Genomic DNA, 72,089 nt, shown 5'->3' with positions numbered 1-72,089 from the left:
GTTATGCCATTTGGATTGACAAATGCCCCCGCGGTATTTATAGATTTGATGAACAGGGTATTTCATTAGTATTTGGATCAGTTCGTGGTGGTATTTATTGACGATATACTATGTATTCAAAGAGCCCAGAGGAACACAAGGAACATCTAAGGATAGTACTTCAGATACTGAGGGAAAGGAAAATATTTGCAAAATTTAAGAAGTGCGAATTCTGGCTAGTGCAGGTTACCTTCCTTGGACATGTGATCTCCAGAGGTGGTATCTCAGTAGACCTGAGTAAGTTCGAGGCGGTAGTAGATTGGGTACGACCAAAGAATGTGCAGAAAATCAGAAGTGGGTTTGGCTAGATACTATCGCAGGTTTGTTGAGGGTTTCTTTAAATAGTTTGGTCCGTTGACAAGCTTGACCAGGAAAGGGGTAAAGTTTGAATGGTTTGATGAATGTGAGCAGAGCTTCCAAGAGCATAAGCAGCGACTCATCATTGCACCGGTGTTGACAATTCCTTCAGGTGAGAAGGGTTTTGTGATCTACAATGATGCATTGCATAAAGGGCTTGGCTTTGTTATGATGTAGCAGGGGAGAGTTATAGAATATGCCTCACGTCAGTTGAAAGATTATGAGAAGAATGACCCTATCCATGATTTGGAGCTGGCAGTGGTTGTGTACGCACTAAAGATTTGGCGGCATTATCTTTATGGGGGTAGGTGTGAAATTTTTACTGACCATAAGAGTTTGAAATACTTTTTCACGCAGAAAGAGTTGAACATGAGGTAGAGGAGATGATTAGAGATGATAAAGAATTACAATTACACCATTAGTTACCACCTAGGAAAGGCAAATTTGGTGGCTGATGCCTTGAGTCGAAAATCAGTGGGTGCCTTAGTATCTCTAGTGGTGATTTAGCATCTGGTTCAGATGAATTTGTAAAGAATGGGGATAGAACTCATAGAGGGTGACCATAATACATTTATTGCAAATTTGGTGTTGCAACTGACTCTATAGGAAAGAATTAAAGCGGCATAGAGGAGTGATGCAAAACTAGTAAAGCTGATAGAGAAAGTATAGGATGGTCTAGAGGAAGATTTCAGTATCTCAGATGATGGGGCCTTGAGGTTCCGTACCAGGTTATGTGTACCCACCAATCCTGAGATTAAGAAAGTGATTTTGGAGGAAGCACACCGATCCTTGTATATGGTACATCCTGGTAGCACTAAAATGTGCAGGGATCTTTGGGATTCGTTTTAGTGGAGCAAAATGAAAAGAGAAATTGCCGAGTTTGTAGCACAGTGTTTGACATGTCAACAGGTGAAAGCTGAGCATTAGAGACCGGCGGGGTCATTGTAGCTGCTGTATATTCTTGAGTGGAAGTGGGAGCATATAGCGATGAATTTTGTCACTGGGTTACCGCTGGCACTTCACAAACAGGACACCATTTGGGTAGTGGTGGATCAACTTACGAAGACTGCCCATTTCTTGTCTATTAGAGTTAACTAGTCCTTAAACCGATTGACATTCATGAGGTAGTGAGAATGCAAGGCATGCCAGTGTCCATAGTTTCAGATCGAGACCCATGATTCACATCCCATTTTTGGAGGAGTTTGCAAGAGGCCATGGGTTCTCCATTGTCATTCAGCACTGCATTTCATCCTCAGAAAGATGGACAGACAGATAGGATGATACATATATTGGAGGATATGTTACGTGCATGCCTTCTGGACTTTTGAGGCAATTGGTTGCGGTTAATACCGTTAGTCGAGTTTGCGTATAATAATAGTTATCAAACTAGCATAGGGATGACACCATTTAAGGCATTATATGGCAGGAGGTTTCGATCCCCATTATATTGGGATGATATCGGAGAGAGACAGATATTGGGGTCAGAGCTGATATAGCAGACTCAGGATAAAGTTAGATGACTCACTTCTAAAAATGAGTAGCACTATGGATATCCCAAGTATAGGAGTTACGTCGTGTAATAATTAGCTCAAACAGGCCAGAACGTCTCCTTAGGGAATGTAGATTAGTTTTAAACTAGCACAAAACAGGAAGAAGAAAATAAGAAAACAATTTTACTGAACATGGTTTAGACTCAGTTTCTTGGGGTTTGCAAAAATTTGTGAGAAAATTAAAACAAGCGAATGAACTAAATTTAAACAAAATCCTAAAAGAAGATAAATTAACCTACACAAAGTCTCAAACTTAGAAAAATGCTTAAACAAATTAAATTCACATTAAAAATGAGCTCACATGAAAATCAACCCAACAAGAAAGTATTCAAGGCAATTTTTTAAAATGATCTTTAAACAAACATAACATGCATAAAATAAATGACAAGAAATGATCCAAGCTTCAAATATTCAAATAACGAACCAAAATGAAAATTCCATTAGTCTAATGTGAGCATTCAACAAATAAAATAAACTCAAACAATAATACCTTAAACAAACAGAAATTTAACCCAACATTAACTTTAAATTAAGCAAAGTAAACTTAACAATAAGGTACTTAAAACACATATTAAATTGACACAAGATAAAAAAGAGAGAGAGAGAATAAAAAAATAAAAGTAAATATAACATTCCAATGAAACAAACTTAGCATTAACTTAATTACAATTAAAATTAATCCACCAATGTTTTTAAACATAAATAAGTCCAATATTAACTCTAAGAAAAAATATTCACTGCAATAATAAATTGAAATTAAATATTTAAACATGTATTGAAATGACAAAATAAAACAAATAACAATAAACAACTAATTAATAAAAGAGACTAGGAAGAGAGAGAGAGAGAGAGAGAGAGAGAGAGAGAGAGAGAGAGAGAGAGAGAGAGTCAGGTCTCCTCCTTGCTGTTGTGTGTAGCGCTGGACCCTCAGCAAAGAAAACCCCAGCAACCCCCCCAACTACTCCCTAGAAAACCCTACGCTCCCCTTTCCTTCCATACCCCCCCCCCCTCTTTTACTTTTCTTTTACTTTTTACCTTCCAATCCCTCAGCCTACACAACCAACACACCAAGACACACACACACACACACACATGGGCTTGCATGGCTGGGTCACATCAAGACCCGACCTTGCTTGCTGTTGTGTGCAGCGCTGGACCCTCAGCAAAGAAAACCCCAGCAACCCCCCCAACTACTCCCCCGAAAACCCTACGCTCCCTTTTCCTTCTATACCCCCCTCTTTTACTTTTCTTTTACTTTTTACCTTCCAATCACCCAGCCTACACGACCAACACACCAAGACACACACACACACATGGGCTTGCATGGTTGGGTCACATCAAGACCCAACCTTGTTTTTTTTCTCTTTCCCAATTTTACTCCAGTACGCACAAATTCATGGCCCATCCTTCACACTGCAGCAGCCCATCAAGCCAGCCCACTTATTTTGCATTTTAGAAAAGCCCTCCAGCACACATTCACGGGTTGTTAACCTTTGCATAGCTGGGTCACATCAAAGACCCGACCCACTTTTTTATTTTATTTTCTTGTTTCTTCTTTTTTCTTTTTTTGTTTTCCAGCACACAAGCCTGATTTCAACCTTCCTACAGCCCATAGCTCTCAAAATTCCAAACATGAAAGTTGTAGAGAATTTCCTCGACTTTCCACAGAATTTTGAATTATCTCGATCAAAGCTCGGACGAGAAAGTAACATCCATATTACGAAGTAGTGTCGAAAACAACCTCTCTTTGCGTGCATGGCTCAGTTTCCGAAAATTATCCTTTCAATGTCTATGAAAATCCCGAATGCTCACGGTCTTGATTTGGACTCCGCCTCACATATATGACACCTCTTCATGTTCACGACCCGCGTACATCTTTAATGTCCAAAAATTGTCCTGCAATAATAGGACACGAATGACCGTAAATTTATGACAAAAATAGGCTATTTATCTCAAGATTATCAAATGAGCTTGACGTTAAAATATTAGACATAATTAGGCATTTAATTAAAATTATAATCATCAATGCATGAATTTAAACACTTAATTACGCATTTTTGACGCGTAATCATTAGACTAATCAGAGATAGAATCAGTGCAGCGCAGAACCGATAAAAGAGTTATGCTGATACTCGCCAGCGAGAGTTGAAGTTTGACACCGAGGATCATGTGTTCTTAAGAGTGGCACCGTTAAAAGATGTTATGAGATTCGGAAGGAAGGGTAAACTGAGCCTTAGGTATATTGGGTCATTTGAGATTTTGGAGAGAGTGGGTCCAATTGCTTATAGGTTGGCTCTGCCAGCTGCTTTGTCTAGAATCCATGATGTATTTCACATTTCGATGTTAAGGAAAAACATCGCGGACCCCTCCTATGTGATCAGATATGAGGCATTGGAGCTCAATGATGTTTTGTCTTATGAAGAAGCGCTAGTGCAGGCTTTGGATTGGAAAGAACAGGAGTTACGTACGAAAAGTATACAGTTGGTAAAAGTTTTGTGGTGCAACCATGTAGTAGAGGAGGCTTCTTGGGAGTTAAAGGAGCAGATGCGCTAGAGATATCCACATCTGTTCGGCGGGAATTAGGGTTAAGGTATGTAATTTAATTTGTATAATGTAGATTAGGTAGTGTTTAGATTTTAATGGTTTTGGGGAGAATTTTATTTCAATGGTTGTAATCTCCTAGAACCCCTTGGTAACCACGGTATTCCTTTGCCACAAGTGAGGGTAAGTAATAAAATAAGTAGTTGATTTTTCCTCAAAAGATGACGTTCAATACAGATAGTAAATTTCGAGGAAGAAATTTTATAAGGAGAGGAGAATGTAGAGACGCTAAGAATTATAAAAATTAAGTAAATAAAATAAATGAGAGAAAATGATTTTTCTAAAGGTCCTTAGCAGGGTCTCGTTGACGAACGCAGAATGCTCGTCGACAAGTAACCTTCATGGGCACATTGATGAGGACACGTGTCTTATCGACGAAGAGTTACTGAGAGGGGTGATTTCAGGACATTCAGGCTCATCGACGAATCGATAGTCTTCGTCGACGAACTCCCTTCTTGGGCTCGCTGATGAGGTGTCGTGTCTCATCGACGATGCCACGTGGACAACACTCTATTTATAGGCCGAAATCGGGAATTAGCAAGGAAGTTAGATTTTTTTCTCACATTTTCTCTCTCCAGTTCGGGTTCTCTACCTTCTCTCTAAATTTTCGGCCCCGATCTTCCCCGGTTTGACGATCAGAAGCCGCCACGTTGATCTTGAGGAGATTCTCTACAAGTCTGGCGGAGTAGATTTTCGATTAGGCCAACTTGGGCACCATCCCAAAATTAGGGTAAGTTAGAGATTTAAGGGTATTATGAGTTGTTTGGAGTATTTGAAATGTAGGTAGTATTATACTAAAATTGTTGTGGGAAATGAGTTGATTAATTTGGTAAAAATATGATTTTTAGGCTTTTGAGTTGGGAACGCCAAGGAGCGTCAAATTGGGTGTTGTTGTGAGCATCTCAGTAAGCCAGATAAGGGGAATAAATTATAGCATGTATTTTTGTGAAAAACTGGTGTTAGCTTTACTGTGATCCCAACAGGGGGGGTGAATTGGTATTTTTAAAATTTAACCCTTAGGTATTCCTCTTAACAGTAGTATGTTCATAACCCTATGGTCAATCTAGTGCAAGTAATATAAATATATCAGAAATTAAATAAAGCAATTTAATCAATCACATAAGCACCAGAAAGTAGTAAAGAGAGGGTGACACGTAGATATGTTATCGAGGTTCGGCCAACTGCCTATGTCCTCACCTTGGCTAACTAGCACAAGGATTACCACAATAACTTGTTCACTTAAACAGGTGGAGCGGCACCTATACAAACCAGGTCAATTAGTACAAGGCTGATCTCAACCTTTACACCGATCCTTATCGGGTTGGATTACCGCCCCCTCAGGCCACGCCTGGAAGTACTCAGATTTACAATCAAATGGTACAATATAAAAGTGCTTTCACGTAAAGCAAATTTGTACCCAAATGCGTTCAATCACATACACCACAGATGATTTAAAATGTAAGCTCAGTGTGGTCTAAATATTCAAACTCTCAAATATATTTTCTATCAGTGTAATGCGTACGTGAGAGTATGAACAACAATTTGTGTATCTCACAATATTAAATCAACCGAGTTCACACAGAATATCAAACAAGCCTCAAGAATATCAATTAGCAGAATATCTCAATCACATGAATATGTATATGCTTGGATTGCAAAATAGATAATCTTTGTGTTCAACAAATAATATGTGAGTGAATAAATATTGCAAGAAAGATGTTTCACCTCAAAAACAAATATCTCTTCAAATGTTTTTCAAGATAAAGCACAATAGATATTTGTAAATGATTTTGAAAATATTTTGCAACCAAAAGCAAATAAGAGCTTGTGAAGATGTTGCAACGAATATACAATCTCAGAAGATCTAATGAAGTCTTCTTAGGATGAACTTATCCTTTTGGTTTGGCTCTCAATAAAAAATGAATCAATCTCACAACAATGAGGAGCAAACCTTCCTATTTAAACACTCAAGAACACTAATAGATGATTTAGTAACTTTTGAAGGTAAGCTAGAGTGATGTAAGTGAAAATATGAGCAGTAGGAGTAGAATAGAGTGTTTTTGCTTGAGAGAAAATTTTTGCTTTTTATTTGCTAATCAGATTACTAATTTTCCCAAATGAAGGGGTATATATAGACACCCCATGATTTTTGATCGTTGGGGACCTATAAGGAATTGTTAGAAAAATTTAATGACATTTTAAGTATTTTAACCCTGTTTAAAAAATATTTAACCGTGGTAAAAATCAAGGCAACCGAGAGGTCCGGTCGACCAAAACAGTTTTGTCAATCAGGAGATTTTTGAACTGAAGGCTCGGTCGATTGAAAGTGAGCAATTTTCCATTTCTCTGAGGTTCGGTTGACCAGGCCATTTTGAACTAGCTGGTTCGGTTGACCAGACCGTTGGGATTTTTCCCGAGGACCCTCGGTTGACCAGGTAGTTAGAGTACATTTTTTGCTCGGTCGACCAGATGGTCAAATTATTGACCAGAAAGGGTTTCAATCAACCGGGGAGTTTTGAACTAGATTAGTTCGGTCGACCAAGGCCTTGGTCAACTGTTGACCAAGACCTGTTTCGGTCGACCAGGGTAGAATGAACTGCCTTGGCTGATCGACCGAAAGTGCACAATGTGTGCATTTTTGTGCAGTCTTGAAACATACAAACCCTATTCAAGTGCTTAATACATGCAAGTGCAAATGTGAGTGTCCTAAGGTCACTTGAGGTCCAATTTTGAATACATCGAAAAAGTCCGATGTCGGTCGACCGAAGGGAAATCCCTAAGGTCATTCTACGGTCACTTTTAGTTCGTATTCGGTTTGAGCTTACATAATAAACCATGCATGTGTTGTGTGTGCTTATTGCAAACCAAATATCCTAATTACTATTACAGACCAATTTCCTTATTGAATATATATATTACAACTGAGAGACATGAATTTGTCTTCAAACTTTAAGCTTTCACGTGCCATCAATGTATCTGCTAATATAGACCTGCACATGAACTAAATATTCATTAAACACATGAGTATTTGTCATTATCAAAATCGGGCGTGACCGATTAGGTCAACATTCTCCCTTTTTTTGATGATGACAAATACAATTGGCAAAAATATGGAATTAAGCCGAAGAAGGCTCCCCCTCGCAATATGCATCCAATGTATTTTTAAACAAACCCATTATTTTTGCCCCCTTTCCCTCTCCCCCTTTTGGCAACAGCAAAAAGGGCCATTTGAATTAAAATCCTATGCAATGGGTGATTATTACATTTATACAATAATAATTTTGGAAAGAATTTTTGAAAATTTTGGCAGAGTGCCGTTTGTAAATCAGACTTTCCAAAAGAAAACATGTATAAGTGTAACCTGTTTGAGTTGAAATTTCCTAGTAATTTATCCACAACAACTCAAACAGTTCAGTATGGTTCAATCAAGCAAATAAAATATCAATATGAACATGAATTGGACAAATTTGGCTACACAGATGATAATCAATATAAGCATGCAATAGATATATATTTGACATATGCACACAATCAACAGTCAACTTTCACAAAGTCTAAGGCAAGAAGATAAGTCAACAATAGAATTAGTTGTTAAGACTTGGAAAGTTCCCATGAGAGAGTTCCCCCTAAATTTATGCAAGTTATGAAACATTTAAGTTTAGGAAGTTTCTCTACTATGCATTAAGCCTAACTCACGTCTAATTTGTACGAATCTATCCTTAGGTAGTGGTTTAGTGAATATGTCGGCCCACTGTTCATTAGTGCATACAAACTCAAGTGCAATATCTCCTTTTTGTACATGATCACGTAGAAAATGATGTATAATCTCAATGTGTTTAGTTCGTGAATGTGAGATAGGATTTTTAGAGATGTTGATTGCACTAGTATTGTCACATTTAATCAGTATTGTTTCATAGTGAAATCCAAAATCCACAAGTTGTTTCATATAAAGAGTTCGTGCACAAAAACTTCCAGCCGCAATGTATTCTGCTTCGGCTGTGGATAAGACAGCTGAGTTATGCTTCTTGGAGAACCAAGAAACAAGAGATTGTCCTAAGTAATGACAAGTGTCGCTAGTGCTTTTTCTATCAACCTTACTACTGACAAAGTCAGCATCAGTGTAACTAACAATCTCAAAGGTAGTATGCTTAGGATACCACAAGCCTAACTCTATAGTCCCAACTAGATACCTAAGGATTCGTTTTACAGCTTTTAAGTGAGATTCCTTAGGGGCAGCTTGAAACCTAGCACACATACACACATTAAACATAATGTCAGGCTTACTAGCAGTGAGATATAGGAGACTCCCAATCATGCCACAATACAATTTTACGTCAACAGGAATTCCTTATTCATCTTTATCAAGTTTAATGGAAGAATTCATAGGTGTACCAAGAATATTACAATCTTCCATATTAAATTTCTTTAGGAAGTCCCTAATGTATTTCGATTGGCATATGAAAGTTCCATGATTAGCTTGCTTAATCTGTAGCCTTAAGAAGAAATTGAGTTCACCCATCATGCTCATTTCAAATTCACTTTGCATGCATTTAGCAAACTCATTACACAACTCATCATTAGTTGCTCCAAAAATGATATCGTTTACATAAATTTGAACAAGGAGCATATCATCATTTTTGGATTTGATGAAGAGCGTAGTCTCAATCTTGCCATGGGTAAACCTATTTTCTAGTAGAAAACCACTAAGCCTCTCATACCAAGCTCTAGGACCTTGTTTTAATCCATACAAGGCTTTAGATAACCGGTAAACATGATCAGGATATTTATGATTTTCAAAACTGGGTGGTTGTTCTACGTATACCTCTTCATTAATGTAGCCATTTAGAAAAATGCTTTTAACATCCATTTGAAACAATTTAAAATTTTTAAAAGCAGCAAAGGCAAGTAGCATACGAATGGCTTCTAATCTAGCAACAGGAGCATATGTTTCATCAAAGTCTATCCCTTCCTATTAGTTATATCCTTGGGCAACTAGTCTAACTTTATTCCTAGTTACTACCCCATTCTTATCTTTCTTATTTCTATATACCCATTTAGTTCCAATGATGGTGTGCTCATTTGGCTTAGGAACTAAGGTCCACACTTTGTTTCTTTCAAATTGATAAGTTTTTCTTGCATGGCATCACCCAAGACTCATCTTCTATGGCTTCTTTAATATTTTTAGGTTCTTCTTGGGATAAGAAAGCAGAATGATTCACTATATTTCCCAAGGAAGATCTTGTGGCTACTCCACGGGATGGTTCGCCTATGATTTGATCTATAGGATGATTTCTAATGAATCTCCAATCTCTAGGCAACTCCTGATTTCCATTTTCATTATCTTCAAGTGATTTTTCATTTGCTTCTTGATTTTCACTTGCATTGTTTTCAATAGACATTTTCTCTAAGCATTTTCTAATATCAATATCATCTTCATCATCTTTATTAGAAAATGAATTAGACTCATCAAACACAACATGAATAGATTCAATGACAGTTAAAGTTCTTTTATTAAAAACCCTATATGTTTTGCTATTTAATGCATATCTTAGGAAGATACCTTCATCAGATTTGGAGTCAAACTTTCCTAGATGTTCATTATCTCTAAGCACAAAGCATTTACAATCAAACACATGAAAATAGGAAATATTAGGCTTATGGTTGTTCCATAATTCTTAAGGGGTTTTATTAATTGATGGTCTAATCAACACCTTATTCATAACATAGCATGCAGTATTAATGGCCTTGGCCCAAAAATATTTAGGTATGTTATGCTCATTCAACATAGTTCTACCCATTTCTTGCAGTGACCTATTCTTTCTTTCTACTACACCATTTTGTTGAGGTGTCCTAGGTGCAGAGAAGTTATGTGATATGCCCTCTAAGTCACAATATTTTTCTATGCTTTCATTTTTGAATTTCGTGCCTCTATTACTTCTTATGTGAGTGATTTTATATCCTTTTTCATTCTGAATTCTCCTACACAATTTGGTGAATTCTTCACATGATTCATTTTTATGTGCAAGAAATAACACCCATGTGAATCTAGAAAAGTCATCTACAATTACAAAAACATAAGATTTACTACCAAGACTTTGTACAGAATTAGGTCCAAATAGATCTAGGTGAAGCATCGCCAAAGGTCTAGTAGTAGATATAAATTTCTTTTTCTTAAAACTAGATTTTGTTTGCTTACCCATTTGACATGCATCACAGATTTTATCCTTTACAAAAGACATTTTAGGCAAACCTTTAACCAATTCCTTTCTAACAAGTTTAGACAATAAATCCATGCTAGCATGTTCTAAACACCTATGCCACAACCAACTAACTTCATTTATAGCAGAAAAACATGTTACTTGTTGTGAAGCTAAATTATCAAGTGAGGTAGTATAGACATTTTCATGTCTATCAGCAGTAAAAAGCACTTTGTGGTTCGTTTTATTTTCTACTATGCATTTTTTATTTTCAAACAATACTTTATATCCTATGTCACACAATTGACTTTTGCTAAGTAGATTATGTTTCAGTCCATCAACCAACAAAACATTATCAATAGTAGGAGAAGAATTTTTACCAACCTTACCTACCCTAATGATGCGTCCTTTGGCATTGTCGCCAAATGTCACATAACCTCCATCCTTGGGAACAATTGAAGTAAATTTTCCCTTGTTGCTGGTCATGTGCTGTGAGCATCCACTATCTAAATACCACCGGTCCTTGGAGGAGGACGATCTTAGGCATACTTGCAAAATAAGCTACGTGACTGATGTTGGTCCCCAAATTTTGTTGGGTCCACGGGGGTTAGTAGCAGGATCTCCCTTAACTACCCATACCTTCCTAATTCTAGCATGCTTATTCTTAAGTGGACAATCAAATTGAATGTGACCAATCTGTTTACATTTAAAACATCTTAATCTACACTTAGGTTCTTTAAGAGGAATATGAGATTTTGACTCACGTGTTAAGTGTCCTAAGTAAAGATTAGGTCGTCTAACATTTTCAATACCATTAAAACCAAGACCCTCTTTACTTAAGGAGTTTCTTTGAGCACCAAGTAATTTTTCAAAATTTTCTTTGCCCTTAGAAAATTTAAAAATAATTTTGGAGCTATCCTCCAATAAGAAGACAATACCTCATCCTTATGTGCCATCAAGCACAGATTAGCGACCTCCGTGTCACTATGATCTGAATCCGAGTTGCTGTTGCTGAATTGGTCCCATGAAGTCCCAACCTTCATGGCTTTCTTCTTTTTCTTAGCCTCCTTTTTCAGCAGTGGGCAGTCGGGTTTGATGTGCCCCACCTTGTTGCATTTATAGCACGTAGGAGCATTTGATTTTTCTTTTCTTTGGCTGGACTCTCCTTTCTTATTAGTAGAGTCTCTATATTTTTTAAATGGCTTCCTGTTCTTCCTGAAAAATATGCTAAACTTTCTAGTTAGCATGGCCATTTCATCATCAGTGTCAGACTCACTGCACTTACTAGGTATGTTATTAGATGCTTTCAGTGCAGTCACTTTCTTAGCCTTATTATGCTCATTAAGTATTTCATTTATGGACAATTCGTAAGTAATCAAGGAACCTATCAATTCATCTAAGGTCATGGTTTTAAGGTCTCTACCCTCAGCAATGGCCGTAGCCTTGGCTTCCCAAACAGGAGGTAAGCCTCTAAGGATCTTCCTAATCATCTCATATGTGGGATAGGTATTTCCTAATGCATGCAGTGAATTTATGATGTGTGTGAATCTAGTGTACATGCTCTGAATGGACTCACCTACATTCATCCTAAAGGCCTCATACTCACTGGTCAACATATCTATCCTACTGTTTTTCACATCTCTAGTACCCTCATATGTGACCTCTAACTTATCACATATTTCTTTTGTAGTAGAACATGCCATAATCCGGTTAAATTCATTTACATCAAGACTATAGTATAAAATATTCATGACAGTGACATTAAGACTAATAGCTTTCATATCATCATCATCATATTCATCCTTAGTTTTAGGAACCTTAGCTGCACCCTCAGTTTTCATAGGGACATAGTTTCCCTTAGAGACAATCCTCCACACCTTCCAATCAGTATTCTGAAGGTAGATGCGCATCCTCTGTTTCTAGAAGGTGTAATTAACACCACTGAAAACAGGAGGTTGTGTGGAAGATGGTCCCTCAGGGAAAGGGGTCACGGAGCTATGAGCCATATGTGATCTTTTTGCAAAATACCAACTAGTCTATGCTACGTGGCTCTGATACCAATAGTTAGCTTTACCGTGATCCCAAGAGGGGGGGTGAATTGGTATTTTTAAAATTTAACCCCTAGGTATTCCTCCTAACAGCAGTATGTTCACAACCCCATGGTCAATTTAGTGCAAGTAATATAAATATATCCAAAATTAAATAAAGCAATTTAATCAATCAGACAAGCACCAAAAAGCAGTAAAGAGCGGGTGACACATAGATATGTTATCGAGGTTCAGCCAACTGCCTACATCCCTGCCTTGGCTAACTAGCACAAGGATTACCACAATAACTTGCTCACTTAAACGGGTGGAGCGGCACCTATACAAACCAGGTCAATTAGGACAGGGTTGACCTTAACCTTTACACCAATCCTTATCGACTTGGATTACCACCCCCTCAGGCCACATCTGGAATCACTCAGATTTACAATCAAATGGTACAATATAAAAGTGCTTTCATGTAAAGCAGATTTGTACCCAAATGCGTTCAATCACATACACCAAATATGATTTAAAATGTAAGCTCAGTGTGGTCTAAATATTCAAACTCTCAAATATATTTTCTATCAGTGTAATGCGTACGTGAGAGTGTGAACAACAATCTGTGTCTCATAATATTAAATCAACCGAGTTCACACAAAATATCAAACAAGCCTCAAGAATATTAATCAGCAGAATATCTCAATCACGTGAATATGTATATGCTTGGATTGTAAAATAGATAATCTTTGTGTTCAACAAATAATATGTGAGTGAATAAATATTGTAAGAAAGATGTTTCACCTCAAAAACAAATATCTCTTCAAATGGTTTTCAAGATAAAGCACAATAGATATTTGTAAATGATTTTGAAAATATTTTGCAACCAAAAGCAAATAAGAGCTTGTGAAGATGTTGCAACGAATATGCAATCTCAGAAGATCTAATGAAGTCTTCTTAGGATGAACTTATTAGCAAAGTCCCCTAAGAATCCTTTTGGTTTGGCTCTCAATAAAAAATGAATCAATCTCACAACAATGAGAGAGCAAACCTTCTTATTTAAACACTCAAGAACACTAACAGATGATTTAGTAACTTTTGAAGGTAAGCTAGAGTGATGCGAATGAAAATATGAGCAGTAGGAGTAGAATAGAGTGTTTTTGCTTGAGAGAAAATTTTTGCTTTTTGTTTGCTAATCAGATTACTAATTTTTCCAAATGAAGGGGTATATATAGACACCCCATGATTTTTTACCGTTGGGGACCTATTAGGAATTGTCAGAAAAGTTTAATAACATTTTAAGTATTTTAACCCTGCTTAAAAAATATTTAACCACGATAAAAATCAGGGCAACCTGAGAGGTCCGGTCGACCAGAACAATTTCGGTCGACCAGATCTCATATTGTTCGGTCAACTGGGAGATTTTTGAACTGCAGGCTCGGTCGACCGAAAATGGGCGATTTCCCATTTCTCCGAGGTTTGATCGATCGGGCCATTTTGAACTGGCTGGTTTGGTCGACCAGACCATTTGGATTTTGCTTAAGGACCCTCGGTCGACCAAGTAGTTGGAGTACATTTTTTGCTCAGTTGATCAGATGGTTAAATTGTTGACCAGAAAGGGTTTCGGTCGACCAAGGAGTTTTGAACTAGATTAGTTCGGACAACCAGGGCCTTGGTCAACTGTTGACCAAGACCTGTTTCGGTCGACCGGGGCAGAATGAACTGCCTTGGCCGATTGACCGAAAGTGCACAATGTGTGCATTTCGGTCCAGTCTTGAAACATACAAACCCTATTGAAGTGCCTAATACATGCAAGTGCAAATGTGAGTTTCCTAAGGTCACTTGGGGTCCAATTTTGAATATACCGAAAAAGACCGGTGTCGGTCGACCGAAGGGAAATCCCTAAGGTCATTCTACGGTCACTTTTAGTTCGTATTCGGTTTGATCTTACATAATAAACCATGCATGTGTTGTGTGTGCTTATTAAAACCAAATATCGTAATTACTATTATAGACCAACTTACCTACTGAATAGATATATATATTCAGTAGGTAAGTTGGTCTGTAATATATATATTAGAACCGAGAGACATGAATTTGTCTTCAAACTTTAAGTTTTCACGTGCCATCAATGTATCTGCTAATATAAACCTGTATATGAACTAGATATTCATTAAATACATGAGTATTTGTCATTATCAAAACCGGACGTGACCGATTAGGTCAACAACTGGGTGAATTAGATGTGAAATGAATTATGATATTTTCCCTAAAATTATTATGATATGATTAATAAATGAAATTTGTGTGGCATATGATCATATGGAAAATGATGAAATGTTAATTGCGATTTCTAGATAATAATGAAATGGGATAAAAGGATGTATGGAAATGATTTTCATGAAAACAGTGAAAGTATGAAATACTGATATTTGTGTATATAGAGAAATGTGAAATTATTTGAAATATGGAAAGGGTTTTATGAAATGAGGTAAATATGAAATATTGATATGTGCATACTGGAAATGATGAAACATGTGATATGTAATATATTTTCATATATATATATATGCATATTGTTATGAAAGGAAACTGGTATTGAAATACTGAGAATTTATTGATAGATAAATGTGGATTTACTGGGAATATTGAAATGTGAACATTGCAACTAACAACTGCAATGAATATTGAATTTGAAAATGCTAATATGAGAAAAGTGAAATAGTGGAAAAGAAAATCCTGATGGAATGGACATGTAAACCCCAGCGATGGGTTATGATATCGAGCACGGTACCGATGCTGGCATATGAAAAGTGCAACCACATGGACTTGTGAAGCGTGTGGCGAGGCAGTACGAATGGGCCAAAGAAGGGTTGTATATTGCCCCATGGATTCCGAACCAGAGTATATGACAGGTCATTCGTTACTATAGACAGGTTTATGGGATTATTTGATCTAATTGGGTCGGCCAACTGTGGTTAGATCCAGCCTTCGGGCTGCACAGCCCTGACCATGGGGGGAAGCATGGCGTGGATAAAAATCCTCAGGGTAGCCATGAGTTACAGACATGGGTGTATGGATTACCAAGTATACTCATGTGCTAGATATGGAAATGGAAATAGAAAATGGAAAAGAAGTGAGAATATGGAAATGAAATGAAAATGAGAAATGATATTGCGTGAGTCAATAAATAATTAAAGCGAAGTAAGACACACCGCATGAGGGCTTACTGAGTTAGGTGAGTGCTCTGATAAGTATCAGTTGTAACTGATCCCGAGTTAATCGGGCTAGGCTGCAAACGATTTCAAGGCAGAGGGAAGCTGCTTGTATGGGCGGGTAAGTTTCCCTATTCTTAGGACTTTGCGAGTAAATTTAGATTACAAATGAATGATTTTGGAATTGGAAGTAAAAGCTTATGAAAGATTGTGTTCTATATTTATATGATTATGATTATGGAAATGATATAATTTCTTAGAAGATACTATCACTAATATGTTATATGCTATGAAATAATGAATCTCATATTGCCACACATTATAAATAATTTATTTCTTCTTACTGAGATGTGTCTCACCCAATCATTTAAATATTTTAGGAAACCAAGATTGAACTGGTGATAGAGCTCCTAGGTAGAGTGGAGCTAGTACCTGACATACAGGGTGAGTGTGTAAACTAGGGATAGATGGTTCCCCTACAGTTTTGTTATTTTGGGATGTATGTTGATGAATAAAGTTCTGGTTAGTTGACACTTTGGTATGTGTATTCACTGCGATGTATATATATATTTTGTGACTTTCACTGATAGGAATATTGGTATGACTGTTTTATCTGGTACCCATCGTGGATCGGGTCGTGTTTAAATGTTATCAGGGTGGTGACGTGGCCGATATGTTATGTATGCTAATATGTGGAAAAAAAATGGTATGAAAAATCAGGGCGTCATAGCCTTCTTCCTTGAATCTCCACTGGGCGATCCCTGATCACCTTGTTACACACTACCACTGACCCTGTTAGTGTGACCACTGCTAACTCGACATCTAACGATTGTGTTTATACCCCGCATAGTTTAATAAATCCCCGAGACACAAAAGAGTGTGTCGCACCTAAATCAAAGAGCACAACAGTTTTATTTGAAAGCACATAAATGTTACCTGTAACCACATCTCTTGTGTGCTCGGCGTCACCCGAAGTCATAGAATACACTCGCGTTTGGGTCGTGCCTCTCTGGTAGTTCTCGCGCGGTGCCTGGTTACCTCCCTGAGGCCGATGAGGTGCAGCTGCATTGGATGCTTTTCCCCGACAATCACGAGCGGTGTGGTTGAGTTTGCCACACCTAAAGCATACATTCCTCTTCCTCCAGCACTCCCTTAGATGTCTTTTGTCACAAGTAGGGCAAACAGGGTGTAATGGGGTACCCTGAAATGCCCCACGACCCATCTCCCGTCTCTGGCCTCCACTGTTTCCATACCTCCTCCAAGGACTCTATTGTGTATCTGTATGTGAATTAGAAGGCATGGGCCTCTTCTTCGGGTTTGCTACCCTCTCACCCTCTTGAATACTGGCCTCAACTGCCATGACCTTATCCACCAACTCAGAAAAACTCAAAACCATCAACACCACCACCTGTGCGTGTATTCCATACATCAAACCCTTTTCAAACCTTCGAGCCTTCTTCGGCTCGTCCGGGATCATGTATAGAGTGAAGCAGGATAGCTCCACAAACTTATCCGTGTACTGTTGTACGGTCAAGTGTCCCTGCATCAGGAACTCCTCCGCCTTAGCCTCTCAGGTGGCAGTAGGGAAGTATTTGTCAAAGAAAACCTCCTTAAAATAGCTCTAGGTAATAACAGCAGGTCATGGCCACTGTTCTTCCACCAGCTTTGCCAATCTCCACCGCCTCTTTGCTTCCCTAATCAATTTATAAGTAGCGTACCGCACCTTCTATTCCTCCATACATTGCAGCGCATCCAACAATTCCTTTATCTCCTGAACCCAATCTTCAGCTGCAATCGGGTTCGCTCCTCTAGCAAATGCCGGCGGACTCGCCTGGATAAACTGCTGAAAAGTGCAGCCTCGATCAATCGGCAGTTGATCCTGTTCTCTCCGGTTCTCCTTCCTAGCTTACCGTGCTATACTTCGCAACACTGTCGAAGCATCCATATCATCCTCACTGAAAGTATCCATGTGATCAGCACCTCCACCTACAATGTCCTTCCTCTTGGAATCCATCCTGAAGATAGGATAAAAACTGACTTAGAAATTTCACATTTATTATGGTTGATGCAAGTATGGAATGAAGAAATAATACAACATATGAGTTTGTAGTTAAAAGAATCGTTCACACAATTCTGCCACAAAATCGCCAAGGTATCTGCCTCTAACCATAACACTGGCACTACGCACATACTCAAATGACCTAACATTCTCATTTAAATTTCCAAGCTCCAGTCTCTCCACCCAAAAAGGAAACCATCGATGGATTTACCATGGTTTTCCTAAAATCGTCATTCCAGGAAAAACACAAAAGACCGTCAAAGGATTTCCGTCTCTAAGCTTCTAGACCAAGACACGCCTAATCTACCCATTTCTATCCTTAACTTATCTCAACCTATACTTTGGTAATTATCAACTGTCGATGTCTGCAGAACCTAGCAAACCTAGGCTCTGATACAACCTGTAACGCCTCGACCCGCCACGTGGCCTGGGGTGCTACTTTAGTGACGTCTGAGTACCTGATACCATATTCATAATATAAATGCAGCATAAATAAATGATGCATCCTCCAAATACATTACCAAAATTTTAAACTACCTTATACACAAAAGTCTCCAAATATTCATATTACAATCCATAATATCATACAAAACCAACAAAGTCCATACAACAATCATTCATAACCAAGGACTTCAAATATAACTTAAAATACATCAGAGTTCTTATATACATTCACACAAAAAGAACTAGCTGTCACCCCGCCCCAAAGCTGGTTAAGCTCGATCTCGATATGGTCCTAAAAAATGATAAATTGTATATTGGGGTGAGGCACCTCTTAGTAAGACGGATTAAATTAATATTAGGGTATAGCCAGCATGAATTTAAGTAAACATATATATATATATATTACCCAAATTACTAAATCTGATAAACATAGCATTTGTATATCATATTCACACCTACACAGTTAAAAATACACTTCCATGATACCACCTGTAAATCAATTTAATAAATATCACTATTCACATAAATTAACATATATATATATATACGTAAAAATACTCCCTTGGTGCAACGACATGTTTAACCCCCATGACGGGCTGTGTGGCCCAGAGGTTGGAATTAGCTTGGGTGATCAGCCCAAAACTAACTCAAAGTAACCATCTGCAAGTGCGTCTGCAGGCATCTATAACCCCGTTGTAGGTCTGATTGCCTTATATAACTCCACCCATCGGCTATTGAGACCACCCTACACTTCCACTACAGTGTGGGCGCACATGGCCAAATATTCCCCTAGCTACGGTACCGTGCTCACAAGACAACAAGTCCTCAGGGTTCTTAAAACCATATCATGCAATTTTAAGTAATAAAACAGTAGAAAAAATATATCTTTCAAAATCCAGTATAAATCCGTCGTATCAATCCCAGCTCTTAGCCTCCAATTCAAAACCCGGCTCTTAGCCGTCATAATAAAACCCAGTATTTTACACAAGCAGTTCCAATATGTTTCACAAATAGTTCCAGTATTTCACAACCATTTCCATATCTGGTTACTACAATGAACCATACTAATTATTCACCTGCCACACAATTTCCATATGTGAATATAGCCCGATAAACAATTAAGAAACACAGTATTTTAAATCCATATGATAAAACAAGCTTTCCACCGATCATATTATTCAAAATACCGTTCCATATATCCTATATATGCAAAATCCATTTTGAACGGTCGGTTTTCAAAATAATCTTGGAAATCAAGTAAAGCAGTTTAATTGGTTCAACTTTAATAAAAACCCGATCCCTTACCTGTTTACTGAGATATTTCCTGTGAAGACCCTAAAACCAAACCAATGGCACTACGAAGCTTAAAAACCCTAAAACCACATTTTCTCAGTTCCATCAGCTCAACCCCAAAATTATAATTTCCTTAATATTTATAGGCTCACAAAATTCCCAATAACTATTTTAACATTTCCTAAGCCAATAAACTCCAAATAAATAATTAAATTCTCAAAAATAGCAAATTTGTTTTAATTTCCTAAATCTTACTCTAACCTTGGAGTGGTGCTTGGAAAGCCCAGTTCAAAAATCTACTCCACTAGACTTGTAGAGAAATGCTCCTAAATCATCGTGGTGGTTTTAGATCATTAGTTTGGCTAAAGATTGGGGAGAAATTGAAGAGAGAGAGTGGATTTACCTTATCCCAGGAGTGATGTTTATAACGCTCTTACGACAAATCCACTCCAGTTAAAATGTCGGTGGCGGATAATGGAACTTAGAGATATTTTTCGTTCTTTGATCGGCACATGTTTGGCTGAGGAAATCGAGGAGAGAGAGAGAGAGAGAGAGAGAGAACCGGCGTTGGCTTGCAATCTCAGGAGTCTCAAATCCAAATTGAATCCTGAAGCTTTTAGATACATTCCTTATAACAGTATTATATTAATATATATATATATATATATATAATATTAAATATATACATATATATCCCTTATTAGTATATATATATATATATATATATATATATATATATATATATATATATACCCTTATATACATCAACATATTATTATTTAATTAATTAATTAATTTTATTTTATTTTATTATTTTATTATTTTATTTTTTACACTTCCATGCATATTAATTTTCTGGGGCGTTATACATGGTAGTCGAATCTTTGTGCCACGAGTTGGAGATCTGAGGAAGACACTACTGAGAGAGAGTGTCATGATACCATTTTGGTCAAACATCTAGAATGGCAACGCACTTTGGCATTACTGAAGCAGAGGTATTATTAGTCACACATTTGTGATGATGTGGTTGATTATACTTGGACTTGTCTCATCTACCAATAAGACAAAGTGGAACGGAAGAAGATTGTAGGGCTACTGGAGCCCCAACTAGTACCATCCAAACCGTGGGAAAGTGTCTCACTAGACTTCATCACCAACCTGCCCAGAGTGGGAGATGCAGGGTCTATACTTGTGGTTATAGACAGGTTTTCAAAGTATAGTATGTTTAAACCCACACCAAAGTACTATTCGGCAAAGGATACAACACAACTATTCTTAACAATATTGTGAAGTATTGGGGTGTTCCCCAAGATATTATTAGTGACCGAGACTCAAAATTCATCGGCAACTTTTGAACATAACTTTTCAGAATCCTCAGTTCACATCTTAACATCTCTTCTAGCTACCATCCACAGATAGACAAACAAACGGAGAAATTCAATGGGCTACTAGAAGAGCACTTACACAATTTCATCAATTCCAACCAGAAGAATTGGGCGCAACTACTTGATGTGGCTTAGTTATGTTTCAAAGTCCAAAGAAGCTCAACAACCAACAAGAGCCCTTTTGAGCTTGTTATAGGCCTACAATCGTTGTTACCTCACACAGTGTACGAGTCGTATAGATTAAAGAGTCCTAGAGCGTACATCTTCACCAAAGAATGGAGACAAAATGCAGAGATTGCCTGAGCCTACTTGGAGAAAGCTTCTAAGCGAATGAAGAAGTGATCAGATCATGGGAGAAGATCACAACACTTCAACATAGGTGACTTGGTTTAAGTTCAATCCTAAACAAATTAGGTCACTACGGGGACGATATAGGAGACTACTTCATAAATATAAAGGACCAGTTCCCATCTTGGCCCAAGTCGAGAATGCCTCTTATAGTTTTGACCCTCCAGCTTGGATGAAAGTGCATTTTGTATTTCACGTCAACTGCCTCAAGCCATTCAACATCGACATCAAAGATCCAAGCAGAAGTCAGTCAACAAGAGTAGAATTGAAGACAGTGCAATTCGATAGACGAGAAGTTAATGACATCCTTGCAAATAGAGAACTCATATCCTCAAGGAAGAAGCAGTAAAAGTTCTTAGTGAAGTGGAAAAGCCTTGGTAACGAAGGAATTAGTTGGGTTTTTGCAGAAGATATGTAATCATTCGTGGACAAAGTTGAAGTGTACCTAGGGTCAAAGTCTATAAGGTCGTCGACCGCACAAGTGAGGGAGCGTCACGAGCTAAGCTTGTTCAGGGCATTATGCTTGCTTGTGACCGCTTGTCTCATGCGTTTGGGATGAGTTTTCATCATATAAATACTAGTGCAGGGTTATTTTCTAAAAGTAGTTTTTTCCTAGGCTAAAAAAGGCAGTATGACTTCTCGGTCACTTTGATATTTCCTAGTGTCAGAGTAAGAATAGCATAAAAAGTTCTTTAGGGGAGGGTGAGTGTTCATCAACTTTTGTAAAACTTGCTAGCTATTATCAATGTATTTAGTCTACTTGCCTCCCTCACTAGACACACAATGTTAACGGAGATGTTGATAATTAATTACGTTACTTCAATGTTTACTGCTTAAGTGTCACTATTATTATAAGTTGCTTACTATTTCTACTTATATTTGCTTGAATGACAATGAAAGTGTTTTGTGAGTGAACTATGGTAAACTATAGAATGACTAGTTAAACAAGAAGGTTTCAACTAGCGCCGCATAAACCATTCACAGATGTATGAAATATTCGGTCCCGTGACACCCATGCTGTTGTGTCCACCACATTCCTATCACTTGTATTACTGGACCCGCACTATCACGGGCGGGTGAAGTTGAGCACTTTCCTTTTCCCTAATGCAAAAAATGGAAAACCATCATGGACCTTCATCCTCACAAAACGATATCCCGACTTAGCTTAGCAGCCTCTGCTCTAGCGGTACGGATGACCCTCACGGTACCAGCTCCTCAAACTCTTTCAGTGACAACTGTGTCTCTACCAAAGAAGTCAACACCGAACTCTAACCTCTCTCTTCTGCTCCTCTGTAAAAATCTCCGAGAGGCCAACCAAGTCCATGCTCTCATGATCAAATCCTCCCAGATCTTAGACACCTACGCCGCCAGCCGTCTTGCCGAGTTCTATGCCATTTCCGACAATGGAAGCCTTGAATTCGCTGAAAGTGTACTCGATTCCATAAAAGAACCATATACTTTCGCCTGGAACACTCTCATTAGAGGAAACCTCAAGAAGCAGAATTCCCAGGAAGCCATTTCGCTCTATGATCGGATGCTTCACCGGTCGGTTCAGCCCGACGGCTATACCTTCACCTCTCTGCTCAAAGCGTGCACCCTTTTGCCTGCACTGGCACTTGGGAAGCAGATCCATTCGCAGATCGTCAAATTCGGATTGGAGTATAGCCCATTCATCCGAAACAAGCTGATCCATTTGTACGCAGCGTCTGGTTTGGTAGCCCATGCACGCAAGCTGTTTGATACAAGTTCTGAATGGGATTTTGTAACTTGGAATAGTATGCTTCAAGGATATGCCAATAACAGAGACGAGGAATCACTTAACCTGTTGTTTTACTCGATGCCTTGCATAGATGTTGTCTCTTGGAACACCATGATTTCTTATTATGTTCAGGTGGGTGAATTTAAGGAGGCCTTAGAGATGTTTCGACAAATGCAGCAGGGTGAATGGCCGGATAAAGTGACTTTGATTAGTGTTTTAACTGCAGTTGCCCATTTGGGTGCACTTGCCCAGGGAAAGTGGGTTCATGCATATATCAGTAAGCAGAGAATTGAGGTTGATGAGAACCTTGGTTCGGCTCTTATAACCATGTACTCCAAATGCGGTTGCTTAGATGGAGCAATTGAGGCATTTCATGAGACGAATAGGAAGAGTGTGGACACTTGGAATGCCATGATAGGTGGGCTAGCTGCAAACAGCGAAAGCTTAAAGGCTGTTGAAATGTTCACAATGATGGAATGTTGTAAAGTTTGGCCCAATGCCATAACCTTCTCTTGCATTTTGAAGGCTTGCAGTCATGGAGGGTTGGTTGAAGATGGTTTTGGGTATTTTGATAAAATGAAAAGTGTTTATGGGATAGAGCCAGACATTGTACATTATGGTTGTATGGTTGATCTCTTGGGCCGTGCTGGTTTGTTTGAAAAGGCAGAGGAGGTCATCAAATCCATGCCAATGAAACCCGATGCAGTTGTGTGGAAGGCTTTGTTGGGTGCCTGTAGAATCCATAGAAATTTAAAAAGAGGTGAAAAAGCTGGGCTTAAGCTCATTGAATTGACGCCAGATGATCATGCAGGCTATATCCTGTTGTCCAATATTTATGCAATGGCTGATAAATGGGATCAAGTTCATGAGGTGAGGAAAGCCATGCGAGTGAGGCAAATTCAAAAGCCTCCTGGATGCAGCTTGGTTGAATTGAATGGGGTTGTTCATGAGTTCGTTGTTGGAGATGCAACCCATTATAGGAAGAAAGAAATTTATGATATGCTTGATGAGATGGGAGAAAGACTAAAGCAGGCTGGGTATGAGCCAGACACACAGCAAGTTTTGCTGGATATAGACGAGGAAGAAGTGAAGCAAACTTCACTGGGTCATCACAGTGAAAAACTGGCAGTTGCCTTTAGTTTCATCAGCACGAATCCTGGAACAGCTGTCCGAGTAATAAAGAATCTTCGTGTCTGTAATGATTGTCATTCTGCAATGAAGTTTCTCTGTATGATTTATAAACGGACAATAATAATTAGAGATTCCACTCGATTCCACCATTTTCAAGATGGAACATGTTCTTGTATGGATTATTGGTAATCTCTGGCACTGTAACATAAAGCATTAATACTTGAATGTTCTTTCAGACCGCCCCATCGTCCATTGCCTTTCCCATAATTGGCCATACAGCTACCTGTATCTGCTGCTATGATTTTTCAAGTGCATCGGCAATTCACAATAACCTTGATTGAAAATAAGGAAATTGGGGGAGCCAAGACCAACCCACAAGTGGCAAGTAAAACCTTGTAGAAGATGTCACAAGAGAATATGAAGATAACTACACAATTGGCTCAGTAAATTGCGCTCATGACCTGACTGCTCCAGCACTGATACTAATGAATCTCTCCATATATGAACTCACAATTGGAGTCGAGAGGAGGTATGCCCATCACAACTCAACTTCCTCACTTTCTCGTCTAACTAGTGTTGAAGAGGTCTCTCAGAGATGACTTGGGGCCAAGGTGTTATTCTTTGGTAGTGGTGTGCAGGGCTCAAATGTGCTTTGGACAATTTTCTGCTATAACAGAATTGACTCCACTCAGTACGACGGATTGGTTTTGTCATTCTTGCTTCCAATCATGCTACTGTCACCAGCAAGAGTAGATCCACTGCTGCAGAGGAGCTCCTAAACTAAAGGCTCTATCTCAATAGCTCAACCTTCAAATTCTTTGGATGTTAATATAATTGGACAGTCAGCTACTTCTCATCAAAAAACTGAAGGAATCATTAGGGAGATGTTGAAGAGCAATGGGAGTTTGCTTTCTGATTACTAGGGCCAGCCCTCCACTAATGCCCAAAGGAGAGGCTGCATCCAGCAATCAACAGCCAGTACTCACGCCTAGAATCCGTACTGCCTCTGATAGAACAAAGGATGATTTCATGGAGACCATTGGCACTATTGATCGCTCTCCATTTTTCATGAGAAAAGAAAACCAATGAAAAATATTAACAGATGAGAGATATGTTAGGAAGCAGATGTGCAATTGCCACAGGGAGCTCTAACCCACCTTTCACTTAAAAGAGGTGATGATGGCTCTCCTGCAGAATCAATTTAAGGTTAAAAAAAACATGAATTTTTACTCATCATCCTTTATACATAGATCTTTTACCAATCAACACTTAAACCTCTTTTTTATTTTTTACTTACCATCCTTTATACATAGATCTTTTACCAATCAACACTTTAACCTCTTACTCTATTCATGCACATTATTTTTCAAGGCAGTCTGACATTCATGGTAATTCTATTGGCAAGCTAGTCCCTTGTACATTCAATGGTTGTAATTCTTAAGACGAGGATAAACAAGTTGGACATTTAATCAAACACTTAAAAAAAAATCACAATTCACAACACAATGCAGTTGCTCAATCAAACTTGGGGAAATTCCACCTGATATTGCAATCAACAAGCCATTGGTCATATTTGGCACATACATGTACATTATCTACTACCTTTTTTACATTGCAAATGCAGTACTTGAATCAAATTTCACTTAGACCAAGCTGGCCAACTACTGCAAGTCCGCAACTAGAGCTTTTTGATACAACCGGACTCTACAATGCATAGATCTTCTCAATGTCAGAATCATAATCATCAAGATCTGATATATTAGCTGAGTACAGAGACCATGAGAAAGATTTGCTTTTGCTTGCCCTTTTAACACGTCTTTGAGAATCGTTTCCAAAGATCCCAAAATGTTGTCGAAAAACAAAGTAGCACATGCTAGCAAGCGTCCCAACAAGAATAGGCGCACCCATTAGGGTTATGGTAAGGGCCATCCATGACTTTCCCTTCCCCACAACCACAAATGCTATTGAAAGGAAAGCCCCGCAAGTGCTAATGCAGGCTGCCCACATTAGCTTGTTAATTACTGAAACAACCAGCTTCTGAGCACTGGTGTCCCAAGCAACCAAAGTAATCTGAACCACAACAACAGCTAGAGAAATGAAGAGTGATGTAGCATTCAAGAGGCAGAACACACGGAAACCAACAGTATCTGCTATAGTAGCTTTCCCCGCATTTGGTCCAGTCATCACATATTGGCCAGGCAAGTTGAATATGGCCAGGAAAGCAATGGAGGCAAAAAGAACGGCAACAACAGTAACAGAATTAGTAGTGTTTTGAACAGCTTCTCGGTGAAGTTTCCTCAGTTCTTTAGCAATACCAGACACTCGCTTGTTGGTTGTTTCATTTTGTATGAATTGTGAATACACCTCATGTTTTATGTCACTCACAGTCCTTTTGAGTTCTATAGTTTCATCCACTTGGCCAACATGTCTCGCATGCTTGGCACCAACCTCTGCTAGAGCTTCCTTAATTTCTAGTGCAGGTTCTCCATATTGTAGTTTATCAGCCAAATCCATTGCGGTTTCTTGCTGATTATTGATAGCATTGACCTCCACAGATGTATGGGTTAACAAAAGGCTCACTATCTGAAAGAGAGTAGAAGACTATCAGTAGCAGAAAAATGACCAGAAAACAATGGATTCAAATTCCTTCAAAATTCAGACAAGTTTCAGAATGCATAAGAAAACTTAAATTGCAAGGACCTATAAAAAAATATAGTGCCATGAAACAAGCTAAATCTATCATGTGTAACAAAGGATAGACTTTTGAAAATTGATATATAAGATACAAGTTGGATCTTACTTGCAGGAAAAATAATGGCATCCATGTAGATCCAAGATGGGCAATTTGTCGGTCATGCAATTAGTGACATACTACAGATGTCAATTAAAGGATGTTTCTTGACCTTCAAACTCCATGTATAGGTAGGCCCCCCTTTGTAAATCATCCCGCATATGCCAATTGGTTCTAGATATTCTATGCCAAAGTATATCTTTTATTTTTACTTTCTGTAAGACTGAGTGCCTGCTGTTGCACCAAAAGCTATAGTTGATAGTGAGAGTGCTCCCCAAATTCTTTATTATAGCAGCGATCCAAGCACCAACGATTGACTGTGACATGACCCACAGTTCAGGTCTCAAACTTGCAGGCTGGTTGCTGCCACACCAAGGTCAACTATCTTCCCCCAGCAATCCAACCATCAGGATTTCATGGAAGTAGGCTTATTATTGTTCTCTCCCTCTCTCTCTCTTCACTGCAATAACCATACCCACTCAAGCTCCACGTGCACACAAACACAAATTTATTATTCTCTCGAATATATCTCTTATGAATATACCTAAACAAGTCTATTTTTGAATAATTTATCCTAGGAAGTTTTACATCAATAAAGGAATCTTCCAAGTGTGGGGCAAAACAATTCAAATAAACTCCACTGAAATTTAAAGCCTTACAATGCTAATCAAAATCATTTGAATGGTAGTTCTAGCTGTGGGCAATATGTTTTGATTTAGTTCTTCAATATTTTTGTGATTTAGTTTCTGTCTCTTAAATCTCCTAATCAAGAGTGATAAATATTATATGGAGTTATTTAAGAAATTTTTTCTTGGCCTTAAAATATTGTCTCCAATGGCTCGAGGAAGTATTTCTGAAAAATGGATGTGCCTAAAATATTATCCTCACATTATTTCAAATAAAGAATTTGAGGAAGTTAAATATTTGATTGACATGTAGTTTAGCATGTGCAGACACAGGGAAAGAGGGAGAATGGAAATTTACGTATTTTGTCTCTCACACACTTTTTTATTAATTAAATTTCCAAGAAATTACAAAATATCACTTTTGCAGAATGTATATTCCCAGGAATAGATTAGTTTTAGTAAATTAGTTACAATTAGTTATTGAAATTATTTTATTATTATAAAGCAAATAACAATATGAAACATTTTATGAGTTCATAATAAGGAATAGACAATGAATAAATATTCCTAAATTTCATCATGCTTATTCCTTTCATATTACATGTTGAATGAAATAATTAGGAATATACATGTTGATTCCCAAAATTTGAACTCTATTTCATCTTATTCAAAGTAATAACTATTCCGCCGAACCAAACGAGCCGTAATTACTTATTTGTAACACTCCCCCTCAAGTTGGACTAAATATCATGTAGTCCAAGTTTGTCACACAAAAACTAAATATAACAAGCAGCTAATACCATAGTAAACAAATCTGCATGCTACAATCCAGCTGAGATGAGTGGATTGCAAATATGCCCATTCACAAGTTTCTTGTGCACAAAATGACATTCAACTTCACTGTACGTGGTTCGCTCATGAAATGTTAGATTTGAAGCTAGACACACAGCAGCTTGGTTGCCAAAGTTTGGTTTCACAAAGACAGTGAGAAAAACTAAATTCTGGCTACAAACTTTAAGTAAATCAGTTCACAAGTGGTGCAAGCGATGGCTCTATATTCTGCTTCTGCATTAGATCTAGCACAAATAATTTGCTTCTTCCCCATGAAATTATTAGATTAGCCCTTAGAGAAGTGCAATATCCAATAGTAGATCTCCTATCAGATGCCGAGCCTGCCAAGCCAAAATTTGAAAAACCAAGCTGCATATTAAAAAGCTACATATTACTACAATACTTGTACAGCAAGCCAAGACCTGAAGCCTTCTTCAAAGCCAGTGTACCATAATATGCAAATAACTGCATCCCAGTGTGGTATCCTAGGATGATCCATAAATTGGCTTACAGTACTAACAGCAGAAGACATATTTGATCAAATATCAAATAATTAATTTAACAACTAGCCTCCTAGTGTTTTTGCATCATTGATCAAATCTCCATCAACCAATAACTTAAGGATCCATAGGTGAACCAACTGGTTTACATCGCAATAGCCTAATTTTTTCAAGAAGATCAAGCACATATTTTCTCTGGGATAAACTATTTCCTTTAGCAGACTGAGCCACTTCAATTTCCCAAAAAATCTCAACTTGACAAATCTTTGGTGTTATACTCCAACGAAAAAAAAACTCTTTAAATCTAGAATACCTGTTGTCATACCCCTGCCATAGGCCCATACGAATGTTCACTTCCATAACTATGCAAAAAGACCCCTCCTTGGTTAATAGTAGCTGTAACCTTTGCAAAGTGAACTGCTCTAACATTGGTTTCTCATAAGCCTAGCAAGAATAACTTGATTGTACAGAGACTCTCCACTGGGCCAAGATTTCTTTTCTTTGGGTTTTGATCTCCCTCGCTGCTAATTACTATTGGTCTTTATTTCAATTTGATGTTAAAAATACTTTCTTTCATGGTGGTTTACAGAGGAAGTATTGTGAGGAAACCTCCAAGGCTTGTTGCTCAAGGAGAGTCCAATACTCCAATGGTATTGTGAGCAGGATATATAAAGCTATCAATGGTTTGAAAGAGTCCCTCAAACAGGATTTGGTAAGTTTAGTGAATCTATGCAGAAGTTCAGGATGACACGATGTCATCAATTTGATCACCATTCAAGTACTTCTACTGGAGGAACTATTTTAATTGTCTATGTTGACAAAAAAGTAAATTCCATAAATATCGTTGCCATGCACCATCAGTCTTAGATTATTAGTGTCAAATTCACCATGGTTGATCTCCCTTGTTTTTGGATGGATTTTGCCTGCGCTTCGAATTCTGGAAAGGGTAAAAATTTGCTACTGTATAACCTTGTTAATTTTTCAGTTGATTTAAGAAGTTGTCCTTGGATTGTTCTTGGGGATTTTAACACCACCCGAAGCTTATCTGAGAGCTTAAACTCTCCTTCTGTTCCTTGTATTTCTGCTCTGGAAGAATTCAGAGACTGTATAATTTCCTCTGGCCTTCTCCCATATACTTGTCCGCTGAACACATGGTCCAATAAGTCAGAGGCTGGGTTTTTGGCTAGGAAGCTTAAGAGTCATGGCTTCTCAAAGTTGCATTAATAGAATTCCAGACCTGCTGGTAGAATTCCTTTCCCCTGGGGTTTCATATCATTCTCCAGGTATAACTAAATTGTGTAAGTTCTCTTCAAACAAAGGAAATAACTTCCCTCTTAAAAAATTTGAAATGTTGGACTTATCGTCTGGACTTCTTGGAGACTGTAAAATTGGCTTGGAATTCTTGCAGCTCCATAGGGGTCCCTACGTACAGAGTTCAGCTTCTTTCAGAAGTTGAAAGTCCCAAAGAAGCATCTCAAAATCTTTCAAAAGCAGCACTATGCAAATCCAAAATAAAAAATTCAGCAAACAGATGAGCAAATAGAGTCCTTGCAATCTCTTATTCTCAGTATTTCTCATCCAATAATTCTAAAGGAAGCTAAAGATAGGCAACATAGCTAGATTGAGTTATGTCAAGATGAAGAAAGCATGCTAAAGATAAAATCCAAGGTTTTGACTCAAATTAGAGGACAAAAATAATAAATTTTTCTCCAATGCTGTTCGGGCTAGAAGGTCCAGATCCCAATAAAAGCTCTGATTAAGCCTATGGCTCTAAGCCTAGAGGACATAAAGAAGGAGCTGATGTCTTCTCGTTCAAATTTGTTGGGGACAAGAACAGGGGGATTCTTCCTTGCAATCCCTCTTTATTGAAGAAATTACTTGATTTTAGCTGGGTTAAGGATTACAAAACCACTCTTACTAAACCTGTTGAGGAGGAAATTAGACAGGTGGGATATTCTTTTTCTCCTGGGCCAGATGGGTTTTACAAGGAATTTGCTTGAATATCAAGAGACTGATTTTGTGGAGGCTATTTCACCCTTCATTGATATGAAGCATCTTAATCAGGTGAATTCCATTGCACTGATCCTCATTTCAAAGTGTTCAAATCCAACCTTTCCCTATGAGTCTCTGACTACAGGCTAGTTGCTCAACATCATTTACAAACGTATTACAAAAAATCTCGCAAAGTTACTTGGATTCCTTCATAAGCCCCAATCAAATAGATTGTTGGCTCAAGACCATCTCTATAATTACCATATCAACCAAGAAGCTCCTAAATTGATTATAATGGAGGACTAAAGAAGGCACTTGATTCAGTTAATTGGGATTTTCTGTTCATGGTTCTTGAAGTTATTGACACTCCCCCTACATTTTTCTGGGATTAGGGAGTCCCTTACTGCTTCTTTCTCCTCAGTTGACCATTGCTCTTTAGAGGATTTCTTCAAAGGACGCAAGGGGGTTAAGCAGGGGTATCCCATATCTCCTACCTATTTGTAATGATTATAAAGGTTCTGGATAATGACTTAAAATTGGCTACCACTAAAGGGGATTCAAAGTATCATGGTAGATGTAAGAAACTTGGCCTGACAAAACTTTGTTTTGCAGATGATCTTCTAATTTTTCCTCATGGAGAAGCTGCTTCAGCAAGAAGTACCAGATACTCTCTGCAGTTCTTCTAATTGATTTATGAACTTTAAATCAACCCTCTGAAGTCCACTTATTTACAGCTGAAGTTCTTGATGGTGTTAAGACTGAAAATTTATCAAAACTTGGGCATGCCAGAAGGAAGCCTTCCTGTTAAGCATCTTGATTTGCCTTTGGTTTCAAAAAGAATAAGGAAGATTGTTATTTTTTGATTAAGAATATTTCAGGCAGAATAAACAGTTGCATCAACAGGCATCTCCTTGTGCAGGGAGATTACAGCTTATAGGCTATGTTCTGCTAAGCATACACAACTATTGGAACTTAGTGAGGAAATCTTCGGGGCAAAGGCTTAAAGCTTTCTTTTGGAAGGGAACCAATTCAGACACTACAAGCTGCACTGGGCTAAGGTCTTCAGGCCTCAGTCTGATGGTGATCTGGATCTAAAAGGCTATCTGAGATGAAGGAAGCTTATGCAGTTAAGCTCCTCTGGTTAGTTTGCTACTCTTCATTTTTATGGGTAGAACGGTTGCAGGTTTACAAGCAAAGAAATAGAAGCATCTGGGCCATCAACCAAACCCCCCCACCCCCCTCTCTCTCCCCCAACATGGCAGTTGCACATGAAAGAGGGAGTGCTGGGAGTTAGAAGCAAAGTTTACCCTATCAAACACAATGGGGAACGGCTGCAGTATTTCCCTATTCTTTGATGGTTGGGACCCTTGAGGGTCTTTAAATGATAAATTTGGCCTCAATGCCCATAAGAATATATTTCTTTCTTCAGAAACCAAAGTTTGCAGAATTTTTAGAGATGGGTGATCGTTCCGGCCTTGAAGAGTTAAATACTGTTTCTACAATAAAAGGAGGCTCTAAATGGGTGATTGTTCCGGCCAAGAAGAGTTACTTATACTGTCCCTACAATAAAAGGATGCTCTAAATTTCAATCCAGATCCTTTAAAGCAGGACAAAATTGTTTTGGATGGCTGATTCTTCCAGTTCCTCGAGAATTTATTCTGCTTGGGAGCTTATTAGAGAGGGAGGGCCTACTGTTTCTTGGTAAAAAATAGTCAGGTTCAGAAGATGTATTCTTATTCCTAGGCATGCTTTCATTTTGTGGTTGGCATCCTGGAATACATACCCTGCTTGTTCGGTCATCAGGAAGAGGAATCAAGAAATTACCTGTTTTCAACTGCTGCCACACAAGACTTAAAAAAAAAAAAAAAAAATAGCTGTTGTGGTTCTGAAGGCCCCCCACCCATTTTTTATTTGGGAAGAAGAGATGGAGAGATTGATCAATTTGGGTCCTGGCCCTACAGCTGATCTTTGCAGCCGCACTTTGGCTGCTTGTGTTTACCACAACTGGATAACAAGAAATAAAATGATCTTTGACAGTTTGTCTGCTAAGTCAGATGAAATTGTATTTAGTATAACACACAAAATGCTACATCTCTGGTTCTAGTAGATTCAGCAGATTCTATTAGCTTATTTTTTGTTCTCTTAAGTGTGTTTCTTTTGTATCCCTTCTAAGCATATATTCTCCCATCTCTCTGAAAAACATGATAATCATAATACTGAAAACCTAGTAAACAAGAAGGGGCACTTTCGTTATAGAGCAATGAATGGTAGGGATACTTTTGTCCCATTAAATGTATTACCATGGAATCCAGGATTATCAATGGGGCAGATGGGTATTAAATGCCCATATTTTGGCCTATTGGAGGTATGTCTTGCATCCCTAAGGACTCCAAGACACTTCCCATACAGGATACTCCTATGGGTTCCCAAATGTGAGCATCAAACATTCTAGATGCACATTCTCAGAATCCTGAAATAACCCAAGCCACCTTAGGGTAATGGACATACAGATGATACAAACAAAACTCAACTGCAAGTTCTTAATAGGATGGCACATGAAGACCCAAAGAAGTGCCATAACATGTTTCCTTAGCACTTTGGGCATACCGTACAGCTAAGAAAGAACCTACTGAGGCAACCTCATTCTCCATATTATATGGAACTGAAATTGTTCTTCCTGCTGAGATGCACTTCAGGAAGACTCACTAAAAATCTAAATTACTAAGATCAATCGTGATTTTTCAAGGTTGGTTCATAGAAGCATTGGAAAAGAGAGAATACATACAAGCAAAACTTAGTTGCCTACTGGTGAAGGTTGTACTCCCTAGGGCAAGGTAATAAAAAGAAGTCCCTCCAAGGGGCAGATTGGGTCTTGCAAGAAGCCGGGCATGTGTCATGGACTCCATATACAGAAATTTTCTCTAAAAGTGGGATGGACCTTAGATAGACCATGAAGTGTATGGAAAATTAAAAAAATCCAAAAACAAATGTTGTAATGGCTCCAATCAAAATTTAAAACATAAAAAATTCCATTCTTGTAACACTCTCTGATCATATGTATTTCATGCCAAATAATGAAATTACAAAGAGGAAATTTTAAGACTGCATATGTTAGTAAGAAGTAATTTCTGTCTGCAGGTCTTTTGAGTATCCGACCATATGACAGGAAAATGAAAAGGGGAAGGGAGAGAGAAAACGCGATGAACAAAAAGAAATATGACAATAAGCTTTCATTCACTTCATTGAGTATATGTCATCCAAGTGTACTTCTAGATTAGAAATGAGAAACAAATGTGGGGAAAAAACGCACAGGAAAAAACACATCAGTTTACAGCCATGCCTAACCCTTTAAATTCAGAACATTTCCCACCCTTGGGGGTAATACTATCCATCCTCCACCTTTGAGCCTAAATTAATATCCTCTTGTCAACCAACTTTTCTTGCTCAATTGGAGAATTAAGATAAGAGATAATAGCTCTAGATAGCTCTTAGCAAGACTCAAAATTGTCCATTCCAAATCACATGAATGTACAAAACTCTGTCATGTGAACCACAAAGTTGAACTGACGCCAAAACATAGAATCCCAAGGACTACCTAACAAATGGAGTGCCTCCCTGATTCCGTCTAGTATAGTTGGGAACATACCTTCCCCACATGACATTACACATGCCCAAAACTCGGCTACTAAGTCATAAAGCTGCTCCAAATTACCCAAGTACTGGCTACATACTATAAAAATGTGGAATTCCACATATGCTGGACTTATCATGTAGAAAGCCTCGTGATCATGTAAATCCATCACTTTTATGACTAGTGTATGAATAGTTCGGCTGGGAGCTAGGGTAAGTGACACCATTCTCACTTTTATTACTACTTCCTGGCAGGGGCACTTACCATGTTACTAACCGATTGAAACTTTAATACAACCTTTTCTAATCTCGTTGAAGGGGAAGACCCCATATTAAACCAGCATCTCTTTCGCTTCTTCAGTAATCTAGAGGTGATATTCCCATTCTGCCTTGATGTGGTATCATAAATCATATTTTTTGACTTTTTTGGGAAAACCAACTCAAACATCCCTAGATAGTCCATTGTAAGACAGAACTATTCGAGGGTAAATCCCGATGCCAACACGGATGTATGTCCCAAGCTCCGAATCAGAAGTGGCGCACAACCTGATGCTCCAATGGATCATCATGGGTTCCCAATTCCACATAGAAGCCCAAGACACCCTCCAAGACTATCAAGGGCCCACCCCTAAGCGAAGTGCTCCGGAGCTCACTTAGTGCTGGACACTAAGGGTGGTAGGACATTCACTTAGTATTCTCCCTAAAGATATAATTTTTCTCCCACATTCTCACTTTAGCATGAGTAACCATCCATGGTCTAAAGAGTCATACATCACTGACTTGAGAATGACACCTAAATAACTGTCCAAACCCACGACAACATCATAGTGGCATTCAAAGTACGTCTTAGGACATCTCCATAATCAAACCCAAGTTTTCCATAGTTCCTTCCACGACTCATCTAGCATGATAACCAAGCCCTCCTAAGGTTGTGGGCCATCTTGAATATGTCACAGATGTATTGTGACATTTTCCCCCATTCTATCTTATCAACGTCCTTGCTTATTAAGCACACATCAATTTTCTAACAAACATTTGATGAAGACAAAGAAAAAGCCCTTGGAACAATAGTGCTCTCCAAACTAATCTCTCCATTGCACACCATCTGATCACAATTTCCCAAAGTAGGCGATCATTAACAACAAAGCCAAGCCTTAGTCCCACTAGGTGGGATCGGCTATATGAACCCTTTTCCACCAATTTATGCGATCATGAGCCATTTCTTTTGATAGATTCAAGGATATTAAATCCTTACTCATTATCTCCTCCCAAGTTATTTTAGGTCTACCCGTTCTTCTTCTACTGCCCCCCACAATAACTAACTCACTCTTCCTCACAGGTGCACTATGTGGCCTACATTGCAAGTGTCCATACCATCTGAGTCGTCCCTCCCTTATCCTATCTTCTATAGGAGCTACACCTAACTTACCGTGAATGTGTTCATTCCTTAATTTATCTTTCAATATTATACCACTCATCTATCTAAGCATTCTCATCTCGGTAACTTTTACTTTTTGGATATTATGTTTCTTAGTCGCCCAATATTCCGATCCATATAACATAGCTGGTCTTATAACTGTCCTATAAAACTTCCCTTTCAATTTTAAGGGTATTCTATGATCACATACCACACTTGAAGCACTTCTCCATTTTACCCAACCTGTTTTAACTCTATGCATTACATTATCTTCAATTTCTCCTTCAGCTTGCATAATAGATCCAAGGTATCAAAATCTACAAGTGCTATTTATTTCTTCATCATCAAATTTAACTTTGTCTCCAATATTCCTCCTATCATTACTAAAATTAAATTTCATATATTTTGTCTTATTTCTACTTATCCTAAAGCCTCTAGATTCCAAAACTTCTCTCCATAATTCTAACTCAGCCTTTACTTCGTCCCTAGTTTCATCAATTAATACAATATCATTTACAAACAACATACACCATGGAACCTCCTTTTGAATACTCTTACTCAATTGGTCCATCACTAAAGCAAAAAGATAAGGACTTAAAGCAAATCCTTGATGTACACCTATGGTGATTGGAAATTCTCTAGTTTCTCCATCTATAATCCTTACACTAGTCATTACTCTATCATACATATCCTTAATGACATCGGTATACCTACTACATACACCCTTTTTTCCTAAAACCCACCATAGAACTTCCCTAGGTATCCTATCATATGCTTTCTCAAGGTCAATAAATATCATATGCAAGTCCATCTTCTTTTCCATAAACTTTTCCATTATTCTTCTTAAAAGATAAATAGCTTATGTGGTAGATCTCTTAGGTATAAAACCAAATTGATTTTCTGAGACCTTCACTTCTAACCTCAATCTTTGTTCAACTACCCTTTCCCATAGTTTCATCATATGACTCATAAGTTTAATTCCACGATAGTTATTACAATTTTGAATATTTCCTTTATTTTTGTATATAGGTATTAAAATGCTTTTCCTCCATTCATCTAGCATTTTCTTAGTTTTTATAATTGTATTAAATAAATTAGTTAACCATATAATTCCGTTATCACCTAAGCATTTCCAAATTTTAATTGGGATGTTATCTGGTCTCTTAGCTTTCCCATTTTTCATCTTTTTTAGTGCAAACTTAACTTCGTTAACTCTAATTTTGAATATCGTCCTCACTTTTTATACATTTTACATTTCCTAAGTCCTTACTCTTCCTTTCTTTAACTTTAGCAAGTTTAAATATATCTCTTTCCCCTTCTTTTGTACCTAATTTATCATACAAACTATTAAATGATCTATATTTAGCTTCACTAACGCCTTTTTTTGCATATTTTCTTGCCTCCTAATACTTTGCAAAGTTATCCCTATTTCTACATTTTTGTCACGTTTTATACCAAATTCTTTTTGTCTTTATGGTTTTTTGTACATCTTTATCCCACCACCAACTTTCTTTGCTACTCGAGAATCTTTCCCTTGATTCAACTAAAATCTCTTTTGCTATTTTTTAATAGAGCTAGCTAATCTACTCCAAAGAGTATTTGTATCTATCCCATCCTCTATAGTCCAATCCCCATTTTTGATCATTTTATCTTTTAATTTTATTATATTTTCTCCTTTTAGGTTCCACCATCTAGTTCTCTCACACTGGTTTTATTTTATCCTTTTTCTTCCATTTTTTAATACATATATCTAATACTAAGACTTTATGTTGTGTAGTTAGGCTTTCACCTGGAATAACTTTACAATCCTTACACAATAAATGATCTACCCTCCTAGTTTAAAAAAAAAAATCTATTTGACTTCTATTTTGTCCACTTTTAAAGGTTATTAAGTGTTCTTCCCTCTTCTTAAAGCAAGTATTCATTATACTAAAATCATATGATATAGTGAAGTCTAAGATCATCTCCCCAGACTCATTTTTGTCTCCATATCCATATCCTCTCATAATTTTTATTATCCTTTCCAATGTGTCCATTCAGATCTCCTTCTATAAATATTTTCTTAGTCCTAGTATGCCTTGTATAATACTATCCATATCTTCCCAAAATTGTCTCTTAAGATTTTTTGCTAAGCCGACTTGAGAAGCATAAGCACTAATGATATTTATTATCTCATCCTAACATCATATTTTTATAATCCTATCCCCTATTCTAGTTACATCCACAACCCTATCTTTTAAGTTTTTGTCTATAATAATGTTCACTCCATTCTTATATTTTTCTTTTCTAGTGTACCAAAGTTTAAATCCTGATTATCAATTTCTCTAGCTTTCTCCCCCACCCACTTAGTTCCTTTAAGGCAAATTATATTAATTCTTCTTCTAATCATTGTATCCACAATTTCAATGTTTTTACCCGTAAGTGTCCCTATATTTCAAGTTGCTAATCTAATCCTAATTTCCTGAACTAACGTCTTTACCTACCCACGTTCAGAATGATGCAGGAACCCCTGCATATTTGACACATACCTGGGCACTAACACGGCTAGTCACTTTGGGGCGACGACCTAACCCACCCTCACCCACTTTTCATAACACTCGAGTGGTTCAAGTGCAATGCATTGCTCGCAGGGGATACCCCAGCAAATATTTGGTAAGGATTCATATCATAGCGATCTGACAAATTTTACGTTGGCTGTCAGCTACCTAATGCAACCCTCCTCCTTTACTCAGGCTTGGGACTGACTATGTGTAAAAAAATTAGGACATTAAGTGCATCATAGGCGGAGTTCTTTTGAGAACCACATTCTCATCTCCAATTCTTCAAAGAAGTTTAAACATCCAAGAACATTCATTCAACCCATTTTCCATCAACAATTCTTAATACAACAAGTTCAATGATAGAGAACACTTGTCAACATATTTCTACCACAACAGTCCTTGATATGGATCCATATTATGTCCCTAGAACTCAATAACTCAAAACTCTTTGAAAAGTTGAGTAGAAGACCAATCCTATTGTACATTGAAGAAAATAGCTTCTTAATGTCAGTCCCATATCCTCAAGTTAACAAGAACACATACCAATCCTGACACAGTCACCCAAGGAAGTTACTTCCAGAATGTTGTTCAAGTGATGGATTTCTTACCTCAATAGATAACCCAAGATCCCCACACAATCCAATCACTCAAATGGAGGTTCCTACAAACTCTTTTCCATCCACAAGAAGTTCACAATGAATCTCCTCTTCGCAATGATCCCCATCGAAAGTTCCCCTACTTTCTTTCCACACTTACCTCATTGGTAGATAGGGCTTCCACACCAAATATAACATCAAGGCTTGTTCCCAACATTCAATGACGAAGATAAAATTCACATCCCTACATTCCTTAAAAAGTACCCAATTGTTGTGTTAGTATGAGGTTTCACCTCCCCAAAAATTTCAAATTTTGTCATTCATTCCATATATTCACCATCCTAACCAAGAAAAAAACCCACTTGGCGGGTCTTTGCTCATATTCCACATTTAAATCCCAAGACTCGTTGTTTAAAGCCTGCTTTCATGCAAGCATTCACCACCAATTTAGTATTCAATTTTATTTGTGGCATTCCAACCTCAAGAACATTTATTCGCTGCCAATCATACATCAATTGTTCTCTGACATTATAGTCCCAAACCCAATCCATCGTTATTGTCTTTCTAATTCCATTGTGCTTTGGCTTTCCCTAAGGCTTTCAATACAAACTTTGAATAATACACCCTCTATTGTGATATATGGCTCATATACTGAATGTGATGCATGTACAAAGAGAGAACATGATGGAAAATCAAAATGCTGAGCAACAACAGGGAAACCGTTGTGATATTTGTTGTGCTCGTTGATTGTTCTGTATATTCATCATTAAGTGTTGCATTGTGTGTTTGATCTGATATTCTGCTGTGTAATTCGTTTTTCATAACAAATTGGTATCAGAATAATGTTATAATGGCCTTTGGATCTTAATTTGCAAAATTTGACGTTGTCAAGTTTGATGGAACCGGGAATTTCAGTTTGTGGCAGAGAAGGGTGAAAATCTCTTAGAGCAGCAAAGGATGGTGAAGGCCTTATACGAAATTCAACCGAAAGGCATGTATGAAGCAAGTTGGAATGAATTGGAGGCAAAGGCAGTAGCAACCATCCAACTTTGTTTGGCTGATGATGTGTTATATTACGTCATGGATGAGGATACTCCAGTAGCAGTTTGGAGGAAACTAGAAAGCCGATATATGTCCAAGTCTTTATCGAACAAATTGTTTCTTAAGCAAAATTTATATTGGCTTAAGATGGTGGAGGGTTCGGATTTGAACCAACATATCAACACATTCAATCAGATTGTGAGTGATTTGATGTGTGTTGATGTGAAGCTCGAGAAGAAAGACAAGGAGCTGATGTTATTTAATTCCCTGCCAACGTCTCATACATATGAGAACTTGGTTACGACTCTGACATGAGGCAATGAAAGCCTGAATTTGGAAGAGGTAACAAGCGCACTGCTCGGTTTTCATCAAAGAAAAATTGTCAGCGATGAAGTTTCACATGGTGTAGGTCTTGTGGTGAAGAATAACCAGGAACGTGGGAGACGTAAGTCCTGGGGCGGATCTCGATTGCAATCCGGGAAGAGGAAGGACATAAAGTGTTTTAGGTGTGGGAAAATTGGGCACATAAGACCAGACTGTTCGAAGTGGAAGAAAGGGAAGGTTGAAAATCAAGAGGATTCGTCAAAATCTGCAAATGTAGTGAAAGGAGACTCAGGGAGCAGTGATGGTGATATGCTATATCTTTTATCGCATTTAGAGTGCCTCACAGATTCATGGATCCTAGATTTCGGATGCTCTTATCACATGACATTAAATAGAAAATGGTTCAATGCCTACAGGTCAGTTAATACTTGTTCTATTTTTATGGGAAATGATATTTCATGCAAAATAAATGGTATTGGAAATGTCAAAATCAAAATGTATGATAGTGTTGTGAGAACCTTATGTGATGTAAGGCATGTACCGAATTTAAGGAAGAATGTAATTTCATTAGGCACTTTAAATTGTAATGGATATAGTTACAAGTCTGAAAGTGGGGAAATGAAAGTGTGTGAAGGCGACTTGATGATGATGAAAGGACAAAAGGTAGCGAAAAATATCAATGCACTGCAGGGTATTACAGTTGTAAGTGAAGTTGCAACTGTAGAATCTGAGTCAGATGTTCAGTGGCATATACGGTTAGAGCATATGGGTGACTACACGTACTTAGATGTTTGGGGACTGGTGAGGATAGCATCACGGGGTGGACATTTTTATTTCGTGGGTTTATCATGAAAGGTCTTGGTTTATCTCATGTAGCACAAGTCTAAGGTGTTTGCCAAGTTTAACTCGTGGTTGAGGTGGAAAACCATACCAAGAGAGAGATCCTCAGGTTAGACATTGGGATTGAGTACGCTGGTTCAGTTCAAGGAGTTTTGTGAGTAGGGCAGGTTATATGCAGGGATTGTAGGAAGCTTCTTGGTGAAGTCAGTGAGTATGACGCATTTTTCGTTTGACCGATCGCCAAAGGTATCACTAGATGGGAGAGTTGTAGAAGAATTGTAGGCAGGTTTTGCGGTAGACTACTTGGGTTTGAGTGGATGTCCATAGGTGCACATTTCTAGTGAGGTGGGATCTAGGCTTGGTGTTATGTCTGGACAGTACATCTTTCTGTGGTATAAAAAAGGTGGGTTCAAACTGAGTGATCCTGTGGCAAACAAGGTAGTGATCAGTGCAGACTTGGCTTTTGGTGAGAAAGTCATAGGGCAGCGTACTCAGGTAAAGTAAGAGAAACAAATGCCAGAAACTGCAGTAGCAGTAATGAACATGTTATTCAGGTGGAGCTAGATACTCAGGGCAGAAATGCAGGGAGTTCTATCTCGGGTCAACAGTATCATGATATAAATTGCAGCAGAAATGGACATGTGTTGCAAGTGGAGCTACAAACTCAGGGTAGAGATGACATTATTCATATTGCAGGGAGTTTCAGCTCGAGAGACCAGCAGAATCACAATGGGCTCAGGTGTACTATCAGACCACCACTTAGGTATAAATTTGACATTCTAGTGTTTTATGCATTCATTACTACCAGCAGCAAGGTTCCTACTATTTTTCAAGATGCGGTGCACAGCAAATGGAAAAATAGATGGACAAGTGTTATGGTGGAGGAGATAAAGTCATTGTATATGTACCAAATGTGGGAGTTTGTAGAACTTCCAAAGGGGAAGAGGGTGATAGGATGCAAGGGAGTGATGTATTTGTTGTTTGTGAATGACATGTTATTGGCTGGGAAAGCTTTCACTGAAGCTAATCAATTGGAAACTCTGTTGAAAGGTTTTAACATGAAGGTTTTGGGTATGGCCAAGAAGGGTCTTGGTTTGAAGATTCGCAATAGCAGAGCTACAAGGAGATTAGTGTTATCTTAGGGTGGCTTTGTGGATAGAGTTGCAAGCAGATTGGTCTAATCTCCAGGACGAAACTATAGGGAGACTTTGTTTGCTGTCTCAGGGTGATTTTGAGGAGAATCAATGTAAAATGTCTACTGCTCGGTACCTAAGGACGGACAGTGATGTCCAGAATATGTCAAAGATCTCCTATGCTGGTGCAATGAGGAGTTTCGGCAAGCAACAGAGTGGTCCGTCAGTCATGAGATTTGTTGAAGACTATGCAGGGGGCTTTGATGATAGAAGGCTTACGGCAGATTTTGTGTTTACTGTTGTGAGAAGACCTTGTTGAAAGCCAAGGGCGCAGTCTCAAGTTGTTATATCTACAACTGAATCGGGGTTTATGGCAGAAGCTAAAGCTGCCATAAGCAAGTTCAAGCCTTACTTGGACTTGGTTTTTGTCTCCAGTTGCTAGACAAGAGATGGTCCCAACTTAACATCCCAAGGTCAAGGTGGAGCAACGGGTTATCTTTTCGATTTCTCCTAAGGGGCGTATATTCGCCAAGGTGGAGATTATTGTGATATGTGGCTCATATATTGAATGGGATGCATGTACAAATAGAGAACATGGTGAAAAATCAAAGTGCTAAGGAGCAACAAGGAAACCGTCTACGGATTCACCATAACCGTCAACGGTTTGGCGCCTGATTTCAGACAATTTACATTCTATCTGAAACTGTCAATGGTTTGGGCACTTGGGAACCCAGCACAGATTTTTTGAATTTTGAAAGAGGGACATTAATTTAGTTGGGGTTTGGAGGAAAAACCTCCAGGAACTTTATATATACGTTGTCTCAGATGTATATGTAAGATGGTTGTACATTGTTCATGTCCTTTGGACAAGAAAGATAGTGAATCTTTGTTGTTTGCTCCCATGGATGTAGGCATTGTCGAACCACGTAATTCCTTGTGTTATTGTGTTGTTATTGCTTTCATATATTTGCTATGGTTGTGGATTGTTCTATATATTCATCATTAAGTGATGTATTGTGTGTTTGATCCGATATTCTGGTGTGCAATTCGTTTTTCACAACACCCTCTAACTAAGTTGCATAGATGTGACCAACACAGAACACAAAAGGCCCTCTAGCCAACATACCAAATGTGCCCCTTGGCAAACATGGCAGATGCTAAAGCATACAACAGTCAATTCCACAAGTTATAGTCTCTCGACTACGTTTCCATTAAAACTCAAACCGTGGACCTTTAGGCTTCCAATGAAATCCTCAGAGCAATATTCATGTCTCCTTTGAGTCTACACCACCACAGTGTTTTCAATACCACAAGGACCAACTCAAAGTTGTACCCATGTGACTCAAGAAAGATGTACAAAGGCTTTCATTAATTTTTACCCTTTTAAAGATCCAAGAACCTCACCTCTCTCTATGGAATATGAACGTTCTCAGTTTAGTGAAAAACACCTTTGGCAAAAGCTCTTGAATCGTTCATGCTTGTATATTTAAGAAGATCACCACCAATGATGGAGTAAGCACACCACAAGAATATTGAATGATTGCAAACCGAACTCAAGTGCCAACAAAATAGAAGAAATCCTACAGTGTGGCGTTAGTACCCACTTTAATGATTTCTACAAAAAATAATCTTTATCCCCACATCCAAGATATGAGGCCATCTCAAACATTCTGATTTCGAAAAGACAATGTACTACAAGACCTTAGCCAATCCACACAATGCATTCCACAACAAGAGGGGGGAGAGTGACCAATACTCAGCCAAGGGTAGATTGATCTTTCCTCCACTCAAAGTCACACCTTGAATTCCCACAAACGAGTTGATGCCAATGGCATTAGTCCAAGTTTAGCTTTTAAAGGAGAGACTTGCTCTAATACCAGTCATTGCAAGACAATTGAATCCCAAGGCTGCAATACTCACCCAAGGGTAGATTGATCTTTTCCCCACTCAACGTCCTATCTCAAATTCTCACAAGAGAGTTGAAGCCAATAGCATTAATTAAATTTTAGCTCTCGAAGGAGACATTTGCTTTCATACCAACTGTAATGGAAGGCGAAATCCTAAGGCAACAAGTATCACCTTTACCCTAATCTACCCAACACGTGATGGGATCATGTTCGTGCAGCGACAACGCTACACCAAATTGCAACTTAGTGCTCTCATTGTCCCATCTTAGATTGTCTTTGAGGAACCATGAATCGAATAGTAAGGGTGTTAAACTCACATTCCATGAGCACTGAGGATAATTCATATCCCCACAACATGATCCTCACATAAGTGTACCTGTGATTAACCATCGACAAGTTGAAGCCTAAGGAAGTGACACCATACATTACTCAAGTTACACAAAGGTTCAACATCCCATGATAGTCCAACTAGTGTAAAATGGCACCACTAGAGAATGAACTCCACGCTAACATAGATGCACATCGCAATCTCTGGTCGATAGAGACACAACATCATTCTCCAATGGGTTGACCATGGGGATACTAACCCCATATGGAAGCCCAAGACACCCCTCTAAGGTATTAAGAGCCCACCCTCAAGCACTCCTTAGGTGCTCACTTAGTGCCCAAAAACACATTGAAGTTGGTAGGACACTTATCTGCCCCCTAAGATATAGTCTCTCAACCACCTTCTCATTTTATCATGAGTAACCATCTAGGGTCTAAAACACACATCATTGGCCCAAGAATACGACCTTAGTAACTGTCTGAATCCACCACAACATCATAGTGACATTCAAAGTATGCCCAACAACATCTTCATAATTGAACCCAAGTCTATCATAATTCCTTCCACAACCCATCCAACATTATCAATGAACCCTTCCAAGGCTGCCCAACTAGTCATCTTGCATCTGTCACGGTTCCATGTAAAAAGGAATGGAACTGTGCCACTATGCCCATCCTAGCTGTTGTTATTCTCGTCAGCATGGGTGGTGGCATCACTATCACCATCCTTGCTCTTAAAGCCACTGTAAAAAACTTCATTCTTGCTAATTGCAGTATCCACCTTTACTTCTACTCCCTTGCTTCTTAGAAATTCCTTTTTCCCTTGTCTCTTGAGGCTTTTTTTTTTTTTTAAAAAAAAGGGGGGGGGGGGGGAGGGAGGACTTGTTTTAGGTAGTGGAAACATAGGGACTGTACATGGGTATCTCGAATGGAAAGCAAGAAAATAAGAGAAACATATTAGTATTGCTGCTGCAATGCTGCGTATACATGTTGAGGTGAGGAGAAAAAGAAAAGAAATGGAACATGCATGAGTACATGAGAAAAATCCTTAACTTGTTGGTACAAGCTTTTTTGCTCCACACATCATGCAATGGGAATCAAATGCCTTCTTCACTAACTACGAGGAAGATTCCCTGCCTCCCTAATTGCTTGCCTCTCATCACTCTTCCTTTTCTTGGTCTTAGGAAGATAAGGGAACCTTAAGGACCCATCATATGTGCACATAAATTGTGCTGGTTCTAAGAGATAAATTTCTCAAACTCATGCAAGAACGTGACCCACCAAATTATGACGCCCTTAGCATGCCTTGCTTAGGAAAAGGTAGCAACCAAACTTCCAAAACAATAATTGAAATAGCTTCATAAAACAATCTCTTGAGGTACACCCTAGTTGTACCTAAACTATTGTGATCTACAATGTGAGGAGTACAAGTGTCTATGCCTTTCATCTCAATCGGTGCTGGCACTACTTCCCTTTATCATGGCAGGTACATCTTGGGTAGCTTTGTGAGACGATGCTCATGTCTTGATCCTTTAAATCTCTAGACCTGATATGATGTCAAGATGCTCTGAGGATAAATGCTAGTAGCAATTAATGTAATCTAGTAGGTGCCTCTTGGAAGAAACCTTAAGACCATGACCAAGATCTCAAGGGGCCCTTCCTGAACTAAAGGCCAAAAGAAAATTGTGCTTGATAGTACATCCTCTCAACCACTATCAAAAGAAAATCTAAATGAATGTAGAGCCAATATACTTTATCTCCAAAAATTGATACATCGGCAGTACAACTGCTACATAGTATAGATCCAATAAACGATACATCAACCTAAGTAGAGCACTCTTTAGGGCAAAACAACAACCCTTACTATTTTCATGGCTATTGTATAAAAAGACAACGAAAAATAGCCAATAAGCTAAGAAGGCTACAAATTCGAGCTCATCCCCTTGTCCCAAACCAAGTGTCCACTTGCCTGTCTTGCTATCATACAGTGAAAAGAGGAAGGTTGCCTTCTCACAATAGTAGAGTGTCTATCTCACAACTCCTTAATGCATCACTGCATGAGGGCGATACTTCTCTAATCCTCCTCGTCAAGAATATCATATTAAGCAACCACTTTACCTAACAGATTAAGCTTTTAGGTTGTGGGCCGACAATGTATATCAAGCTTTAACAATCCCACGCAAGTGCAATGCCATTGCATGTGGAGAGATAAAAAAGCAATAAAGACAACCCAGTAGAGGGAATAAGATAATTTTTAACAACCATACAACAAGGGCAGGCAGCAAGACTAGAACCAAGAACTGCCAACCACGGCACTAATAACATGTTAAGCAACCACTTCACCTAAAGGCCTAAGTTGTTAGGTTGTAGGCCGACAATGTATATCAAGCCTTAACATACTAGTTCGTCCCAAAGTTCTCTTTCCAAAGCAATCCAGCCTCAGAGTATAAAAATCCTCTAGGGTGAACCCAACCTATGCTCTCCTCAATGTATGCGTGAAAAAAATGCTCCAACAAGACAGTTTTTTTACCATAGGTTGGTATTTTATCTGGTTGAATGTCTAATAAAGCCCACACATGTATGCCTTGCTCTTATAAATACCCCTAACCATTTTGGCATAGGGGCATTCTAGCACTCGAGCAATCTAGCTCTCTTTGTCCTTACCCACTTACTTTCTTAGAAATCTCCATAACTTTAGAATTCCTCCAATTCGAGGATTCCCTCCAACCATAAAAATCTTTTTGCTTGCACCCAATGCTTAAGCTTCCTAAAGGAGGTCTATTGTATCAATCTAATGAGAAGTAATATTGACAAAAACCGTTTATCGAATATTTTATCATTTAAATCTTATCTTGTTTTTTTTTTTTCTAGCTAATTATCATTGTATGGTATCATTTGAAATTCAATGAATATTTTATATTTTCCTCACATATTTTGTAATTTCATTTTTATCTTTTGCCATAATTAATCAAATGATTGAATTACTAGTCCGACCTAAAGAAAATATAGTTCAATCTCTAATTTGGTTGAAGAAAACTAGAAGACTAGCAACTCATAGGTGTGGTAAAGGAGAGTGGTGGGCAAGGCTCCAAAATTATTGATACAAGTACCAAGACAAATACTAAACTCAGATATGATGGGCATAAGCCCTTAAAAATGTAAAAAATTCAAAATTGATTGGTTATAGCATATATCTATCTCCTCTAGCATTCTTCTGAAACAAATTATTTGTCTGCAGCCTACAGAGTTTTGCACTGGGGCCTCCTAACTTGGGAGCCAGCACCAGATATAGTCACATCATAACTAAGAGGTGTACCTAGAGGCTATTGCACACTTTGGAGGAAACATCATAGCACATCACACCTAAGCAAGAAGCCATTCAAATTATATCAAATATTTTATCTCAAACACACGTATGCTAAGTGAGTAAGTGCATTAAGTCTTCTCCTCTCTCTCATGCAACTAGTTGCTTCATTCCCTTGGTCAAAAAATGATACCACTATCAGGGAGGGAAAGGTTGTCACAAATGGGATTCTACGTAGGATCGTTGGAGGGGTCTGCACGATAAGATCGTAGAATCGGATCAAGAATCATAAGATTCTAGTTTCAGTGTAAAAAAAAAATTATTTAAATAAATGTATATGGAATTTTATGACAACTTTTAAGGCTATAAGCTTAATTAATAAGTCAATTAATAAGCTTAATTAAAAAATATTTAAAATAGATGTATATGAAATTTTATGACAATTCTTAAGACTATAAGCTTAATAAGCACAGCTGCAAAAAAAGAGGAAGAAAGGAGTTGATAGAGAGAAGAGTGCTAACTCTGCTGGCTGTTGAGGTGTTCGACAGAGAGACGACTGAAGAAAGGAGTTGACCACCAAAGAACAATCAGAAGATTCAGTACCTAGTGCCGACAGAAGAGTCAACTGTTGAGTGCTGAACTGCACATTGAAGCCGTACAGGAGTAGTCAACTAGAGTAGAGGAGATTCAGAGAGAGACGAGAGTGTTTGAAGGGTTTGCCGGTTGCTGCCTTGCTGCAGATCGAAGTATTGAACACCTCAGCTGTTGAACAGAACTGCTGGCGAATGCTGAACTGCACATTGAACACGAACAGGACTGTTACAGCCTTACAGGAATAGTTGATTAGAGTAGAGGAGAGTTATAGGGAGACGAGAGTGCTCGAAGGGTTCGCTGGTTGCAGCGCTGCTGATCGAAGAATCAAACACCAAAGCTGTCAAACAGAGCTGCTGGGACCTATTTTGCCCTATATTTCAAGATTTTGGGCTTAATGTAAAAACTTTGGGCCCTCTTTACAGTAAAAACACATATTGGACCTTACAATTCAAGCCCAAAGAGGGAAAAGACCCATTCCAGGCAGAATTGTAGAACCGTTACGATTCTACTCACGATTTTGATTCCACCAATTCAGGTATGATTCTGCAAAGATTCAACTGAAATGCGATTTTCCATGGGAGCTGGATCATCAGGGTGATTTTGAATCATAGAATCGTACGTTCTACGATTCAAGTCACGATTTTAACAACCATGAGGGAGGGCAGTATTCACACAAGGCATCATAAATTCTATTGAAGGGGTGTGAGGGATGTGATGCTAGGTGCAGTTCTTGTTATCCTCCACTGTATCACATTTTCTCCTTGAAAAAAATATATGCTAGGTGTAACATATCTTTCTTAACTCTCTTCTTCAATTCACATAGCTGTTTGCTCCATTTCCTCACATTCAAAAGATGATTCCACCATCTCTCTTTTGTACTACAAGGAAATCCAGGAAAAGTCTGTGGTAAATGTTTTAGAGTTCTGTAAGAGTTCCCCAAAAGAAATGAAGTGCCTTCAAGTTCATTTCATGAAACACAGTACAAAGTGCAATTGGCAGCATTGCTTACAATATATATGAAGAAAGACTTTAATGCTTAGTTGCAAGAGGAAGAAAAATTATACTAGCAAAAATTTGAAAGAAACAGAAGTTACAAATAATGAAAGTAAGTTTAAAGATACACAAACACACACACACACACACACACTATATAGTTTTAACCAATATAGATAATCAATAGAAATTACCTCTGGACGGCATTTTCGTGTGGCTATATGCACAGCTGTATTACCCTTCTTGTCACGCTCATTCAAGATTGAGGGAGCAGTAAGTAAAATCTCCTCAACCACAGAAGGACACTTACCTTTTACAGCCATGTGGAGGGCAGTTTGACCCTTCTTATCTTTGATGCACACAATATCTGGATCTTTTTCTATAAGTACTTTTACTATACGAAGAAAGCCATACCTAGCAGCTGTATGCAATGAAGTTTTTCCATTTTTGCGCACAATCCTTGCTGAGCTGGCATCAACATCTAATATGATATTCACTACATCCAAATGGTCCTTAACAGCAGCTGAATAAAGGGGGCTAGTCTGCGAGGAGTCACATGATCCGCAAAGCTCAGGCCAAATGCCTAAAAGTTCCTTTACAATCCCTAGATACAATAACAGTCAATGACATATCAGTTCCTTCACAATCCCTACATAAAATAACTGTCAATGACATATCATGTTGAAATGCATCAAATATCATTATAAAAAGTATACAGGTTAAAAAAGCAGGATTCTTTTATCTGCACTACACGGGATTACAACATTCAAAAGCACAAAGCTCCACTTTCACTGCAAAGATCATGTAACTTTCTCTTTTCTATCATCATGACTATTCCCAGGATTTATGCTAAGTAAAATAAATTATTTTATGATTTGCAAGGAAACCAAGACAAAATGATTTATACTAAAAAACCTATGAAAGCCTGTGAAATTCAATTGGATTTGAAGAATGCTATTTCCACAGGCATTCTTTGCAAAGGAAACAAAGACAATAAATTATTAGTCAAAACCCACGAAAGCTTGCGAAATCCAATTCAAATCCAAATGACTTATTTCCAAAAGCCAAATGGCTTACTCTTAGTTCTAACTCCAGATGACAAAAACTTATGATGCAACAAGTTCGTTAAAAATAAAAAGCAGGCCAAAGATGAACCATTGAGAAATCAATATCATTTATAATCAAATTTCTTCCATAAATAATTGAGCTGCTTTTGCTGTATTGGCAATTTGACGTATGCTCTCCATAATTTAAAATTCTTCTCAAGCTTATGTAGAAGGATGATTTTTTTCACCTCACACATGACTAGATTAATCCTATAACAATTATGAGAATTAAGTTCAAGAGAAATCGCATGGCACAAGAGAGAGGGTACATCATGAAAATCTACATCCATGTAGCAATAAGGCAGAAAAAATAAAATTTTTTTTATGAGAGATCAAAAAGAAGAAGAAAAACAAAACCACCAGCAATACACCACCGAAGTCATTTTGCACTTAAAAGCTTCACAGTTTTTTCTTCCTATGTATCTGAGAAGCTATTTAGTTTTTAATTATTTATATAGGCTTTTTTTTGCCCCAGGGGGGGGGGGGGCGTGAGCCGTAATCTCAGATTCAAAGTGAAAAATTTGAAACAGAACATATCTCATATTAGGAAACCAAACAGCACACTGAAGCATATCAAGTTCAAAGTGCCAGGCACGCCCAGAAATCATGGCCGAAGCAAATTTGAAACACTTGTGCATAATTGGAAATTGAAATGGACAAAACTAAAATTGCTTACAAATTGATGTTCATCTGTATTCATCATCTTATACTGCAAAAGATTGCATTATTACAAGGTTTAAACAAACACTGAGTCGTTTACCCACCATAACATATTAGCATGGATTTTAGTTTCCCTCTATCAACTGTAAACCTACAATGACCATGCTACAAAGCCGGTATCCAAAATATAGTAAACATATTCTAAAGATCCAATATCAAAAGGCAAGTGTCCCATATGACTGCCATTGTAGATGTAATTTTCTTTTTTCTAAGATCAAAAAATAATTAAATCCTTCCTTTCCAAAACAAGAAAAGTAACTTGTGCTAACCAAATTCTGCTTAGCAGTTAGGGCCCTCGTGACTAATGAAAAGGAGTTAATAACAAAAAGCAAATAAATAGTGGCAGATAAAAAAGTTGTAAGATTGTTTGGTAATGTAGTTGAGAACTAGTTGATAATAGGGAGAACAGCTATTGAGTCATTGAGAAATGAAGTTATGAAATGCTGGAAATGTCATAATTGACCAAAATGAAAAGTTTTAATGAAGAAAAAGCTCCAGCTTGCTTTTAAAATGCGGAATTAGCTGTTAGAGGGACTTCAAAAAAAATAAAAAAAGAGGGAGTAAATAGCAAAAACCTATGTATGGTTTAGTTTGAGTCCTTCATCCTAAAATTTGTGCTTCCCACAGATTATGTCAATTGTTGACGTCAAAAGTTTTCTCATGTTTAGCACAAGTATTGTCTACTTTGACTCACGGTTCTCGCAGTTTTGTTCTTAAAATGTGAGGAATGAGTGTAACATTATAAGCCAAAGTTTCTCTAGACTCTCAACCAATGTGTTATTATAGGCGTTCTTTCAATACATCACTAACAAATAGCCCAAGTAATCATGTTCAGTTTCAATTTTCAACAAGGAGAATCAAACCAAAGAAAAGGGGCCAAGGATGCCCTTAGGTAAAATGGTTTTCATTTTTCAGCTTTTATTTTTGAATAAAAATTACAAAAATGTCAACATTGTTTTCCAAATTTTCAGCATTGTATGAGAAACTTGGAAAATATCTATTTATTGTTTTTCAAGACTTTTACATAAAAATTGAATAACTAGAAAATAAAGTGGCATATTTATAATTTTTTAAAAGTAGAAGTGAAAACTGATTTCACTACTGAACACCTAGTATTTCCAAAATACATTCTTAGTTTTTTAGCATAAAAATTGCAGTAATTTCACTTTAAGAAGCAAAAAAGTAAGAACAGCTAATGAGAATGTGTGGGATACCAATTTGAGAATTAGATGCCCTTTGGAGAGTCTGTGGAAAGCAATCTCTCAAAATTATCCTCTCTTCATTACCCATATTAAAACCCTCTTGGGAAGAGATAGTAATATCCATTTTTAGAAAGATCCTTGGTAGGGGAATGCAGTTTTGTCCACCTCATCAGGATGATTCAATTTCTTCTTTTTTTGTTGATCCAGGTGGTCCTTTGCCTTCTTGGCACTTCCATTTTCGTGCAACGTTAAACACTAGGAAGATGGTGGAGCTATCCTCTTTGCTAGTCTGGTCAAATAACTATCATTTTTCTTTAGAAGAGGATAGCCGATCTTGGTCTTTGGACCCTTCGAGGGTCTATTCTTGCAAATCTTTTTGTGTTTTTCTGAATAGATCTAATTTATCTTTTCCTCTCTACCAATCCATTTGGAAGGCCACCCCTTTAAAATCAAGGCTTTTATCTAGTTGGTTGCGCTTGAAAGAATTAATACCAATAACATGCTGCAAATTAGGAGACCTTTGAAGGCTATATCTCCAGATACAGTGTGCTTTTTTCAGAACCTGCCTCACATTTGTTCATTCATTGTGACTATGATTGGAGAGTATGGAATAAGCTATTTGGTATTTTAGGCGAATGTTGGGTGAGTTCTGGGGCAGTGGAGGACCTTCTAGCTGCTTCTTTTGTTGGTTTTGGCAGGGAAAAAGAAAGGGCAGCACTCTGGAAATGTGCCCTTTTTGCAGTCTTTTGGGGGCTGTGGATGGAGCGTAATGTGCCCATCTTTCTAGGGAAGAAATCATTTCATTTGCTGGTTTGGGAAAAGATACATTTTTTGGTTCTCTTTGGTGTGTGAGGCTAGGGAATTTTAAGGGGCTGAGCTTTTCCAATATTCAAAGCGATTGCGTTGGAGTGTTGAGAGTCGTGTTGGTTTTTCTCTTGTTTTTTCAGTTTTCAGGTTGCTTCTTTGTGTTTTTTATCTGGATTTTCCAGACCACGTTGAGGAGACGTCTTATTTTCCGGGCTGTATATTCTTATTCTATTAATAAAATTCTTCTCTCACTGAAAAAAAAAGAAGTAAGAATAGCACTTCCAAAGTGCTAACCAAACAGAACCAAGAAATCAGTTAATCGGAACAACAAGGCACAACGACGCAAATTCAACTCGTATAACCAAGAAATACGCATATGATTAAACGAATAATTCAAAGACAATTATACAAAATCAAAAGCAATTAACAGTTTCAGAATCACACACCCAAGTGACCGCGCTTAGCCGCGACATGAAATGCAGACATATCTGCCTTCGTTCTGATCATTACAGTTTGGAGATCGCAAAAGTTTAGCAAGTAGCTGAATATTGCCTGCAGATTGTTCTCCGCCGCGATGTAGATCGCTGTTTCGCCGGTATCATTCTGCAACGCCATAAGAGCGGATCTCGAGGCCTCATCTGGCGCCTCTTCTCCGGTCAGTTTGTCCAGCTGAAGCTTTACGCCTTCGAGGTCGCCGGATCGGACGGCAGCGAAGAAGGCTTGGCAGGTGATGAATCGAAGCGACTTGGAGTCCATCTGAACTCAAACCCTACGCGGTCTCTCTCTCCCTCTCTTTCTCTCTCCAGAGGTGGAGGAGGAAATGGGCTAAAAGGCATTGAAATAATTGCGCATTTTTTTGTTGATTGAGAGATGAGATAACAACTGGGTTTGGGGCGAGGAATGATTGGGGAGGGTGGCACCGCGTGAGAAGAGGCGGTGATAAGAAAAATTTAGTAGTTAGTGGAAACTGGAATCTTCTCTCAGTCCCGCGCCAGTCAAGTTCGTAAATCGTACGCGAATGAATACTAAAATGAATCTTCTCTCAGTCCCGCGCCAGGTGCTGAGCCATCCTCTGAACCGTGAGGCGTGAACTCAAATCAGTTGTAGTAGAGCTGCTGCAAACGAGCCCGATGGCTCCGCTCGCCTGGCTCGAATTTCACTGTATGACCTATTTTTGTTTTTCAGCAAATTACCAGAGTCAAAATAATAAGATTGAGCTGGACAAATTTAGACTTTTTGGTTTGATTAAAACTCATTTAAAGGCATTTTAGTAAAATTTATTTAGAAGCTTTTTATTTATTTATTATGAATGATGCTAAAGATGGTACAATTAAGAAAAAGTTATAGGTAAAAATATGAAACTGTATCGACTCATGACCCATTTGATATTAGATTAGGTGTGAATGTAAGAGGATTGAGGAGACGGTCACCCCCAAGCTTCCTCACAAATTTCTTTTTAATTAAGACATTGGGCTAATGCTAAATTTGTCCTTGCCCTCTTCATGTCTATCTACCCTCCCACCTTAGAGACGTCAGCTCCCTATTTCTAAAATTGTTTGTGGGTTAGTTTTGGTTTGGATTGATCTCAAATTTCAACCAAACAGACTGGATCGGTCCAAGAAAAAACTCAAACCTAAGTTGAATCGTATTGGATACAGTTTTAATTGATGTGATACCTAGGTGGATAGATTTGGCATTTTTTAGTATTATTTTTTAAGAAGCAAATAAAATAAAATAAAATATTAGCAAAACTATATTTTTGCAAAACATATGTAAGTGGCTTTGGTCTCTAACAGCCACACCCTCGCACCCTCACCTCACGGCCACACAAGTCCATTCGTACATAGAGATTAACCTAAGTTAAGTTTTTCTAAAAAGTCTTAAACGCCAAAGAAACACCCACAATATGCAAAGCACGGACTTCTCTCCCTTTATTTTTGTCATTTATTTTACTTTTTGCTATTATATTCAAGTTGGGTTGGATATTTAATTTTCAAGTTTCAACCCCAAAATTCCAATTCCTAATTGTACAACAACAAAGAATTCTAGAGGCCTACAACCTAACCCCCTTTTCGGTTGCCACACCCTCGCACCCTCACCCTCACCTCACGACCACACCAGTACATTGTTATGCCTCACCCTCACCACCTTATGACTTCAATCTCCAAGCTTTTCCTTCTCAGATCTTAGTAGCTTTTGCCTAGCTGATGACAATGAGTCTTGTGCATTTGTGGCTTGTGCAACACCACTACTCGTCATAGCTTCACATTGTCTCCCCCACATATGTCACGACATACACTTCACATCTTGAAAGGGTCATACGATACTTGTTGAAGCGTACTAACTTAACTAGCTAGTAGAAAGTAAATCTTGGTTTCAGCACATGAACAAATTCACAATCATTACATGCAAATTAGTGAAAATAGTAAGCAAATATGAAATCAAACACAAGTCACGTTGTAAACTGCAAAGTAACGTAATTCCTTGACCCACACCTTAGTAGGCAACATGTGTTTAGCAAGTGAAGGAACTAAGTTAAACAATTTTATGATAGGTAGTGAGTTTTTCAATGAACACTCATACTTTTGAAAAAGCTTTTTTCTTTTTTCTTTTTTCTTTTTTGTGTTTTGTGGCTCATATCTTTTGAGTGGTGGACATACATAAGGAAGAAAAGCATAGTTGAATCAGCACTGGGGGGAAATCATCGACGATTTGGCTTTTACCATCGATGGTTTGGCTAAAATCTCAAAATGTTGCTCTTGATATCTTTCCGTCGAAGGAACCGTTGATGGCTATCTAAATGTTACTGAGACAGTTTGCTCTCGGTATTTCAAACCGTCGACGATTTGGCTCAAGGCAACGACGCTTATTTCAAATTTTGTTGAATACAAACGTTAGTGTGGTTGGGTGGTAGGAGGGAAACCTTTGTAGTGTTTATAAATATACCATTTCTGAGTGTATTCTCATTGTAATAAGATCATTGTATTGTGTCCTTTGACACCAAGATAGTGAAACTTTACCAATTGCTCCCGTGGATGTAGGCATTGCCAAGCCACATAATTCCTTTGTGTTCTTGTGTTGATTTTTTATTTTCTTTCATATATACTGTGTGAGTGTGTTCCATATTTGTTCTTCATTGATTGCTGCGTTTGATTTTCGCTGTGCAAATTCATGCTTATTCACAATAATTGGTATCAGAGAATTGTTGTTATGGCATCGGGCACTTCATCTGCAAAATTTTATATTGTCAAATTTGATGGAACCGAAAACTTCGATTTATGGAAGAGAAGAGTGAAAGATTTGCTTATGCTGCAAGGAATGGTGAAGGTCTTGTATGGTGTTCAACTGGAAGGTATGGATGAGACTAATTGGAAGGAATTAGAGGCAAAGGTTGTTGCTACGATAAGACTGTGTTTGGCCAATCAAGTGTTTTATCACGTCATGGAGGAAGATTCTCCTACGGTTGTTTGGCAAAAGCTTGAATGTCTAAATCTATTACGAACAAAATTTTTCTTAAGCAACGTCTTTATTGGCTTAAGTGGGTAGATGGTTAGAATTTGAACCTACACATTAATGCATTTAATCAAATCATAAGTGATTTAATGCGGGTTGATGTGAAATTTGAAGAAGATGATAAGGCGTTGATGCTACTGATTCTTTGCCAGTGTCTCACACGTATGTGAATTTGGTTACTTACATGGGGGGGAAAGTTACCCTTAATTTGGAAGAGGTGCCAAGTGCTTTGTTGGGGTTTCATCAAATAATGAACAAACTGCAATGAAAAATCACACAGGGAAGGTCTTTTGGGGAAGGGTAACCATGATCGTAGGAGAGGAAAATTCAGAAATGGATCGAGTCAAAAATCTCAAACTTAGTCCAAGAAGAAAAAAGATATCTAGTGTTATAAGTGTGGTAAAAGGGGGCACATTAAATCAAAGTGTCCAGATTGGAAGAAAAGAAACACTAAAAAGTAAGAATGGACTTCAAAATTAGCAAATGTAGTTCAAGAAGGAAATTCAGATTGCAGTGATGGTGACATACTTTCAGTTTCGTCAGGGTCGGATCGCCTCACGGACTCTCGGATCCTTGATTCAGCGTGTTCTTCCCACATGATTCCAAATAAGGAGTGGTTCAGCACCTACAGGTTGGTAAATTTAGGTTCAGTTCTTATGGCCAATGATGTTTCTTGTAAGATCATTGGAATAGGAAATGTACGAATCAAAATGTTTGATCGTGCTGTAAGAACTCTATGTGATGTAAGACACATTACAGACCTATGGAAGAGTCTAATTTCATTAGACACTTTGGACTGTAATGGACTCACTTACAAATTTGAAAGTGGAGTTATGAAGGTGTGTAAAGGCAATCTAACGGTGATGAAAGGGTTAAAGTTGGATGGAAATATTTATTCATTGCTGGGGACTACGATTGTAGGTGGAGCTGCAACCGTAGATATTGAATGCAATGAAACCTTCTTGTGGTATGCAGTTGGGGCATATAGGTGAACATGACATGAAAGAACTTCACAAGAGGAAACTCTTGAAATGTATGAAAACATATAAATTGAATTTTTGCAAGTTTTTTATTCTTGGGAAGCAAAATAGGATGCAATTCAAATCAGTTATTCACAAGACAAAAGGTATTCTTGATTACATACATTTTGATGTTTGGGGGCCTATTAGAGTAGCATCACGAGGAGGACATGTTTACTTTATAAGTTTTGTTGATGAGACTACTCACGGAAAGTATGGGCATACTGTAGTAACCGAGAAAAATAAAATTTAAAATAATAATAATAATAATAATAAAATAAAATAAAATAATTAAATTAACAAGTAAAATGAATAGTATGATAAGGAATATATATATATATATATATATATATGTGTGTGTGTGTGTGTGTGTGTGTGTGTGTGTGTATATAAGTAAGTTATTATGATATACATTTAATATATAGGTTAAAGGTATATATACATATAAAGTGTGAAAGCTTCTTCAAGAAGCTTTACTTTAATTAATGTTTAGTATAATATTAATATATATATATATATATATACATAATGGTGTGCAAGCTTCTTCAAGAAGCTTGCTTAGATTTCTTTTTGTGGAAGTACTAACTCTCTCTCCTATGACTCTCTCTCTCTCTTTGATTCCGGGCCAGTTTTACACCGGATCGACAAACCGAAGCCACCATGACGCTCCGGCGAAGTTCTCTACAAGTCTGCCGGAGCGGATCGTCAGGGAAACGAAGTTAGATTTCATCTCAAATCCAAGGTAAGGTTTTATACTCAATATTTGGATTTTTGACAGTTGAAGAAAGTGATATACGCATAAAAATACTGAATTTTAATATTGGAAATTTTCATTTCCAGGGGTGAACGTTGGGAATCATCCCTAAGTTGAGGTAAGGCTTTTTAAGCCGAATTTGACTTAATGGTAGTTATAGAAAATGTTGTATGTACAAAAATATTAAACTTTAATTCTGCGAGTTTTCATTTTCAGGGTGTTGAGTTGAGAACCTTGTGGGTACGGGAAAGATTTTCTTAGGGGCTTTTCAGGAATCAGGTAAGAGGATAAACTAAGCTAGTTTTATTTTGAGAAAATGCATGTATATATATGTAGCATCTGGTTTTAGGAAAAATAAATATATTTATATATATGATTTATATTTGAAAAATACTATTTAAATGATGATATGTTGAATACGTGAAAAATTTGTTTAGTGTGGCATGAGTATAAAAATGTTGTGAAATACTATTTTCAGGGAATGAGGACGATATGGATTTCTATGATGGAAAACCGGCGTACGGGCCGAGATATATATATATATATATATGTGATTTGCTGGCGTACGGGCTGTGCTATGTGGATATGTTTGCCGGCGTACGGGCCGTGCTATGTGGATGAGATTTGCCACCGTACGGGCTGTGCTATGTGATTTGCCAGCGTACGGGCCAAACTATGATAAAATATGTAATTCAGGCGTACGGGCCGATGATTTTCACGAAATATGTATATGTGAAAAATGATATGATTGATTTGATAATTATTTATATGAGATATCCATGTATCACGATTTTAGTATATGTATATGATATCAGAACCTGGTTGGCTTGGTCTAGATTAGCCCTTGCACGGTACCGTTGCTATGTGTCCATGGTCTTTGTGATCATGATATTTGTGTTAACGCTGCTATACGGAGTGGTGTGAGATTGGATGGTCGATGTGGTTATTTTCAAGAAGTGTGCTGTTATCGCCCCTGGTGTATGGACCAATATGGGTAGACCCATCGGACCTACAAACTACTGTTTGACTTGACAGTGGTCGGCCAACCATTGTTAGGTCCTGCCTTCGGACCACACAACCCAGTCATGTGGGGGTAATACATGACAACAGCCAGCTAACCTACCGGGATTGTTTTATATTATTATTATTATGATACGAGATGAGATATGTTATGACAATGCAGTATGTTTTGCCATGTTTTGATTTATATATAAGTTTTCCCAGATTTGATAAACAGTACTAGATATGTTATGTATGGTATATGTAGAACACAGATTACTCATGTTGCCACACACTGGTATTAGTTTATTTCCCTTACTGAGAGGTGTCTCACTCGTAAATCTTATTAACTTTTCAGGAGCCCCAGATAAGCGGGAAAAGCCCCGCTGATATAGTACGGTTTATCTGCCCTTTTTGAAGGGTAAGTTTTGTAGGGACAGTTAGATTTTGTGGGAAATGTCCCTAGGTTTTATTTTTGGGATGTATATATGAAAATACAGTGATTGTAGTAACTCTGGTATATTGTGGTATATGATATTGAGATGTACATGCTTGTATATTTTTTGCTGCTAGGGCTTCTGCTTTATGTTATGATATATCCCTGGTGCCCACAGGCCCAGGTGGATTGTGACCTGCTGAGCTGGAATATGGGATATGTGATATTGATATTATATCTAAAAAAAAAATACGTGGAAAAATGAGCAGGTCGTGACAACTTGGTATCAGAGCCTAGGTTGCTAGGTTCTGTAGACTTTAAAGTGCAGTAGGAACAATACTAGAGTTTAGGAAAGGATTTGAGGTTTTGTTCTATAGTCTAGAGGCAGGACTTCCGTGGTAGTTTCTATGTTTTTCCTGGGGTGACGATTTCAAGAAAACCATAGTAAGCTATTGTCGGGTTGTGTTCTTAGAATGTAGGACTGGGGATTAGAAATGAGTTAGAAATGTTGAGATAAGTGGTGAGGATAGGTGGGTAAATTATGAGGATATGATTACTGAATTGCAACTGCTATTTTCCAAGATGGATCTAGAAGGAAATAGTGCTTATGCGAGTGGCAGTGATGGAGCAGGACCATCAGGTGCAGCTGGGACCGACTCGAATACCGTATTACGTAGCGTGGCTCAGCAAGTTATGGCTGAGATCGCTAGGAGCTCGAGGGAGCAGAGTGGTCCATCTGTAGGCCATGGCTGCACTATAGAGAAATTTACGAAGATGAATCCTCCGGCATTCTCAGGCGGAGTTGATCCTGTAGCCGTTGAGAACTGGATGCAGGAGACTAAGAAAATCTTGACTGTACTGCAGTGTACTGAGGAGCAGAGGGTCCTCTTTGCCACCTATAGATTGACAGGAGAGGTTGAGAGGTGGTGGACTGCGGTGAGACTATTGGAGCAATAGAGGGTGACTCCGATAGTTATGACATGGGACCGGTTTAAAGATCTATTCTTTGATAGATATTTTCCAGCTACTGTGAGGGAGGCTAACGTAGAAGAGTTCCTGAGTCTGAAACAGGGACAGCTATCCGTCTAGCAGTATGCAGCACGTTTTATCGAGCTTTCTCGTTTCGCCCCATACATTGTGCCTGATGAGGTAAAGAAGGTGAGACAGTTTGAGAGAGGCTTGATGCGGAGTATATTTAGGCAGGTGGTGGTGCTGCGGATCCAGGACTTTGCTGAGTTGGTCGACAGGGCGGCCTTGGCAAAGATTAGTGAGCGTCTTGATGCAAAGGAGCAGGGACAGAGGAAGAGATCTGCATCTACCGGCTATCAGCAGGGTCATAGACCAGGCCAGTGGAGGAGAGGTAATCATGGAAGAGGGGAGAGATAGGAGATGGGAGGACGTGAGGGGCAGACAGGGCAGGGTCCTCCTGTTTGTCAGACTTGTGGTAGGAGGCACTAGGGAGAGTGTCGAGATGGTGGTGTAGTGTGCTATTGCATCGGGGCATATAGTGCGAGATTGTCCTACCCGACCAGATGTAGCTCCGGTGTTCTATCCCTGCGGTAGATCGGTGCACATGGTACGAGACTGCCTTACTCCACCAGATGCAGTTCCAGCTCCTAGACCATACCGGGGAGGCTATCAGGCACCACGTGGGGGTCAGCAGAGGAATACGGCACCAGCTAAGGTATTTACTCTGACGCCGAGTGAGGCTGAGACGTCAGGTGATGTAGTGACAGGTATGATCATTATGCTTTCTTTTAAAGTTATTGCTTTGTTTGATTCTGGAGCTACACATTCGTTCGTGTCTTTGGGGTGTGTTAAATTATGTGGGGCTGAAATACAGTCATTAGATGTTGAATTGTTGGTATCTACACCGACTGGGTTGGTAGTGACGTGTAGTAGAGTGCTTCGAGGTTGCCCAGTTAATATTCAAGGAAAGACTTTGTCTGCTGATTTGATAGTGTTAAACATGCATGGGTTTGATGTTATATTTGGCATGGATTGGCTAGCAGCCAATTTTGCCAGTATAGATTGCCAAGCACGAGAGGTGATATTTAGATCTCCGGGGGAAGCAGAATTCAAGTTTGTAGGGTCGCGAGTGCAATCCCCGCCTCAGCTAGTTTCAGCTATTCAGGCCAGAAGACTGCTGCTGAGTGGGTGTCAGGGGTTTGTGGCTGTGGTGAAGGAGATGTTAGAAAATGAATTGAAACTTGCTAGCACGCCTGTAGTAAAGGAATTTATAGATGTTTTCCCAGATGAGTTACCAGGCTTGCCACCTGATCGTAAGGTAGATTTCTCCATTGATCTACCTTCCGGTACAGCGCTGATTTCTAAAGTACCTTATCGGATGGCGCCAGTGGAGTTAGCAGAGTTGAAGAGTCAATTGCAAGATCTACTTGATAAGGGCTTCATATGACCCAGTGTATCTCTGTGGGGAGCTCCAGTTTTATTTGTGAAAAAGAAAGACGGGACTATGAGGATGTGTATAGACTATAGGGAGATAAATAAAGAAACAATCAAGAATAGGTATCCTCTACCCCGCATCGATGATTTGTTTGACCAGCTCCAGGGTACACGAGTGTATTCGAAGATTGACCTCAGATCTGGCTACCATCAGGTGAAGGTGAAAGCAGAAGACGTCTCAAAGACGGCCTTTAGGACCAGGTACGAGCATTACGAGTTTCTAGTGATGCTGTTTGGTTTGACGAATGCTCCTACGGTATTTATGGACTTGATGAATAGAGTCTTCCACCAATACCTAGACCAGTTTGTTGTTATTTTTATTGATGATGTACTGGTCTATTCTAGGAACTATGAGGAGCATGAGACGCACTTGAGGCAGGTTTTGCAGACACTTCGGGAAAAGAAGTTGTACGCCAAGTTCAGTAAATGTGAAATTTGGCTTGAGAAGGTTGTGTTCTTGGGGCATGTTGTATCTGGAGACGGTATTTCTGTGGATCCTAGCAAGATTGAGGCTGTAGTGAATTGGGCTAGACCGAGAAATGTCCAGGAGATTCGGAGTTTCTTGGGGCTAGCAGGCTATTATTGTCGTTTTGTTGAGGGATTCTTAGCGCTGTTAGGACCTTTGACACGATTGACGAGGAAGAATGTCAGATTTGAGTGGGATGATAGCTGTGAGCAGAGTTTTCAGGAGCTGAAGCAGAGGTTAGTCACAGCGCCTGTATTGATCATCCCGTCTGGGGGTGAGGGGTATACCATTTACAGTGATGCGTCCTTGAAGGGACTTGGCTGTGTATTGATGCAGCATGGCAGGGTAGTGGCGTATGCATCCAAGAAGTTGAAAGAATATGAGAAGAACTACCCTACCTATGATCTTGAGTTGGCTGCAGTGGTACACACACTGAAGATTTGGAGGCATTACCTGTACAGTGAGCAGTGTGAGATCTTCTCCGACCATAAAAGTTTGAAGTATTTCTTTACGCAGAAAGAACTGAATATGAGACAGAGAAGGTGGTTGGAGCTGATTAAGGATTTTGATTGTACCATCAGTTATCACCTAGGGAAAGCAAATGTTGTAGCTGATGCATTGAGCAGGAAATCCAGGGAGCCAGTGTTGGCGGCTATGGGGATCCAGCATCCGATCATGATGGATCTGGAGAGACTCGGCATAGAGTTGGTGGAGAGTGATCTCCCAGTATGTATTTCTAGCCTAGTGGTACAGCCTACCTTACAAGAGAGAATTAAAGCTGTCCAGAAGGAAGATCCAGAGCTAGTAGAGGTGATAGACAGAGTATAGAGTGGGCAGGGGGAGGAATTCAGTATCGCAGATGACGGAGCTTTGCGGTTCCATTACAAATTATGTGTTCCTTCCGATATTGAGATCAGGAAGACTATTCCAGAGGAGGCTCACAGATCTTTGTATACAGTTCATCCCGATAGTACGAAGATGTAAAGAGATCTGTGAGAGTCATACTAGTGGCGTGGTATGAAGAGAGAAATTGCCGAGTATGTAGCGCAGTGTTTGACATGCCAGCAGGTAAAGGCTGAGCACCAGAGACCGGCAGGGCAGTTGCAGCCGTTATTCATCTTGGAGTGGAAGTGAGATCACATATCAATGGACTTCGTGTCAGGACCGCTGATGGCGTTACATGGCCATAATGCCATCTGGGTGATTGTTCATCAATTGACGAAGACCGCCCACTTTATTCCTATTAAGATTAGCTACTCCCTCAGCTATTTAGCAGAGATTTACATTCAGGAGATAGTACGTTCTCATGGGGTGCCTGTATCTATTGTGTCGGATCGAGACCCACGATTCACATCACGATTTTTGAGGAGTCTGCAGGAGGCTCTGGAGTCTCAGTTATCGTTTAGTACAACATTCCATCCTCAGTTAGACGGACAAACTGAGAGGACGATATAGATATTAGAGAACATGCTCAGAGCATGTGTATTAGACTTTGGGGGTAGTTGGACTCAGTTCATGCCATTAGTAGAATTTGCGTATAATAACAGTTATCAGTCTAGCATTGGTATGACACCATTTGAGGCTCTCTACGGTAGGAGATGGCGTTCTCCTTTGTTTTTGGGATGAAGTGGGTGAGCGGTGAGTAGTGGGGCCAGAGCTGGTTCAGCAGGCGTGTGATAAAGTTCGTCTTATCAGGGACAAGATCAGCGCAGTTCAGAGCCGACAGAAGAGTTATGCCGACCATCGCCGCAAGAATTTAGAGAGTGACGTAGGTGATCACATATTTTTGAAGATAGCTCCGATGAAGGGGTTATGCGATTTGGGAGGAAGGGTAAACTTAGTCCTAGGTTTATCGGTCTATTTGAGATTCTAGATAAAGTGGAACCGGTAGCCTATAGGCTAGCTTTGCCACTTGTATTGTCTAGGATTCACGATGTATTTCACGTTGTTATATTGAGGAAATACGTCCTAGACCCTTCTCATGTCATCAGTTATGATGAGTTGGAGCTTAGTGATTCACTAGGATATGAGGAGGTACCAGTACAGATTCTGGATAGGAAAGTACAGGAACTACGTAACAGAAAATTCCTCAGGTAAAGGTTCTGCGGAAGAATCATGCGGTAGAAGAGGCTTCTTGGGAGTCTGAGGAGCAAATGAAACAGAGATATCCGCATTTATTTCAAGAGGTCTGAGTGGATAAAATGTAAGTAGTTAGGTAGTTTCTTTTGCAGGTACATGTAATGATTTGAATAGTGTAGTATTTTAGTTATAGGAGAAGTTTCTTTTGTACATGTAATCTTTCAGGACTTGGAGTGTAACCACGATATTCCTCTGCCATAAGTGAGGGTAGGCAATAAAATGAGTTGACCCTTTTTCCTAATTAAAGGATGGTGAGTTACAGGAATAGTAAATTGCGAGGACGAAATTCTTTTAAGGGGGGAGGAATGTAATAATCGGGGAAAATAAAATTTTAAAAATAATAATAATAAAAAAATAAAATAAAAAAATAAAATAAAAAATAAAATAAAAAATAAAATAAAAAATAAAATAAATTAATTAAATTAACAAGTAAAATGAATAGTATGATAAGGAAAATATATATATATATATATGTATGTATATATATAAGTAAGTTATTATGATATACATTTAATATATAGGTTAAAGGTATATATAAAGTGTGAAAGTTTCTTCAAGAAGCTTTACTTTAATTAATGTTTAGTATAATATTAATATATATATATACATAATGGTGTGCAAGCTTCTTCAAGAAGCTTGCTTAGAACTTTTTTTGTGGAAGTGCTCTCTCTCTCTCTCCGACGACTCTCTCTCTCTTTCTTTCTCTCTCTCTCTCTCTCTCTCTCTCTCTCTCTCTCTCTCTCTCTTTGATTCCGGGCCAGTTTTATGCCGGATCGACAAACCGAAGCCACCACGACGCTCTTGGCGAAGTTCTCTACAAGTCTGCCGGAGCGGATTGTCAGGGAAACGAAGTTGGATTTCATCCCAAATCCAAGGTAAGACTTTATACTCAATATTTGGATTTTTGACAGTTGAAGAAAGTGATATACGTGTAAAAATACAGAACTTTAATACTGAAAATTTTCATTTCCAGGGGTGTTGATTGGGAACGTTGGGAATCATCCCTAAGTTGAGATAAGACTTTTTAAGCCGAATTTGACTTAGTGGTAGTTATAGAAAATATTGTACGTACGAAAATACTAAACTTTAATTCTGCAAGTTTTCATTTTCAGGGTGTTGACTTGAGAACCTTGTGGGTATGGGGAAGATTTTCTTAGGGGCTTTTCAGGAATCAGGTAAGGGGATAAACTAAACTAGTTTTGTTTTGAGAAAATGCTTGTATATATATGTAGCATCTGGTTTTAGGAAAAATAAATATATTTATATATATGATTTATATTTGGAAAATACTGTTTCAATGATGATATGTTGAATGCGTGGAAAATTTGTTTAGTGTGACATGAGTATAAAAATGTTGTGAAATACTATTTTCTGGGAATGAGGATGATATGGATTTTTATGATGGAAAACCGGCGTATGGGCCTAGAGATATATATATATATATGTGATTTGCCGGCGTACGGGCCGTGCTATGTGGATATGTTTGCCAGCGTACGGGCCGAGCTATGTGATTTGCCAGCATACGAGTTGTGCTATATGATTTGCTGGTGTACGAGCCGAGCTATGATAAAATGTGTAATTCCAACGTACGGGCCGATGATTTTCATGAAATATGTATATGTGAAAAATGATATGATTGATTTGATAATTATTGATATGAGATATCCATGTATCACGATTTTAGTATATGTATATGATATCAGAACTTGGTTGGCTTGGTCTAGCACTTGCACAGTACCGTTGCTATGTGTCCATGGTCTTTGTGATCATGATATTTGTGTTAATGCCGCTGTACGGAGTGGTGTGAGATTGGATGGTCGATGTGGTTATTTTCAAGAAGTGTGATGTTATCGCCCCTAGTGTACGGACCAGTCTGGGTAGACCCATCGGACCTACAAACTACTGTTTGACTTGACAGTGGTCGGCCAACCATTGTCAGGTCCCGCCTTCGGGCCACACAACCCAGTCATGTGGGGGTAATACATGACAACAGCCAGCTAACCTACCGGGATTGTTTTATATTATTATTATTATGATACGAGATGAGATATGTTATGAAAATGCAGTATGTTTTGCCATGTTTTGATTTATATATAAGTTTTCCCAGATTTGATAAACAGTACTGGATATGTTATGTATGGTATATGTAGAACACAGATTACTCATGTTGCCACACATTGGTATTAGTTTATTTCCCTTACTGAGAGGTGTCTCACCCCTAAATCTTATTAACTTTTCAGGAGCCCCGGATAGGAGAGCGGGAAAAGCCCTGCTGATATAGTACGATCTATCTGCCCTTTTTGAAGGGTAAGTTTTGTAGGGACAGTTAGATTTTGTGGGAAATGTCCCTAGGTTTTATTTTTAGGATGTATATATGAAAATACAGTGATTGTAGTAACTCTAGTATATTGTGGTATATGGTATTGAGATGTACATGTTTGTATATTTTCTGCTGCTAGGGCTTCTGCTTTATGTTATGATATATCCCTGGTGTCCATGGGCCCAGGTGGATTGTGACCTTCTGAGCTGGAATATGGGATATGTGATATTGATATTATATATATAAAAAAAAATATGTGGAAAAATGAGCAGGTCGTGACATATACTTCATGCGGCACAAGTCTGATACATTTTCAAAGTTTAAGTTGTGGAAAGCTGAAGTGAAAAACTAGACGAGGAGGAGAGTCAAATGCCTCAAGTTAGACAATGGAACCGAGTACGCTAGTTCTAGGTTCATGAAGTTTTGTGAGCAACAAGGCATGAAGAGACATTTAACTGTTCGTTGAACACCTCAGCAAAATGGTGTGGCTGAAAGGATGAACCAAACTCTAGCTGAAAGAGGTCGGTGTCTCAGGCTTAATGTAAGGCTAGCGAAGAACTTATGGGCAGAGGCAGTTAGTATGGTTTGTTTCTTGGTAAACCGATCGCCAAGGGCACCACTAGAAGGGAAAGTTGCTGAAGAGGTATGGACGGGAAATGCGGTAGACTATTCTAAATTGAGGGTATTCAGTTATCTAGCCTATGTCCATGTGTCTAGTGAGGAGAGATCGAAATTTGAGGCAAATTCTAGATGCTACTTCTTTTTTGGGTATCAAAAGGGTGTGAAGGGGTTCAAGTTATGGAATCCAATGGAAAACAAGGTGGTGATCAATAGGAATGTAGTTTTTAATAAGAAAGCTATAGTAAAGCGTACTTAAGTTGATGATGATGAGAAACAAGAGCCAGAAAACTGGAGCAGAGACGAATATGTTGTGTAGGTGGAGTTAGAAACTCAGGGCAATGACAATGATCTTGGTCCCTTGGTTGCAGGGAGTTCTAGTTTGAAAAACCAGCAAGTCAACAATGTTCCTATACGGAAATCTAGACGCACTATCAGACAACCGCCAAGGTATGACTTTGATGATTTGGTATCTTATGCTTTTATTACTAGTAGCAATGATCTAACTACATTTCAAGAGGTAGTGCACGACCAAGAGAAAAGTAGGTAGATGGCTACTATAATTGAGGAAATGGAGTCGCTGCATATGAAATAAACTTGGAATTTGGTGGAGCTTCCAAATGGGAAAGGGGCGATAGGTTGCAAACGGGCATATAGGAAGAAGGCAACAATTTCAAAAAAGAAAGGAGAGAAATTCAAGGCACGATTAGTGGAAAAGGGGTACTCACGGAAGAAGAGAATAGATTATGATGAAATCTTTTCACTTATGGTCTGACACACTTTCATCAGGGTTGTGTTGGGATTAGTGGCTCATTATGATCTACATTTGGAACAAATGGATGTGAAGACGATATTTCTTCATGATGACTTGGAGGAACAGATTTCTATGGTACAACCGGAGGGATTTAGTGAACCCGGGCAAGAGCACCTAGTTTGCAAGTTGAAGAAGTCTCTTTATGGGCTGAAATAGTCTGCAAGGCAATGGTGCAAAATATTTTATTCGTATATGATCAGGATAGGCTACAGGAGGTGTGAGTACGACTGCTACATATATGTGAAAGACCTTAATGTTGGTTCTATTATTTTCTTATTGCTGTATGTCGATGACATGTTAATAGCTGCGAAGGATTTAATTGAGGTAAATCAGTTAAAGGGATCTATTGCATAAAGAGTTTGATATGAATGATCTTGGTCTAGCCAAGAAGATACTTGGGATGGAGATTCACCAGAAAAGAATTGCAGGGAGGTTGTAGTTATCTCAGGGCGGTTATGTGGAGAAGGTGTTGGAAAGGTTCAAATGGTTGATGCTAAACCGGTATGTACACCTCTAACGAGTCACTTTAAATTGTCTACAACTGAATGCCTAGGTACGGATGATGATATTCGGGACATGTCAAAGGCCCCCTATGCTAGAGTTGTAGGGAGTTTAATGTATGTTATGGTGTATACAAAACTAGACTTAGCATATGCAGTAAGTGTGGTGAGTAAGTTTCTCTTTAATCCAGGTAGATAGCATTGGGAAGCCATCAAATGGATTTTCAGATACTTACGGGGTACTTCTAGTTATGACATCATGTTTGGCAAGCAACAAGATAGTCCATCAATTGTAGGATTTTTTTTTATGCTGATTATGTAGAGGATATGGATGACAGAAGGTCTACAACGGGTTATGTTTATACTCTTGTAGGAGGACCCATCTGTTGGAGGTCTATGGTATAATCCTTGGTGGCATTGCCTACAATGAGTATGAATATATGATAGTTGCCGAAACTGCAAAGAAAGCCTTATGGCTTACCGATTTGGTCAAGGAGTTGGTTATATAACAAGGTTGGAGTTATGCTGCATTGTGACAGTCAGAGTGTCATTTACTTAGCGAAGAATCAAGTATACAATACTAGAGCAAAGCATATTAATGTAAGGTTCCACAAGGTCTGGGAATTGATTAATTTAGGTTAACTTATACTGGAGAAGGTTCACATATCTAAAAATGCAGTGGACATTTTGAGAAAACCAGTTACTACTGAAAAGTTTAAGCACTACTTGGACTTACTTCATGTCTCAAAGTTCTAGAAGGGAGATAGACCCAACCTAACGTTCCAAGGTCAAGGTGGAGCATCGGGCTATGTTTTTCAGGATTTCTCCTAAGGGGCAGATATTCGCTAAGGTGGAGATTGTTGTTTTTTGTGGCTTATATCTTTGCATTGTGGACATACACAAGGAAGAAAAGTATAGTTGAATCAGCATTGGGGGAAAACCGCCGACGATTTGGCTTTTACTGTAGATGGTTTGGCTTAGGACAACGAGGCTGATTTCAAATTTTGAATACGAACGTTAGTGTGGTTGGGTGGTTGGAGGGAAACCTCCTTAGTGTTTATAAATGTACCATTGTGGGAGTATTCTTATTGTAAGAAGATCATTGTATTGTGTCCTTTGACACCAAGATAGTGAAACTTTGCCGATTGATCCCATGGGTATAGGTATTGCCGAACCACATAATTTCTTTATATTCTTGTATTGTTTTTTATTTGCTTTCATATATATTGTGTGGGTGTGTTCCATATTTGTTCTTCATTGATTGCTGCATTTGATTTCCATCAGCAAATTCGAGTTTATTCACAATAGCTTTATATGCTATTCTAACTTTGACACTAAGAAAAAAAAAAACAAACTAACTGAGGAATCATACTCTTGGAATTATATTTTTATGGATGACAAAATATATAAGACCTTAATGTCATAAACATATATTATTTATTATGTTGAATTTCAATGATATATTGATAGGTGTATTTATAGAAGTCGTGGTAGAAGCATTTGCTTCATTAGGTGCACCAATAGATGCTTTATTAGATGCATTGATAGATGTCCCACCAGAAGCTAAGTTTTGATAGATGCTTAGTTAGACGTCTCACAGAAACTTCAATAGACATATTTTGAAATACATCAACACAATAAGTTGTGACGCCCCGATTTTTCTTACCATTTTTTATATAAATAAAACATATTAATCAAACATCGGCCACGTCAACAACTCTGATACCATTTAAACATAACCCACCCTGAAGTGGGATACAGGGTAAATAGTTATAAAAACAAACCCTGAAGTGGGATACAGGGTAAATAGTTATAAAAACAACCTTAACAGCGGAAGTCAATATTGACAAATCATCTTGAATACAATTACCTAGAGTTCTATACAACCATAAACATCCCCAAAAACCCACAATATACACTAGGAATCATTTATCCCTAAACAAAACACTTACCCCTGTCTATAGGGTACTAGCTCCCTTCTATCACAGAGCCCTATGACTTAGTCTATCATGGTTTTCCAAAATATTAGATATTTGGGTGAGACACATCTCAGTAAGACGGAATAAAATATTTACAGTATGTGGCAAAATGAGTTTCATTATATCATGACATACTCTTTAAAATCATCATATCATCTGAGAAAATAAACTGATATATCCTCATAATCATATATATATATATATAAAACACAAGCTTTCATAAGCTTTTAATTCCATTTTCAAATTCATTCACATGCAACTCATGTTTACCAGCGAAGTTCCCGAGAATATGGGAGATTACACGCCCATACATGTAGCTCCCCTCTACTGTGATATTGTTTGTATCCTTGCCCGATTAACACAAGTTTGACTACAACTGATACTTATCAGGGCACTCATCTTACTCAGTAAGCCCTCAAGCAGAGTGTTTTACTTCACTTTAATTA

General features: G+C 38.4%; 2 protein-coding genes across 2 annotated transcripts; one reads left to right on the top strand and one right to left on the bottom strand.

Moving 5' to 3' along the window:
* The first annotated feature begins 22,638 nt into the window (after positions 1-22,638).
* Positions 22,639-24,591, top strand: LOC131153813 (pentatricopeptide repeat-containing protein At5g48910-like). Its single transcript, XM_058106269.1, has one exon. The coding sequence runs from the start codon at positions 22,639-22,641 to the stop codon at positions 24,589-24,591; it is 1,953 nt and encodes a 650-aa protein (XP_057962252.1).
* Positions 24,592-25,913: 1,322 nt separating this feature from the next.
* Positions 25,914-54,763, bottom strand: LOC131154524 (ankyrin repeat-containing protein At2g01680). Its single transcript, XM_058107340.1, has 3 exons — positions 54,070-54,763; positions 49,983-50,392; positions 25,914-26,985 (listed from the first exon to the last, which is right to left on the bottom strand). Exons 1-3 carry the CDS (start codon positions 54,377-54,379, stop codon positions 26,107-26,109), a joined length of 1,599 nt encoding a protein of 532 aa, XP_057963323.1. The 5' UTR covers positions 54,380-54,763; the 3' UTR covers positions 25,914-26,106.
* Between the last annotated feature and the right edge of the window lie 17,326 nt (positions 54,764-72,089).

This window comes from Malania oleifera, chromosome 4 (assembly GCF_029873635.1).
Source record: "Malania oleifera isolate guangnan ecotype guangnan chromosome 4, ASM2987363v1, whole genome shotgun sequence".
Lineage (NCBI taxonomy): Eukaryota > Viridiplantae > Streptophyta > Magnoliopsida > Santalales > Ximeniaceae > Malania > Malania oleifera.
Note: the sequence above shows the minus strand (reverse complement) of the source record. Positions and strands in the feature narration are given on the sequence as shown.

What these genes read in the sequence shown, in the direction of transcription:
- LOC131153813 (XM_058106269.1), top strand. Translation starts at nt 22,639, where the DNA reads ATGGACCTTCATCCTCACAAAACGATATCCCGACTTAGCTTAGCAGCC.
- LOC131154524 (XM_058107340.1), bottom strand. Translation starts at nt 54,379, where the DNA reads ATGGACTCCAAGTCGCTTCGATTCATCACCTGCCAAGCCTTCTTCGCT. An exon ending in GGCTAAGCGCGGTCACTTGG is followed by an intron (nt 50,393 to 54,069) that starts GTGTGTGATTCT and finishes TATTGTATCTAG; the next exon opens with GGATTGTAAAGGAACTTTTA. An exon ending in CACGAAAATGCCGTCCAGAG is followed by an intron (nt 26,986 to 49,982) that starts GTAATTTCTATT and finishes ACTCTCTTTCAG; the next exon opens with ATAGTGAGCCTTTTGTTAAC.